At 29.0% G+C, this 72,089-nt stretch overlaps 3 protein-coding genes and 1 non-coding gene across 4 annotated transcripts in view; all 4 read right to left on the reverse strand.

Moving 5' to 3' along the window:
• Positions 1-12,994: 12,994 nt before the first annotated feature.
• Trnag-gcc (transfer RNA glycine (anticodon GCC)) lies at positions 12,995-13,065 on the reverse strand. Its single transcript has one exon. It is a non-coding gene; the product is annotated as a tRNA-Gly (tRNA).
• A 6,339-nt stretch (positions 13,066-19,404) lies between these two features.
• LOC129985231 (poly(A) RNA polymerase, mitochondrial-like) lies at positions 19,405-43,261 on the reverse strand. The gene is made up of 8 exons (XM_056095178.1): positions 42,979-43,261; positions 37,819-37,992; positions 34,700-34,906; positions 31,971-32,200; positions 31,662-31,882; positions 28,691-28,780; positions 25,615-25,745; positions 19,405-20,078 (listed from the first exon to the last, which is right to left on the reverse strand). The coding sequence occupies exons 1-8, from the start codon at positions 43,126-43,128 to the stop codon at positions 19,410-19,412; spliced, it is 1,872 nt and encodes a 623-aa protein (XP_055951153.1). The 5' UTR covers positions 43,129-43,261; the 3' UTR covers positions 19,405-19,409.
• A 3,717-nt stretch (positions 43,262-46,978) lies between these two features.
• On the reverse strand, positions 46,979-56,869 carry LOC129983914 (late cornified envelope-like proline-rich protein 1). The gene is made up of 5 exons (XM_056093618.1): positions 56,767-56,869; positions 53,658-53,780; positions 51,293-51,415; positions 48,723-48,848; positions 46,979-47,177 (listed from the first exon to the last, which is right to left on the reverse strand). Exons 1-5 carry the CDS (start codon positions 56,816-56,818, stop codon positions 47,083-47,085), a joined length of 519 nt encoding a protein of 172 aa, XP_055949593.1. The 5' UTR covers positions 56,819-56,869; the 3' UTR covers positions 46,979-47,082.
• Positions 56,870-65,434: 8,565 nt separating this feature from the next.
• Positions 65,435-72,089, reverse strand: part of LOC129983910 (uncharacterized) — a 12,360-nt gene continuing 5,705 nt past the window's right edge. Inside the window, exons 3-4 of the mRNA XM_056093613.1 lie at positions 69,272-70,702; positions 65,435-67,051 (exon numbers count right to left, since the gene is read on the reverse strand). Of these exons, the coding sequence (XP_055949588.1) occupies positions 66,873-67,051; positions 69,272-70,702 (1,610 nt within the window). The 3' untranslated portion in view covers positions 65,435-66,872. The remainder of the gene's footprint in view (positions 67,052-69,271; positions 70,703-72,089) is intronic.

The following is a 72,089-nucleotide window of genomic DNA, read 5'->3' on the forward strand; positions in this document are numbered from 1 at the left end:
ATTCGATTCGAACTCTAAAGGGCCTTATAAAATTGACTTTAACCACTTGCCCTGGCAAGAAATTCATAAGTGCGCGGGTCAAAACAGTACACTGTAATTCGCAGCGGGGCCACACAAAGTGCATCTGATACCTTTTTTGAAATCGGAAAAAAATTTATATTTTCTAAGCAAATTAATCTTTGATCTAAGATTGCACTTCTGTTAAGCAATCTCAGTTAACGAATCCTGGACGTCATTTTTACTTTTGTGACAATTGTCTGCTGATATGCATAGCACGTCTTTGGTGATTCTATGACAAAAGCACGCTTTTCCGCTGCAAGTGGTTAAAGCAGGCTTTGGGAGTTGAACACATATAGGCAGAAATGCATTTCAAGAAATTAATTCAATCAGTTCAGATCAGTTATATTTACGTCCTGTTTTAAAGCAACACTAGGACTATTTTGGGACTGACCTCGTGATTCTGAACCGCGATCGGATGACGAGGACGACACCTGAGCTGGCACCCCATCTCCTAACTTCCATACCACACCAGCGGGAGGACATTTGGCCTAGATGTATTTAATGTACACCGATCCCACTTACACTACGGTATTTCGGTGGAATCTGGTCTCGAAGCTGAATTCTTACTACCAGGCCACTGCGGCCGGATAATAAATATTACGACTATAGATTTAATAAATATTGCTCAATAAATTGATTATAATGGCAATCTTCCCGATACTTTTTGATCTCAATAGTATCTAAACGATCCCAAAATGTAGTGAATGTCAGAAACTTTTCCTCATATATTACGTAAAATCAAACTGGCATCAAAACAAAAGTATTCTGCACGCGCGCTTGCAGAATACTTTTGTTTTGAATTCTTTGTTGTTACTTTGAGTAATTCTACTCTATTTTATTTCACTTACATATTTAAAATTGCTTTTGCAATGTCCGGCTGCTCTTGTTTTGAAAATGTGACCGGCTTTAAAAAATTTATTGCTATGACGTCTCTTTGATTTCATTTCACCACAGCGGCTCATTGCAGACGTAATCTAACCACCTGTTATTCTCTTTAAATTCAGTTGCGAAACGTGTCTGGTGAGTGAACTGCTTCCTAATCTTCAAGTAAAACGATGCGGCATGTTTCTTCATCCTAACTAATTATGATCACGTTTGTCGTACCTGAAGGGCGAGAAGTGATAGGTGCGCAGCACAACCCTGTTTTATCTCACCGTCTCTTTTTCTCTTCTCATGATAGCAAGTGGTTTAATGAAATATTTGGGATGAAATTGACTTTTGTATAAAGACATGCATTGGAGGGTAAAATATATTTGAAAATACAATAAAAATTCAATTATCCGAATTCCAGCTTTACGAATAATCAATTATCTGAATCATCTTGAAAAAGAGGGAAGAGAAATTCTCTTCCTCTTTTAAAACCAGTCAAAAAATCCCAATGGGTCAGCTTTGAATAATATGTTCAAGCAATGATATTTTAATACGGCGACCAGTAGCTCGTTCACTTATCGAACCATGCCACAAGTTTCCAGGCAGAAGTGCAAGCTTTAAAGATGGCCATTGAATATTGTGAAAGGGTGGAGGACGGACAGAAGTGCTCAATTTTTTCAGATTCTCTCTCAGTCCTACAAGCCATACAATCTTCTCACAATTGTAATAAGGAAATATGGACGATAAAAGAAAAGATAAAAAGTGTAAAAACTAACAAGTGGATAGAGTTGAATTGGGTTAAGGCCCATATTGGGATATATGGTAATGAAAAGGCGGATCAATATGCAAAGTTGGCGGCACAGAAAGAGGGTGTTGATATGGTTGTCCCCAAATCAAATGGTGTCTTAAAATGGGAATTAAGAGAAGAAATAAAGCTGCAATGGTTTGACAGATGGTATATGTCCAAAAACGGAAGAGTAACTTTCGATTTTATTCCTAATCCAGAAATAAAAATAAGAAGATACCATCCACTGATAATTCAAATTATATCAGGACATGGGAGATTTCCTGCATATTTCCAAAGATTTGGAAGAATGCAGGACAATAAATGCATTTGTGGAGGAATCGGTACTGTTTACCACTATTTAAAGGAATGTATTGAAATCTCGGAGTTAAGAAAAAATCTGAAAATTATAAATGATGACTTAAGTACAGTACTGATGGTACCAGGTAATCTTAAAACTCTGAAGGACATAATGTCAAAAATTGTCAGTTTTTTACCGACTTTTTGAGAGTTTGTAGATAAGGAAGAAGGACAATAATTGACCACTTTGTGGCCAATTACCTCGAGGAGAATGTCAGTTTGACAAATCGGTCAATTCAAGGATGGACAATACTCAAGATAGCAGTCGGCCACAACAAATCCTGTCGATACTGCTACGTTCAGTGGTGGCGGGGTGGTCGGCTGTACGCAAGAAGAAGAAGTAGCTCGTTCACTGTTTAAATATTGCTGTTTCTGTCATATAAACAAGACTTTAATAGACCACATCTTATCACCTCAAATGAAAATATTTTAAATTGTACCTACAAATAAACACTAAGCACTCCAAATGTTTTGCAAAGTAGAGAAATTAATTGGGGAAATCGACATAATCTTTGATGCCCGAGGCTCTGGCAAAATTTTATTTTGTTGTATTAGGATGTCCCATAAGTTTCTTTCCTATTTTTAATATGAAATGAATATGCAATATTTACTGTTTAAAATATTATTTATTTTTTAATATAAGAGCCCTTTTGCTCTATTACCTTCTTCCATCTCTCAGGAAGCCTCATTATGCCTTCTTTCCGAAATTGTTGTGTTTTGGACAAAAAAATAATCCTCGAGGTGCGCTTTTATTTCGCTGATGAATTTAAAGTGCTTATAGCGAAGAGAATTTTTTAAGGACAGAAAAAAGTAATAATTGGATGGAGTGAGATCTGGAGAGTATGCAGGATGCAATAAAACATCCCAATCAAATTATAAGAGCTTTTTTCTTACGACTAATGCAATATGTGATCTCGCGTTGTCATGATGAAAAACAACGCTTCGTCGGTTTATTAATTCTGGCCTGTTTTTTTGCTATGGCGTCTTTCAATTCATTCAGTTGATGACAGTATTTCATAGAATTTATTGTTTCATCTTGAGGAAGGAGCTCGTAGAAAATTACGCCACCAAATGGACAAAATAACTTATTTGGGGTGTAGTCCCGGCTTTGCGATAGTTTAGAGCTCTGGGACGACTGAAATTGATGACATAGACGGCTAATAGATAAGCCTGCATATTTGCAAAAGCAGAGCCAGATAGGGCCATTCATGGCGCGATGTGAAAGAAACTTTTGAAACACTTTAATATATCTCGAAAATGGAATGCAGTTTTGGAAACAAATGATCAGTGATGACGGTTCCAAATAATATAATTTCATAAGAAATAAGAAAAATCGATACACTGTTTGGAACTGGAGGTGGCCGTAGGTTTTTCCCATACAATGAAACAGTGTTCTTTCGAGAATAGGGAGGGGGAGGTAGACGAACTGTCACTGATGACGTAACTAGATGTCATGAACTTTCGTATGAAGCAGATAGTTGCGAAACTGGATGAGAGATCGGAAGTAGAAAACTAGTTCGTTTTTCTAATAATTCTATTGTTTGTTTCAATATCCTAAGAAGATCAATTTTCGACAATTTTATCTCACTAAAGCCACGTTCCGGCGACTTGTGGGTCTGCAGACATGGCACACTTTCCCCTGTTTCCTCTCTCTTGCGGTTTTACCGGGGTTCTTTGATGTCTGTCCAGTTTATCAACAATTTGCGGAAAACTACGGATCGCGTCCACAGACATCAAATAACCCCTGGAAAACAGCAAGAGTGGGGAAACAGAGGAAAATGTGCCATGTCTGCAGACCCACAAGTCGTCGGAACGCGGCTTTACGGGAGGGAGATGCAGAAAGATGTGCTCATTTCCCAAATTAACTTTATTACTAAATGTAAACAACTCCTCCTTTCATCTTTCTTCTCACCCTTGTTTTGCCGAATTAAACTGATCCTAACGCATGCGCAAAAGCGTGGAGAGTTTTAGAATTCGTTGGCAAACGATAAATACTTTGTTCTCTACAATTTGCATTGTTATAGCATTGTTTTTATAGTCATAGAAATACTACATTATGAGTAAATTAGGTTTTTTCAAGAAATAACTATTTATCAAAATTTGAAATAGTTATAGAATTAAAAAAAATATCTGGTTACTCTGCTTAGGGAGATACAAAACTTACCCGTGGAGCGCTGAATGTGGCCACATGCATGATTATAGAAATTTAGATTGTTGATTCAGAGCTATATAAACCAACCATCGTGTCTGTTCTTCTCTGAACCCTATCATTATCTTTTACATTACGGGCCGCTTTTATATAACTTCAGCATATATCAAGGAATACCTAGAATGCATTTTCGACCTTTTTCCACAAAACCATTGAAATTCAAATCTATCTGAATTTATCAGATTTAGACACCTTTTCTTAAGACGATTGAAAGCAAAATCTGACACGGGACTACAGTTGTAGTCACCAGATCACATATCGAATATCATTGATTTAAGTTATTGCATTTATGAATTATATTTACATGCATGCGAAACTACAGACAGACGGTCTCCTTCTTTGAAACATTTGGTTCAAAATTTGAAGAGGATTTGATTTTGGATGCTAAACCTGTGTACCAAATTTTATCTATCTTGCTCTTTACGTTTTATAGTTATCGATTTCTCGCACAGCCAGACAGACAGACAAACTTCCACTGAACGGATTTCACTCAAAATATGATAGAAAACAGCAAATTTGGTTTAAAATCTATATACCATTGTTGTATATGGATACATAATATCTCATTTACTAACTTAAATCATTTTTGAGTTATCGTGTTTACAGACAGACAGGCATATTGTCAAAAATGTGTTTTTAAAATTCAGAGCGATTTGAAACGTGGATTCATCAAAACTCATAATTTTTTGACGATGGCAATACTTCCCCTTTATCACGCATGCTAGAACGCAAAAACGTCAAACTCAGTATTAATTTTTAATTAACTAAAATTCTATTTTAAATTTCAAAAAACTCCCACCCAAGTACACATTCCCACCCTCCAAAGTATATTTGTACTAAATTTGGTAGTTCTAAATCCAATAATATGATGTGTAAAACACCAGAAGATAGACATCCGTTTATATTATTTGTAGAGATGATACTTTACAAAAAGTTGAGATTACTGTTTCTTGATTATAAAATAAATTTCAATGCTCCCTAACATCCGCAAAAATATTTGAGAGTGTCCTGCACCCGACCTTTTCACATACTTCTACAGTATGGCTCTTTTTGAGCTACAGTTCATCATTTAATGATGCTATATTAAAAAGATTCGAGTATGCATTTTGAAATTTTATGTGTTTTCCTCTGCATGATTTCTTTCAAAAGTTCATATTAAGCAACATTTTGATTAAAAATTACATTTCGAATTTTATTCGTCTGATTTACTGCAGTGTTACATATCGTGCTACGTACAATGGAAAAATAGATATATAATATGGTCTCTGATGGAATCTTCCAACAATTTGATACATATCTACAATTCTGATATTAAGATCATGTATCAGTTTTATATCTCGCAGTTCATTGCATTTTGATATCGATATAGATACACATATGTTGACTTTCTATATTCCTGTCGATAGGTTTAACACAAGTTTTGATGCTGCAAGATCTTTACTGTCGATAGGTTTAACACAAATTTTGATGCTGCAAGATCTTTACTGTTGATAGGTTTAACACAAATTTTGATGCTGCAGGATCTTTCCTGTAGATGGATTTAACACAAATTTTGATGTTGCAGGATCTTCCTGTCAATATGTTTAACACAAATTTTGATACTGCAGGATCTTTCCTGTAGATGGATTTAACACAAATTTTGATGCTGCACGATCTTCTTGTCAATATGTTTAACACAAATTTTGATACTGCAAGACCCTGTTTTGCCTCGTAATTTTTTAAAAAAATTTCATAATCTCATAATTTTCTTCGTTTTAACAACAAATTTGTTGCCACTACTAATTATCAAATTCCATCTTCATTTAATTTTTTTTTTCTACTTTCTCAAGTACGGAAAAAAGTATAGTAACCGTAAAAAAAAATTCGATGTCGAAACTCCGTACTTCAGATCTCCACGAGTCGAAAAAATACATATTTGGATTCGTATCTGTCTGTGAAAACAATAACTCAAAAACGGGTTGAATCAGACGGATGAAGTTTGGCATGTTCTCTTTGCACCAAATTTTTATATTCCCATGAAATTTTGAACTAAATCCATTCCCAGGAAATCTTTTGGTTCGCTGTCTAAGCATAGGTGAAAATGAGAACTGCAAAACATAAAGAGCTAGATAGATGAAATCTGGTTTTAGCATCTAAAATATAGATTCTTATCCAATTTTAATTTAAATCTGTCGAACAGTTGACCGTCTATTTCTGCATGCATGTAAATACGATATCTAAAAAAAAGCTTACTAAGGTATATGACATTTGGTACATAGATTTAATATCTAAAGTGCATAGTAAATCCTTTCTATATTTTTTAATTATATCTGTGAAAGAATGGATCGTTTGTCTATATCTGTATTCATATGTGTTTAAATACGATATCTAAAAAACGCAACGATTTAGATAAATAAAATTTCAGATGTGATCTTGTTCCTAAAATTATTGTTTTGCATCAAATTTTACACTATACATTTTGGAACAAACAGCATCCAAAAGGTACAATCTGTCGTCTTTATTATACTATTGCGGGACTCTGAAAATAAGAGAATCTGGGCCAGAGAGGGGTTCACAACTTTGTCTAAATCCCAAAGCTTCATGCTTAGGGATAAAATTAATTTTAGAAAGTGAAAGTATTTGGGGAAGGTCACTCCCGGTGGTTTATTATTATTAGTGATACTCTCATATATGTACATAAACTTTAGATTTGTTTATTTTTCAAAGATCACAAAATAAAAAAATAAAAACTTTGGCATTTATTGGTAGACCTGTCTTAAAAGACAAAAGACCAAACAGAAAGTGAAGGTGAAGGATAGATTTAATCTTTGGAATTAAACCTGAGGATCAGACTTTTTTTTTTTTCCCTGCCTTGCGAAATTTCACTCGGAGGCCCCATCAAGGTTTAGTCGAAATCCTTGACCTGTGCGCTAGGGAATTTGAGACTCCTCAGATCCCTCACCGATTGTTTGTTACATCATATTTCTTTCTTTGAGAAGTCCTCACCAGATAACATCCACCTGTAAGGCGTGGTAGAAACGAAAACAACATTTAGCATCCTCCGTCTTGCGAAAAAAGTGACATTCCGGGCAGGGTCAATTGCCTGATTATCTACGTGGCGGAAAGAAAAAAAAGTTAAAATGACTTAAAAAGTGAGCCATTTTTCAAGTAATTATAAAGCTAGTTGAAGCTTTAAATTCACTTTTTTTGCCAAGATATTAAAAACAAAACTTAAATTACGAATGATATTATTGAAATTATACTAATTCTGTAATTATTTAAAGGTTATGGGACATTCACGCTAAAGAATATCGCCAAGTTGTAATTACAGTGTATTTTTTCAAATAAATATTATATCAAATATGAAATTAGTATTTATAAAAAAATAATAAAGCTTAATCATTATAAAGTAGCATATAAATATTTTTTTCTGTAAACATTTAGTTTTCAATAGAAATCAAAAATTTAGTGTTAAGCGATAATTCAAGCTCGAACTGGTGCGCACAAAAGAGGGAATTCGGCAAAATCAGAATAAAATTATTACAAAATTAGTATAATTTGCGAGTATAAGTTCATTAATTATAGGGAATTAATTATCATTTTAATATACTTAAAATAAAAATTTTAAGAAAATATTTTAGATTTTAAAAATAAAATTAAAAAAAAAGAAAAATATTGATCATATTATGCAATTTGAAAATCTAAAAATGCTTCATATTTTTTATTAAAAAACAGTCTTATAAAATATATTATCAGCCAGAAGCAAATAAAAACAGGTTTAATAAATTCATAAATCTTGTCAGTATTATAGAATAAAATTTCATACAAATAGATTAAAAAATTCATATTTGCGTCCGAATTTTTAGAAACCAAGTTTTGAGAAAAATATTTTTTAAAAAATGTATCTTTTAACTATAGAAACATTTGTTGATTATACTCTTTAGAGTTAATTTATTAGCTTTTTATTTTTCAGCATACACATTTCTGTAAATAGTAAACCTGCCCCCCTCCCTCCCACCCCAGTTTATAATTTGAAAAAAAAATCGATTTTTTAGAGTAAAAAAACATTTCCTTTAATCAACAGAATTTTTTTTTTATTTATTTCGCATATATGTTAAATATAGACAACAACATACAAGTTTCAAAATTTTCATACATTAATTTCAGACTATTTCTTTAACGACTAAACTTTTTCTATGTATTTCGCTTAAATGTAGCATCACTATGTCGTCAACGTTGACTGTATAGTTTTAATACATATTTAACTTTCATTAATCTCTTCTAATATTTATTAAAATTTCATTAATCTCTTCTAATATTTATTTAAATTCCACTAATCTCTTCTAATATTTATTTAAATTTCATTAATCTCTTCTAATATTTATTTAAATTTCACTAATCTCTTCTAATATTTATTTAAATTCCATTAATCTCTTCAAACAGGTATAATGTTAATTTATGTAATGACTGATATCACAGCTGTATAATAAAAGCCACTGCGCTTGTCACTTAGACATGTAAATGTATCATTTATTACATTATTATCTTTCATAAGTAGCTCACGCTTTCTTTGCATTTTGCACGACCTTTTCGAGTAATTGAAAAAAAAAAAAAAAAAAATGTGCTTCGACTTTTGTCTGTATATCGCAGAAGAGAATGGCTGCTGCCTTTCAAAAATATTTCAGCTTCCGCTATTAAAAGAAAGAGAAAAGAAATTCAAAGGAATATTTTAAACCAATATTAAAAAGTGAATTCTATACTTTTAGGCCTAACTCTGAAAATGGCAATTATGTCTTAGGCATATCAAATTTTTATTTTTATAAACTTGTAAAAAATAAAAAGGTAATAAATAATTTAAGTGCGGTAATTAAATATATAATAAATTCTAAAAATATTATTATAATTAGAGTTACAATTAATCTAATAATCCTAAAACAGACAGAAGAATACAGATAATATTAGATAATTTTTACAAAGATTTAACTTAAACAGTGGTGGTGGTGTTTCCAAAATTTCCATGCATACTTTATATTAAAAATGTTATCCCGTTTTCCCCCTTAAAAAATTCTGGAGATTGGGCCATGCCCTGAATGCCTCGAATGTTCAGAATTTTATTTCAGATTTCAGATTTCATGAGGAAACCAAGTGTGTATTTTTTTTCCCACCAAATGAAACCTAAGTGGTGATACAGAACAACAATTATAGTGAGCAAATGATGAACGAAATTTCAAATATTTGTCGTTTCGTTTCTGAGTTATTGAATTTACATGAATGCGAAAATACAGACCGGCAAAGTCCTTTATAAATTTCGGTTCAAAAATTAATACGCATTTGTAAATGCAAATTCTGTATACAAAAGTTATCTATCTAGCCTTTTGCATTTTGTAATTATTGTATTCACTCGTATATTCAAATAAACAGGATTCCTGTGAAAATAATCTGGATTTCGTTTAAAATTTGACAGAAATCTACAAAATTAGTGTAAAGATTTTATTCTAAATTCCATCCGCTTAATTCAAAAAGTCCTTTAAAGTAATCGTATCCACAGACAGACAGACTTAATTCCAAAAATGTTTTTATACTCAGGGAAGGTCTAAAAATAGAGTTCGAAGAATGTATCGATTGCAATCTCTTTACATATTTAATGAGAAAGTAAAAACCCAGAATTTATTGTACAGACAAAGATTACGTTAACGGGACAGCGGACTCTATTAGACACTTTGGAAATTATTCAAATCAGGGTTATGAAATTTTTTATGCATGTATATTAAAATATAAATACGTCAAATTTCTTTAAAAAAATCATTTGAAAACAAAATATATTCTTTAAAAAATTAAAAAAAAATATATACTTTTTAAAAATTTTAAAATATTTCAGGAGATTTAATTTTTTCAGTTATTTTTTCTTATTACCTAATGTAACTTTATGTGGAACAAAACTACGTATTATTTTGTAACTCCAATTACTTGCTAATTTTTTAGAAATATTTTTATGCAGACGTACTAAATTTTCATAAGAATTTTATGTTTTCTGAAATAAAATTGGTTTTTTACTAACTAAAATAATTCTAAACATAAAATGCATACCCCATTTTCCTTTAATGTTTGACCGAAATCTTTATTATCAATTTCACTTAATTTCTTCAAAAATTAAGACACTTGGAACGTTTCAAAGATATTTAAATCTGATTACGATATCATTTTGAGAAAAGTCATCAAGTTGTACTTTTTTTCCTCTTGACCCTTCAAATATTTATTTTATTGAACAATATATTTTATAACGCTATTTTAGTTGATTATAAATATATATTTTGATGATAAAATGATAAAAATAAAATTGCACGTTTTCGTCCATTTTTGCTTATTTCAAAGTCCACTGTCCGCTTAAGCAAGAGGGGGGGGGGATCAATATTTGTGTCAAATTCCGAAAGAACTAATCTTTACCATTACGACCAGTAATTGCATAATAAATACTCTACAGACTTAAAAAGTTGATAGAAATCTATAAATTTAGTTCAAGTCCATAAACTAAAATTCGTCTTAGTTCAAAGCTTTTTTTGAGTTATCTTTGTCACATACTCAGAGATAGACAACAAAAATATGTTTTTAGAATTAGGGGAGGTCTAAGATATAGAGATTGTGAAATCTCGAGTTTGAATTTTCTGACGATTACAATGATTTTTCTACATCTCACATATGAAGGAGCAAAAATACACAACTGAAATCTAAAAATAATTTGAAATAAATTTGCAGAGAATAAATTAAAAAAAAAATGGACAAATTTTCATATTATAATTTAAATAGTCTCTATCTCTATGAATAAAAAGATAAAGATACACCCCAGACCGTTTGACCTAAGGCTACCAAATATGGAAGGAGAAAGAATGTTGCACTTCAGAGGAATATGTTTTAATTAGAATTTAATTAATTTAAAAGGAAGCTGAATTAACTTCCGAATATATTCCCGCAAAAAGAAAAAGAAAAATGATTTTCTCACCATTTTAAAGTCTAAAATCTTATCTTCCCAATGATGCGAATTTTATTGCTCTAAAATTCTTTAATACAGATTTAATTCACTTTCAGACTATTTTTAAGTATGTTTCACAACACTATTTCCATTGTTAATGAAACGCAAGCCGTTTTCATTATGTCATCAAATGTTTGGTCGTGTACTATTCTTCCATTGTTGGAAACTAAAGAAGTATTCTGTTTAATATCTTTCTAGGACAAATAGGTGAATTTACAATACAGCTACATTTAGATGAAATAGACATTTATGCTTTTAATAAAATTATGTCATGGTCTCCATTCGAAAAGTTAATGCACGCAATAAACAGATCACATATAAGACAATTAAAATAATATGTCTTTAATGTCTGATAACAATGGATATTAAATTACGCCTAAGAATATAACTGTAATTAGATATAGCTAATATCTCCGGTGAATCAACTAGTCACCAAAGGCGAATGATATTTAATAACAGAATCAAACTTTTTCTAACATTAGGAATCACCAAATTTTTTAAAATTATAAGCTAAGATGATGATAATAATAATAATAACCTTGAAAATATTTGTTGTTGTGACTTATGGCACTTTACAAATCCGCTGACAGTTATCCATCAGCGATGTAAGCCGAGTGAGCGTCTCTTGTTTTTTCAGTAGCGCCAACTACGGCCAAAAGTAAGAGTTAGCTACTTCATGCGTCACATTCTCATGAACAACCCTTTTTTACATGGTGGTGGTGGGGGGGGGGGGCAATCACACACCTCAAAGATAGAACACAGAAGAAGAAGAACAACAACCATGCCCGAACCGGACGCTCAGATCACGGGGAAGACGCGCTACCCCTAAACCAGGACGCCAGCCTTGGAAATATTAATCAAATAAGAATGTTATTCGAATAACGTTCCAAAAATTAATTTAAGCAATATTTATGTTTTATTTGAATAAGTTCGCTTCTATAACATTCATAATTAAAGAAAATAATCAAGTTAAATAATTTTCAAAATGTACTGCAAGAAAAGGAGGGCTTCCAGCCTCAAAAATTGGGCAATAGCCTACTTTGTCTATTTAATAATCTGACGCTGTGTTTATATATATTCCTACCCTGTGCGTGATTAATTTGGAGAATGGAAACATTAAACTAAATTTGTCTTTAGATTATTTGTAAAAAATGAGAGAGAAATGGACAAAATTTAGAAATTCCAGATATCGAATGATCGAATTACCAACTATATCGGTTTGCTAGATGCAAAGGGGTTGCAAATTTGGATAATTTTGTGAAAAGTTTCATGGTATAATTAATTTTAATTTTTAAAAAATGTTGTGAAATGTAATTTCTTTAAAAACATAATAAGAAAGAAAGCAGATTAATGAAAAAAGTTGTAACATCGTACGGACATATTTGTCTCTTTGAGGATCCGAATTTAAAACCTTCATTCGGTTAGCAACCGCTTTTTTCAGCTTTTGCACATAAGCTGGTTGTTAAAGTAAATGATTTTCGCATTTTTGTGAATGAGTTTAAAGATTTTAAGCGCATGGATGTGGAAAAATTGTTACATTCTTTAAAGAAAGAAAAAATTTTAATACCTGATGTCTCGGATATGAGCATAAAAAAAAGTTTGTATATGTCGCAAGTTCAAAAAAAAAATGTTTCAGATACTGTTTATGCGTCATTTTCTGTTGAAACAATAAGATAGGAAAAAATCAAAATATAAAAAACAACATTGCATCGGCCGGGAATCGAACCCGGGCCGCCCGCGTGGCAGGCGAGCATTCTACCACTGAACCACCGATGCTCGTCCGACGGAAGAAAAGAAGTTTCTTACAAGCTAGCTATCTGACTTCATCGTTTCTCGACAAACTGCTAGTTTTTTTTTATAGTACTTCAATTTGCAAGTTTTTCTTCTAAAAATAAAAAACAATTCCGATGCTGAGGTTTTACAGCAAAAATCGTTTGATCTAAAAGAGGCAAATTTGGCTAGAATTGCAATTTGGAACTTTGAATACAGTTTAAATTAATAAAAAAGATATGCAAGTTTTTAGAATTCTTCTGCAGTAACTTTCAGAAATATTAATGCATAAAAATTTTTACACCTTTTAAAATTCAAAAGATTATCTTTTAATCACTGTACTTGTTAGTTAAAAGTTACTTTAAAAAATTGCTTATCAGTTAATTTAATTACAGTTAAATATTTATACAAATTTTGACTTTTTAAAATATTTTTATATGACATTCACCAACGGTTTTCACTGTTGCTGTGAGATTTAAACCGTTTTCAATTTTTTTCAACATATGTTTGTGTCGTGTAGTTGCAAAATGGGTCATCTCTAGAAAAGGAAATTCTTGCGGAAAGTGGAACTTCTCTCACATCTAATTGAAATGAGTTTTAAACCAACAGGAATGGTCTGCCCGAAATTTTCTCCCATAGTTCATGATAAACACTCCCGTATAGAAATGGAGGAGTTTGTGTGAGACCATGAACGTGTAGTGAAAAGCATATGCTCGTGTAGCGTAGTTGTTAACTGGCTTATATGCTATTCACTACAGATCATATCGTTCGTCTTACCTTCGACTCACTGGAGGGGGAGTCTGTAGTGTATAGCATATAAGCCAGTTAACAGCTACGCTACACGAGCATATGCTTTTGTATCCTGGTTATGTTACTGGACCGCTTACCACAAGGTCCCAGGTTCTATCCTCGCGCTTCACACACTCGCTACAAACGCTTTGAATACTCAGATTTTTATTTTCAGTTCCGCAAATGAGAAGTTTGTGCATTGTAGTACAGTAAAAAAATGAACTCGAATAGGTATTTTGAATGTTTTATTTTTAACCGACCAAAATTTAAATATGACAAGCTTGACGTAATAGCAAGATTGCATATGAAATTTCATTTCTTTGCGTTTTCGAATTAGCGCGCTTATAGTAATGGAAATGACGAAAACAAAAGAGAGTCAAACCACTTACAGATTTTATTCAAAATTTGATATGAATCTGCGTATTAAATACTAAAACTGTGTACAAATATATCATTTATCAAAGATCCCGCATTTTTTATTTATCGCGTTTACACGCATGCGAAAGAATAAATTGATAGACGGGCTACCTTTTTGCCTATTTTAATCAAAATTTGATAAATATCTACACGTTAGAAACTAAAACTTTCTATTAAATATCATTAACTACGTACACATCAGGTTTGAGAATGAGAAGCTTCCAGTACGGTGGTTGGTTCCTGGTGGGAACAGAATTGGTGTGGAATCAACCATGCCCTACCGATGATGTGATGTGCTTCCTACGGGGAGGGTTGCAACGTGATCGGTGATGGCCTTTATAATTCAACCACAGTTCCCGCCATTCAGATTTTTCCGTGTGCCTCAAGGCGGGTTGGAATAGTTAATGTGTGATTATTTAAGTCACTGCGTTTTTAAACTATCACGTTTACGTAAATGTAAAAAACAGACAATTAACTCTAATGGATATTATTCAAAATCTGATACAAACATTCTAAATACAAAAATTTGTATATCAAATTTTATTCTAACTTTTTAATTTTTGTAAATATCGTATTTACTTGTATTTGAATAGTTAAACATAGATATCTTATAAATGGATTTCGTTCAAAATCTGATAAAAATCTTCAAATTTGATGTAAAGTTTATATACCGAATTTCACCCGTCTAGCTTAAAGCGGTTTTAAATTATAACTTTCACAGGCAGACATAATTTTAAAAATATGTTTCAAGGACACAGAAAATCGGAAATGTTCAAATATGTCAAATTTTTGAGTTTAATTAAAAAAATTTTTTTTTTTTTTAAACGTTTACAGTACTTTCTCTGTCCTTAGTATACAAGATAGTAAAAAAAGGTTTCATAACACCTCAGGCACCTGCACCATGTGTCCCAATATGCAATTTATGGTAACGAGATATGAAGAAGGGGAAGTGTTATTTTATATTTTCTTTTGGAGATGGCCAAGATAATTGGAGATAATTTTTGCAATGTTTTATCGAAATCAATAAGTTATTTAGTTATCTATACTTATAATAAAGCTCAATGTGTGTGTGTGTGTGTGTGTGTTGGCGCTCTACAGGCCAGACCGTTTGACATACAGCTATCAAATTTGGTACATGTATACCTTGGAGGTCGGGAATGTGCACCTGGGGTCCCTTTTTTTGAAATTTTAATTAGAATTTTAATTATTAGTTAAAAACTAACTTTCCCGCCAAAAAAATCTTCCATTTTCCCCACCGCCAACTTTTCCGCCAAAAAAATCTTCCATTTTCCCCACCGCCAACTTTCAGTTATTTTTTTCTCCCAACAGAATTGAGGCTAGGGTTAACATTTTTCGGCGGATTATTTCAAACGATTCTGTTTATTTTCTTAATGTTTTATGCATTTAAAATTAAACATTGTTAATTAATCCATGTTTCAGATTCATTCTGAAGTACTTTTGAATTAAAATAACATAGAATAAAGGAAATTAAAAATGTATAATCTGCATAGCGTTACCACAACTGGCGTAGAAAAATTCACGCATTTACATTACCGGAGCTGGCGAAGAAAATTCACGCATGCGCATTCTGATTGTTGCCATGACAACCGTTATCAACGGATGATTTAAATTATTTTTAGGTTAGTTGCATGCTTTTGTAAGTAAATTGTATTTATGTTAGTTATATATTTTTTTGTATATGCTTATAGTTTTAAGTACATCGTTTTTTAAGTAGTTTTTTAAACCTGTTTTCGACCGATTATTTTAAATAATTCATTTTATTTTCTTAGTGTTTGATGCATTTAAAATTAAACATTGTTAATGAATCGATCTGTTCATGATGAATCTGATAAAATTTTGTTGACAAATTCTTGAGATATTACATAACTTAAGAAAGATATTCTTTAATGTCCATAAAGTTTAAACGCTCAGTGACTCTATTATCAGTAATCATATTATTAAAAAAATGCTTTGTTTCAGTAAAAAATATTATTATATTAATTGCAGTTTAGTCATTTCCATTTTAATTTTAAGCATAAATTCTACCGGAACTAACAGAAAATTAGAGAGATACATATTATGTTATGGCTGAAGGACTTTATCTTATTATGAGGGAATTACATGACTATCAAAATTTGAAGCTTTAAAATATTTGATGTAGAAGCTATTAAAATAGGAATTACATAAACTATTTAATTATTAAAATTTTAACGAGCATTAAGATTGGCGAACCGGCTGGTCGCCAAAGGCGGCTAGTTTATAAATAAATAGACTTTAGCATAATAGTCACATCTTTTTTTCCAGCCTCGTACCAAATATTATTTGGGGATTTCTTATGGATTTCTGTGCCACCCTTTTTGACCTTGAGCTGATGAATGAAAAACGCTTCTATAGGAACTTTGACAACGATTTTCCACATCGATTCAAATTTCAATAATGATTATATTTAATCATTTTTATTCATTCAAAGTTTTAAAGTACTCAAAAGTAAGCCTGGAATCACGATTCTTAAGTTTACTGGTCGTGACAATTTACTTTCTTTACGACTGATTTTCTCTCGCCTACTTCAGATCTATAAAATGGTTCTCTATGTTCTAATATTTTATTTTGTTTCGTTATAAGAAAAATTTCTCAGTTGGGATGAATTTTAAATGCCAACTTGCAGGTGGTTTCATGAAAGTGCTGCGTTTTTCTTCCAATCATAATTGAAATACTCTCTCTCACGAGCATAAAAATTGTAGAATTCGAAAGAATTTCTTCATTTTAATTTGGCTGAATGAAGCAATCAGTTTTCTTTTCAATATTCGAGAAAAAAGAATGCTCTGGAGTGGGAGGAAAGTACATTTTTTAAGGTATGTTCAGCCAACCAATACTGGAGCGCCAAATTTTATGTTTGAGAAAGGAGATCACAGATATATCTCATTAAAAAGTTCTTTTACAGTAGCATTACTAGTGGATGGAAACACTTCCAATATATTTTCATAATATTTAAAAAGTTCTTTATCTCTAGAAAATTTTGCTCGGCACGGTCACATGTTGTGGTAACGATCTTGGAATCAGCAACAAGTTGCATTTCTCTCCAACCAATGATTGCTTATGGCCTACCATTCCAGTGCGTGGGCCCCATGTAAAATGAACTCAGCTCCGCATTGGTCATACCCACAGCAGCCATAAACACCTTTTATTTGAGGAACCATGTCCAACATGCCATTCAATTTTAAATGTACATCATGTTTTAAAAGATTGCCCTCTTTTTAATAATCAACGGTTATGCTTTTTTAAGGCAGTTTCCGTAGACATGTGCGAACTAGTGAGTGACAGTCCTCACCATAATATTTTAAAATTTTTACTAACTATTGTTGAATTTTATTTACGTTTTTTACGCACTTCAAAAATAGTTTCCATACCTCGGTAATTAATGCCCTTTTACTTTTTTTCTTGAATGTTTTTAAAATACCGTTTTAATGCATTTGCTTTTTTTTTTTGTAATTTTACTTTTACCTCATTTAGAGTCCTTTTAATATTATTGAAATTCATTTTTACCATTTGATTGGCGCAGCATGGCCAGATTTGGTTTTTGTGCCAAAAAACTTAACCAAATAACTTACTTACTATCAGTACATACCTCATCATTCCACTCGCATAATATTATCAGAATTTTCTGTTATAGGTTGGTTCCATTTTTTGCTAATTTTAAAGGTAAACATACCCTTTCTTTGTGATGGCCTAGCGCTGAATTTTTTTATAGAGTCTACTTTAAGCCTTCACATAAAAAAGTAAAAAAAAAAAAAAAAAAAAAAATGAAGGTATTATTGATAATTTTTGCAGCTTTCTAGTTCAAGATGTCAATAAATAAATAGTCAACAAGAAAATGAAGAAAACAGGTTATGATAGTATGGTTAAAATGAAAAAGAATTCCTCTCAGCCAGCTAGGAGGTAAAGGTAGATTCCTTATCATTTAAATTAATATTTTGTAATTCCTTTCAATACTTAGACAAAAACTATGAAATATTTCATATTGAAGTGACTATAGATAAAGAATTAATTGATAATAGATAATGAATTGATGGATAATTCAGCATTTATCGCAAAACAAACATTTATTGCAATCTCATTTGCTACATTTAAAATAAAAAATCAAATAAAGGGATTCTGTTTCTGAAATGTTCCAAAGCTAACCATTTTTATATAATGTGCACTATTTCAGCTCCTTTATTTTTTTCACAATATTAAACTTTAATACTTGTACAATCAAACAATTTTAAATTAAGAAAAGAAAGTAAGGGAAGTAGTCTTTATTTATTTAAAGATGACAATATAGATCATGTTAAAAATAGTCAAAATTTGGGGTTGAAAATCCCTTTCCAGCCTCTAACTTCTAAACAACTGTAGCTATCAAAAAATGTACAATACAGAAGTTAAACAATTCAAGTAAAACTAAGCAATTAACTGTCGTAATGAGACAGTTAATTGCTTAATTTGATTTACTTTTCTATCTTCAATCAAAACGAAATTACATTTTAATCCTCTTTGAGCTAGATGACTCAACTACGAACTCCTCCAAGAGTTTTAATCTTCTTGTATTAAAAAATCAATGAAATTATTCCTCTAATTATTGTATTAACAAGATAACATAGGCAAAGTATTATACTTTTGCGTAACTTTTGAATGGAAGCTGTTTGGGTCCTGGGATCATGATAAGGAAAACTGCAAATCTCTACTTAAGTCAAATTGCGAGAAATATTGCAATAGATGGTCTTCATTTAAGGAATTTACCTGAAAGAGCCCTATATTTCTGCTTATTGAAATATGAAGTGGTGATCGATGAAACAGGAGAAAGCAGTTAACAGTTACAGCTAAGACATAAGATAGCAAATATGTAAAATAATTAATTCTGAAATAAAATGCAAAATAAGTCATGTCACCTCTTTGTTATATTATATATCCATATAAATTTTTAAATGGTTATATGTTTTAATAAATGAACATAAAGATGTGCAATTTTATGCATAGGATTCAGAAAATGAATAAAATCTTGACATACGATTTTTCTTACTATTATTTATTTAATTTAAAAGTATGGTGAATTTTGAAATTGGCAAAGAAAGTGTCAAATACCAGATTCTTCATAAATAGAAATTTATTTACAACATTTTTAAAGTACAAGGTATATACTCTTTCAAAAATATACTAAGAGGACTTGCCTTCTTGAAATTTAAATGCAGAGTTAGCTTTGTTTCATTATCTTTTACAGATTCTTTGCATTCACAGTCAAATTCACATAACACTTCTTTATTCTTTATATCACTTCTTGCAGCTATTTCTTTTGATATTAGATGTTCTTTTTCCAAAGGAGAAAGATTGTCTTTAACATGTATTTTTTCACTCGCTAACTCTCTACCATGCCAAGTTTTATTATATGTTCTACAACGAAGTTTCAAAAGTGTGTTAGAATCTGAAGAATTGTTTGAATTAATGCTAAATGACATGCAATGAAACAGTAAACCATATTCGAGAATTTTTTTAACCTTGGATGCTGCATTAGGGATGGGTGGAACTTCTATTGTCTGTACAGTATTTTCTTGCAATTCTGCAAACCTTTTAGAAATAAATGAAGGCTTCAGAAATATAGAACACAGTCCTAAGTTTTCAGATCTCGGAGTCAAAAAAGATTCACTTTTGAAAGCTTCACTTTGAAAAGCTTCGCAGGTTAAATGTAGACAAAAACGAAATTTTTTGCAAATTGGATACTGAGTGGCAACTGTGATGTTGACATCGGGTCTGAAGGGATCTTGGATCGTCACAGTGTTGAACTAAAAGAGAAGAAAAGAAATTTTTATTTTAAAAAAAAATCATATTTGTCAATATTGAAAAAGTAAAATAACATAAACAAGTGCACTTTATAACAGCAATTTTTTTTATTTACAGAAGATATCCAGTAGAAGAACAATTGGTTAATAACATAGCCCATTCAAAGACTATGATCTGTTTCTAGAAGATTCCAGCAAAGAAGATTAATCTACTTTAAAAATCTTTGCAGAATGAATATTAATAAGAATCAATGCTCTTACAAATAAGAATGTCCATGTTTGTTTTCACTATTTCATTAAATTGTTTAATTTTCTACTTCCTTGATATTTTTTAAAAAGTTCAGCATGCTTACTTTGGAAGAGTGGATATTTTAATTTGGGTATTCTGTGTTTATATTATTATCATTTTGTTAAAAGCTAAAAAAATATGCTGCATAATAACAGAAATAGCTCAATATGATCAGTAAAATATTTTGACATAGATAAGTTTTCATTCTATCATTAAAAAATTAAAAGTGAAACTGAAGCATGCATATTAACAGCAGTATATATGTTATGAAGAGCATAGTGCATCTGTTCATTATCCATGCCCAACCTTTAAGTATGAAAATGCAATATAGTTTTTCAGTGAGTATGGCTTGTACTCCTATGAGGAAGGTATATTATTCAGGGTGAGAGCATACTATGTATAAGCCCACTATGAAGGGTTTAAAAGATATAAATGTACATTCATAGTGGAATGTATACAATGTAACTGCATATTAAACTGCGAAAAAACAGCTGTATTTCAATAAAACTCAATTTAGCATAGAGAATAAGAAAAAAGACTTGCTAATAGAAAGATAATGGGCCCATGAAATGTGAGAAATTTGTTTCAGCAGTCTTTATATAACCTTTAATTTATTGCCTACAATGTCAAACCTCTCAAAATATTTACAATAAAGTTCCACTCTTTGAAGGGGATTTTCAGATATCCTTCAAATGTATTTTCATAGTCTGTGCAGCATTTGTTCTATCAATATTCAAGAATATTTTATATTACTTTGGATATGATATCAGAAGTTATATAAAATATGGTATGGATATTTAATATTATGTTGCAAGTCAATTACAATTTAAGAAATATTTAATATTTCAATGCAGAGCCATAATAGTCCTGCCACCTTTGAAAGAAATGGTATTCCTCGATCTGATATCAAATGTGATATTCCAGACCTGATAAACTCTTGGAGCTTTGGGGGAATTCCCCTAGAAGGAATCTTTCTACTTCAAGTGCATTAGGAAGTGTTATCATGATAGTGTATTGAGTCAAACACAAGCAGCATAAATTACAACCCACTTTCTTCCTTACAGCATTTACAAGAAATGATCTAAGAAATCAATTCCAATTCGATGATAGAGCACTTCTACTTCTGAAATGGACATCAGAGAAGTCAGAGGCATCTGTGAAATACTCTTTTGCCTCTGGTATTCTTTATAATAGCTAATAAATAGTCGAACAGTATGATACATGAAAGGCCAATAAAATTATCATCTTACTCTGTCTAAATTTGTAGGAAAGATTGGTAATATTGCTGCCTCATCACGTCATGTTTACATTTACAAAGAATATATTCAGTACTCTAAATCCACTATTTGCATTATCTTTGTCAAAAAGCTCCTCAGGTTCTTTGTCCTGGATGCGTGGAAGAATAATTAAGAAAGATATATTCTTTTCTTTCCCTTCTCTCTTCATTACTGGCAGAAGATAGTGTTGTGGTAGGCCATCGGTATCCTTGTGCCTGTATCCAGATTTATATACTTCAGTGATATATTCTTACATTCTCAGTATCCACTCAGCTAGACTACTCGATGGATTCCTTAGTCTGGATAACCAGCAAAATGAATGGTGATTAGTTATTACTGTAAAAGGACATAACAGGTAAGTGCAAAATTTATTAACTGTTCAGATCACAGTGAGACATTCACACTCTGTGGATGAGTATCCTTGACATGTACAAAATGACAATTTCCTTCAGGAATGATTCCTTATTGTGGGAACAATTTTTAAAGTCTTGAATGACTAGATTGGCCATTCATCCATAAGAGTTTTACATTTTTTGTAGTTTTTTATTTTAAGGGGGATGCATTTTGATGCAAAATTCTTTGACAAATGTTGGGGCAAATTTCGAGAAAGCATATGATGTCTAATATTGATATTGGAACAAGATACTCAATAATTGTTCTAACTTTATCAGAATTAGGGTAGTACTCCATCAATACTAACAAGCTAGCCTTCCACTGTCCTGATCCACATAGACATTTTTATTTATTTATTTATCCTATTTAAGCTGCAATCCTGTTATACAGGAACATTCTAGAATGTATCCGATGTGGTGCAAGTGTTCATCAAATTGTAGAAGAAAATATGATGCTATCATCAAAATAACAAAGCTTCCATTTTACTTGGCGAGGTAAGTTACCCATTATTCTTTTGATTGTTGCAAGTATATTAAAAGTCCAAAGGCTATGACTCTAAGTTCAATAAGTCTAAAGGGGTTAAAAATGCTTTTTTTTTTCTGCCATCAACCAGAAAAAAAAGTCTGAGTGAAAAGTAATTGGTGCCTTTTAAACAGTGCAATATGTCGTCGAAGTGAGTAGACATCTTTCTTTGGTACTTTATTTAATCAGTGGTAATCAACACAAAAACGGCAACTTCTAATTTTTCACCACCTACAAGAGTACAACAGGTGAAATTTAAAAATTTGTGAATTTTTGAAAGCATTTTCTCCATTTATATGATTCATCTCACAGTTACTGAAACTGTATATGATCTCTGGCCAATGGTGAAATGTTTCCCATATTTATTTGATGTTTCACTGCTTTTGGCATTTGTTTTTCTGCTGGTTTAAAAACTTCTTCATATCAAAGTAGCATTTTACTTAAGAGTTACAGAAAAAGAAGTTCATCATCTGAGATCAGTTCACCCATTTCTACATTACTGTTCTCTCCCACGAAATTGTTAAGACAGTGTTCGCTATATCTTCTGCCTACCTGCCGCACATAATATTGTGAAGAAAAGTAGATTAATTAAAAAAAAAAATTTACAACCCATAAATGCAAACATTAGTCCTTATTTTGGTATAATTGAAAATTAAAGTATGTTGAAGAGATAGGAAGTTTTCTATACTAAACCATTAAATCTTTCCATTTTCTGAAATTAATGAGAATTCTCACTAACCTTCTTCGCTGAAGATTGTGTTCTGGAGGATCACAATCCATTATAGCTTACAATGTTTTTAAAAAATGCCAGCCTAGAATCGCATTAATTTAATACATTGTTAGAAAACTATAAATTCATGGGTTTGTGACTGGTTTTCCTTTGTCATTCTTACTGTGCAACATCCTAATAGATTAACACATTCACCATCTGCTACTTTTGGAAGCAAGTTCTGCATTTTTACAGGCATTGTTTTCCATAATATGTTACATCAAAATTCATCTGAAATGACTGAATGCACCTGAGTCAACTAACGCTTTTACTGATTTACTTTCCATTATTACTTTGATTTGATTTTCTTCTATTAGGATAATTGCCAACATCAGATAGATTTTCATTCTCAGCAACCTCAGGTATTGGAGAAAGTGGCTTTAAGGTGAGTTTTGAAAGCTTGATATGAGCACACTTTCGTTGTTTTCATACCACAGTTTTATTATATCAATTAAAAAGAAGGAAATGAAAATTTGATCACACCATTTCAACTTGGGCATGGGTTTGGGCATGTATCTCCAGAAAAGTTAAAGGAATATCTGACTTGATGATTAATGGAAAAAGATTATACTGCAGTGAATGTTAAGCCATCTTCAGGTCATATTCTATCATCATTATGTTCGCCAATTTTGGAAAATTTAGGTCTCAGTCCTTGTATTCTTCAGCTTCTTCTTAATTCTGATTTCAGGTAAGTTTGTAGTATGTGGATCCTTCCTCAAAATGATGTGAATAAAAAAAATTATGTTTATTATTTTAAAGTAAAAGGAAGATGGAGCAACAACAAAAGTCCCACAATGATTAAGATTAAATATATAAAATCAAAAGAAGTGCAGATTCTTGAATTTCCTGGTCAATTTTTACTGGATATTGAGAAAAAAAGTGTGTTTTTAAAAACAATTTTTGACTATTTATCTTCAAACTATTAAATTTTAGTCCAAATGCATTCACTTTTGAAAGAAGTTCTATTATTTATATTTTTTTTTTCAATGTGGCAACATTAATGGAACATATAATAGTGAAATAAAACAATACGAAAAAGAGTGCATTATTGAAAATATTTTCATACTAATAATGATGAATTTCCAAATAAGCATTTACATTCAAGCATACAAATGAAGGGGGGCATACTATTAGATTAAATAATTACATCAATATAAAAACAACTAAGGGAATTCAAAGTATTCTCAGTGTTACTTAAATAGAGCCCCTTTCACTTGCAGTACAAAAAAATACACTGCATAAGGAAATAAAATAAAAATCTCTTCCCACTTCTTAAATATTAGGAAGGGTTTTACTTCAATTGCAAGTGAAAACTTGTCTCCCATGTCTATATAAGTTAAAATTAAAACATTTTATGCATGAATGTAAAGATTAAAAATTGTGAAACACTTTGATATATAATAATAACAAAGTGAAAAATCACAGTTAATTGAAAGAATTAAAATCAGCATCAATTTTCGATGCTGAAAAATTAATATCCATTTACTAAGCTTCACTTCACTTTATAAATGAATTAATTATTACTCAAGATCAGTTTAAAGAAACAAAATGGTATTATGCATATATAAATTGTTTAACTGCAGAGATATAATACAACAAGACATTTCATTTGTGGTAACAAGCTCCCTTTTTAAAAAAGAAATCAACACTATCATTCTTGCTTATTAGATAAAAATCAATGGTCTAATAGCAACCAAAGAGTGTTGTGGAAATAAAATATTATCATTATGGTGATAAAACATAGGTACATTTATATCACATTTCCTAGATGTCATTAAGTCTTGCTATATAACTGATTGTGAAGATAAGATGCAAAGAAATTGCACGAAGCTCCAGATAACATTTACTCTTGGAATGTTGCTGCAATTCTTTGCAGACCGCATACTGATTTCAAATTAATAATTTCATTTAAGAACAATAAATAAATTTTATTTTCATATGTTTGTTAAAATGTTGTACTATTATCTTAACCTAGTAGTCAGTTTATCAGCAAATCAATATAGACACAATAACTATAGTAATCTATAGAGATATTAAGAAAATTTATTCAAATCTTACTGATGATGAATAAATTTTATCTTTTGAATCTGGGGAAGGGGGGGGGGCTAAAAATGCTACAGAAATCCATGTAGACATAAAATAACATTTAACTCATGTTTTTTCATCCAAATATCATCATGGATAGAAAAAAAATTATTTTGTCACTCTTTGCCTTGTAATGCCACTGAAATGCTACAACAAAATAAAATGAGAAAATGCAAATGTATAATTATTAATTAATTTAATTACCTCAAACTTTTTATCAAAATCCTTCTGAGCCATAAAGCTGGACACTGGCACTGAACAGCCTGTTGCAGGTACTATTACTTGATTAAAGTCAAAATCCAGGTAATAGAAGAAAAATTCTCGTAGAAGTTTTTCTACAAAAATAAATTTCATAATTTAAACATATTTTACTCATACAACAATATGTCTCAACATTTCAGGCAGCAAGTGTTTTAAATATGCATTTTTCTAACACGCATACTTTAAAAATCATTTTTTTCCCATATTTATTTAACACTTGCTTAATATACTAACAAAATTCAAATAGACTTATTAAGTGATATTTGCTATACATCAATATCGATAATTTTTACAGATTCATTATAGCACTCTAACAGCTATACTTCTATTTTTATGACTTATATTGTTTCGACATAAATGTATAAATTTTATTTGCAGATAAAACTGTATTCTGGCATAAAATCTGTTGCAATAAATAATCAATATTGCTGTGTTTTTAAGAAGTGTCTATTCTTTTTGCTTTAATTTTCTGATATTAAAATCTAATATTTCCATATCAGAAAATCCGAATTCATTTAGTAATTACTACTTGGAAAATACCATGAATTAAGTGTAATGAAAAATTGCATATATACAGCTAGATCATAGAATTTTAAAAGACACAACTTTGAGATGGCTTGGCTGATTGAAAAAGGTTCTAGTAATTTTTACTGCTTTCTTTAAAAAATTTAATTTCCTAACATATAAATTATCATTAACAACAGAATTTGGTATAGAAATACATAGTGTCATCAACTACTTTTCCTTAATTATACATAATAAAAACTAAAGCTGAATATTATTTCAAAATAGCATTCATACATTTTACGATTCTTGTTTGTTTTCAGAATGACATTATTAAGTAAAAAAAAAAAAAAAAATATTAAGTTCAATTATTTACTTAACTACATTCATACCTGAATTTGCATAAATTACACATAAGGTTTTATGGAGATGTAAATATAAGTTATTATTTGATTCTTTTAAAATTATAAAAGTATTTCTGAATAACATGCACACAACAGAAACAATAACATTGCAAAACCTGTAATTTAAAAGCCAATATTTCTAATAAAATAGGGTTATAATTTCTTTGTCTAAATTATAGATACTAAATTCTTGAAAGTAAAAAAAATGTATTTGTCTCAATTTTTTTCAAAAGAGATTTGGAGACTGCTACAGCCTCAAAATATCAGAAAATACAATTTTTTTAACACAAATAATCTACATATAATAGTTAAAATATATCCATATTTGTATAAATAAAATTGAAATTCATAAATAGGTTGAATGCTACAAAGTCCCAGTTATTCAATTTATACTTTTCGAATGTTGGTTACAATCTATAGGAAAGTATTACTGTAGTTTCCAAAATAATTAATTCAATAGTTATTTTTTTTTCAAACTATATTAAAAATCATGGAAAAGATTAATTAGTATTTAATGTCCCTTACCAGTAGAATAAAATAACTTTTTAACTAGCTAAATAGTACTTGCACAATATTCAATAAAATTATCTATTTTTTAAAATTATTAATAACTTAGAAGGAAATAAGTATTTAGCTGTTTTGAAAATAGTTCAGGCAGTCTATTATTTTTTGAGAGTAACAGGATAAAATATTGTGCAATTGATATACTCGATAGATAAAATATTTAAAAAATAAAATGGCAGACATTATAATACATCAAACTTCTTAATTTTATAAGACATAATTATTACTTCATATAAAATTAACATTTAAATATTTCTTTCACAAGAAATATTATGAATGAATTTACAACGAATGAATCTAATTTTTTAAGAAACTATGAAATTTAAAAATCACTTAGTGCAACTCTGAAATTCTCATTTTAATGAAAAATAAAATTGCAGATAAGAGAATTTTATATTACACAATATATTATACAAAAGTATTTTTACATTAAAAATATTTTTAAATACACCTTTATTTATGCTATATTGGTATTCTATTAAGTACTGATATTAATTACATAATTTCATTCCAAGCAACACCAGCTATAAAAAGGTAGTATAAAAAAATGAAATTAGAATAAGTTTTAAATTTATATGATAGAAAAATTATTTTTTACACATAATCCATATATTTAAAATAACTGACAAAACTAAAGAAGCTCAAATCACTGCACAAACTTTGCCATTTTCCATTTAATTTGGAAACATGAATTTTTTATAGAGAAATTGCATTTCTGAAAAAAGTGTATTTTTTTGGGAGAAACTCCTGGAAGCATCTCCAACTTATAACCAAAAACTGCACATATTTGGAAATTGTCAAGATTCTTCTCATTAAAAATGCACAAAGTTTAATTACCCTAATCATGGAACATTTTGTATCAAAACTTATGATTCAGAGATATTCCATCAATGATCACTTGTCATCCACCATTTTTAAAAAAACCACATAATAAAACTTTGTCAAAGCCCCCAGCCTCAAGAACAGAACCGATTTCACTAATTTTTTCCCCTCAGTTTTCAAGCATATTCCATATAATTACAACATTAATGTGAATGAACAATTTAAAATAATACTTCCTTTTGTTTTGATAAAATCTAGTTCATTAAAGTTAGATTACATGATTAAATTTATGCTATGAATAATATGGGAGAACAATTGGTTGCTGAAGGTGGATTTTATGAATTACAATAATTTCCCTCTCTTAAGTGTTAATGAAATAAGAATGATTTACAGATTGCATCAGTATTTGTTATTTTAAATTCCTACGATTTTCCAGAACTGTGAAAGAAATGATTTAAAATCCTAGTACAAAGAATCCAAGTAATTCCATCTTTAGCAGGATGAATTAAAAACAATGATTTTTGAATGAAGACAAAATAAGAATTTGACTGGTTAAAAAAAAAAAAAAAAATTTGTTTCACATTTCATGAAATTTTCTAAAAGTTTAACTGCAGTTGTTGAGATATGTTACAAAATACCAAATATGATATATTTATTTAAAAATATAAATCAATTTTAGCAATTAAAAACTGCTTTAAGTCTCAGAGAAAAAATATAGTTCATACCTACAGATTTAGAATTATTTGATGGAGAAAATTTCTTCAGATCTGCAGTGAGTAATTGAGTATCTTCAATTGAACCAGATTGCACATATTCTAAAATAAAAATTTTAATCAATTAAAAATGAACAAAACTCCTTTTTCATTCATATAGAAATTGCCCTACTTCACACAATATAAGCAATACCATGAAAAATCGAGGTATTATTATTATCATTATTAATAATTTTTTTGTCTACACAATAGTGCCACAGTCAAGAAATTGAAATACAACAATCTAACATACAAACTATAAATTCAAGATAGATACATACTATAACTGCAAAAATGAATGCTCAGCAAGAACTGAATTAATGCGAAACTAAATATGTTGAAAATCTAATTATTTTGAAACTATTTTTACATCATTTACCTTAAACTTAAAAAGGAAGTTTTATGATACAGTGGTGTATAGTTATTCTTTTCCTTATTATTCTCTACAATAGCAATATAAATGGAAACAGTAGTCAAAGCAATAGAACAGAGTTCTCTTTTAGATAACTTACCTTCTCTTTATTTAAAAAGTATCTTTAATCATTCAAATTAGATAGACTGATGCAATGATTGATTTTTCATTCTACCTGAGATATTTTGATACATTTAAAATTCTGCATGTTATAGTAAGTATAAACAAAATCCACAATAAACTAAACAATCAGAATGCCATTGTTCTAAATGAACTACGAAAAATATACCTTATCAAAAGAATCTAATGTTTTGAATTTTCATAAGGAGTTATGTCCTGTTATTTGCAATGAATCTTTTAATGTTATTAATATGTCATTCTATTTCATATTTCTATGTTATTAATATGTCATTCAGAGAATCTGTTTGCTTATACAATAGCTTTTCATTCTCATAATACAGATGGCATTCAAGTCAAAAACATGATACAATTAGAAATGTCGAAGTGGTGAGAAAAAGGACATTTAAATCTGTAACACAGAATTAATTAATAATATGAAATGCAAGTATAAGTAACATGAATTTTAGAATTTTATGCAAAAAGAGATGCCAATTATGTGAAAATTGACAAATGCATATTCTTATTTACATTCTAAGGCCAAGACAGTGACTGCAGCATGAAACTTTACTCCTCAACTGTAACAAGATGTATTAGCAATGGAATATATTTTTAAGGCATACTTATACAAAAGCAACTGCCATGTAAATTATTAATTCTATATTCCATGAAGTTTAATAATTTTATGCAGAAATGTTTAACTTGCTTAGATTTAGGTTCAGCCTTTTGGGTGTTTAAATCCAAAATGGTTAAATAATATAATTAAGCAGATCAAATTTGTTCAACTTAATTTGTACCACAGTTTTGGATTGATTTATTTTCCCTTACATCATTATAATGTGTTAATTCATAGATTAAAGATCACAAATACCCTGCATTTCATTAGTTTTATCAATCCTGCATAAATTGGGGAAATAAAATGAAATTGATGAATCAACTTCAAGCATTCATTTCATTTCAACTGAACATTTCTGAATGAAGTAGAAATGTTGCATGATAATTCAAAGTAAATCAACCAAAATTGAAACTGATGCAACTAAAACTGATTACACTAATGTAAACACTTGCCAATATTACCCTAAATTACAGATAATATACTAAAACACACTCAAAAAGTAAATGGAAAGACCTGCAAAATATTCACAACATTAGAAGTTCCCTGCCCAAAGATCTCCTCAAAATTAAGAGTAGGAAATCCAACTCAGTAAGGAAGAGACATTAACTATCCTTTTATTACACACTCTGATTGCCATAAAGAGAACTAACTGTATGAAGTAAAGCATAATAAGACTACTTTGTATGTTACAAAAAATCCATCTTAACTGTGTAATGTGAACTTCCCCAATGTAACATCTTACTAGAGAAAGAAATTTTCTCCCCCCCTTCCAGCAGTATAGCTAGGGGGGTGGGAGAAACAGGGCACTAATATTTGAACTCTATGGTCCCCATAATTAATCGTGTCTGGGGCATTTGTACCCTTTCTTACTCCCTCATCACTGCTTTTCTTAATGTAAGATTACTTGCAAATACAAAGAAGTACTAAAATACAAAATACTAAATAATACTAAAATAAATACTAAAAATACAAAGAAGTATAGATCGACAGCAAGCATTAGGGTAGATGTTTCTCAAAGGTTGATAGCCACAGCTGTTTCTCAAAGATTGATAGTGTAGAAGGTTAATGAAGAAATGGGAACTAAAAATTATAGTTGGGCTCTTTATTTATTTACTTATTTTTGAAATTTTGTATAGATCTAATGTTTCTAAATAAATCAAAAATTTAATCTAACCCCAATGCTAAAAAAAAAAAAAAAAAAAAAAAAAAAGATTCATTACTGCTAAGATGTCAGACCAGGTAGAATATTTTACTTGAATGGTTTGACATTCTAAGATTAAATTCATTCTTGGTAACAGTCTCAATTAAGTTCAATTCTATGGATGCCCAAATATTTATAATAATATAGTGAATGTTTAGAATGAAGTAATATGAAAAATAATTCTACAACAATGAAAAATGTTGTGAAAAAGAATGGAAAAAATAAGTAAAAGGAGATTATAACATCAATATAATATATATTCAACCTGAAGAAGAAACTTAGTAATTGACAAAAAAGAAAGTAATCAAATGAAATACATTTAACTCTCTAATGTTTCTTGTAATAGACTTGCTATTTATTATAATAGATAGATAAACTATTAGCATAGTTTAAAGAATTCAAAATTAGGTATTAGTACTAGATCATTAAAGCCTCACTAACTTCATCAATGTCAGAATTCAAATACTATGCATAATATGTTTCTACACTTAAAAAATCAGCACTTTCTTTTCTTTCTTTGTGCACTGCAACATTAATACACATGGATATTTTGAAGAAAGTTCAGTTACATGAACAATTATGAATATAGTTCATTTACCTGACTTAGAAATTATTTCATTAGCAGGAAGTAAAATTGGTGGGTCTCTTGTTTGAAGAAAATGTAAAACAAGCATGGAAAGGGCATAGCTGCTAAATTTGTCCAAGCCATCCACAAGACCACAATACTTCGCCCAGTAACGAACTATCCTTGTTATAATAAGAAACCTCTCATCCAGTTTACCAAGAAACTTAATCAATGCTGTATTCTGTAAAGAAAATCTATGGAAATAAAGACATTTTTATCTAGAGTTGAAAAATGAAAATCTATATTTATAAAAAAGAAATCAATAAAACAACAAATACTCACTGATTTTTAAAAGATAAATCACAGAATATATCATGACGAGAACTGTAGAACTTAAGTATAGGACAACGACCATTTATTCGTACAACGTCTGTAATATCAGGATGTTTTTCAAGAACGCTTTTCAGAAACTTGGTCATGTGTAGAGGATTCAGGTGAGCAATGATTTCACGGGAAACAAGACCCGATTCCACATCTTCAACAGTTGGAACATCAGCTAATATCCCAGATTCCTAAAATAATTTTAAAAAAATTAAACTATTAACTATAAAATATTTCAATAAAAATGAAATTCTGTTTCCAATATATATATATAACAATGTGGTTAATTGGTAATTATTTATAATAATCTTGATTCATATTAATAATAATTAGCAATTAACTACTGTTAAATGACTTTTACATTGATTATTAATAATAAATTTGGTAAATACAATGTTAAATTGATTAATTAATACATAATCTGCAACACAGACTTGCTTTCTATTAATTCATTTCAAACTGTTAAAGATAGCATATAATTCCAATAGGTAAAACACTTAAAAACAAGTAACAAATTATATGTTATTTTGATTGATTCAATAAAATGTACAACTGAAAAATTATGAAATCTAATTTTCTATATTGTCCCCAAATTTAATTAGTCATATTTAGTAAAATATTCTTAACACACTAACATTTTGAAAAAAAAAAGAAATCCACTCTTCTACACTAGAACTAATCCAGCCATGAAACAGTGAATTTTATTTTAGATCAACCAAAAAGCATCTTGTGAAACCACAGCCATTGATTGATATTTCTTTCTCAAGACAATAGTTGAAATGCTCCAATATAATAATATAATCTAAAACAGGGATGTTCAAAGTTTCTTAAATCAACCTGTTTTAGTAGCTCATTTTTTTCCTTAAAATATTATAGTGTCAAACATATTTTACTAAATATGACTGATAAGACCAGGTAACAATCTAAAATTTTAATTTTGTAATTTTTTTTTCCAGCAGATCATTAGATCATTGATGGATCAAACAAATAAAATATAAATCTTAAGACTTTTTTTTTTTTTTTTTTTTTTTTTTTTTGTAGCTAGAAGTTTATCCCCATCACGTTTATCCTATTATATATATATATATATATATATATATATATATATACACGCAGAGTGAAAGTTACAAAAGATGAATACACATCTTGAGCAGCTATAACATAACAAATTAATAGTTTGAACTTTAATAACTGGAAATAATATATGAAAAACTTGATTCTTGCTATTTTCCATTAGTGTTGAAAATGTTGACTATTATTATCCAGACTTTGTTGATAGTGTCAACTTACAGTACTACAAATATTAAGTTTTGTATTTTGGCAATGATTTTAAGTATTATATTGATTGTAAATGGCTTAAACAAAAAATATTGCTCACAGAAAGTATTTCCTTAAGAGTTAAATTCAATAATTATGGCAGAAAGTTAATATTTCTTCATTGCCCTTACCATGCAATTAATTAATTGAATCCATAAATTTCACTTATATAACCTTTAAATGTTCCAGTAATTGTTTATGTGATAGTAATCCAAAACAAGTATACATTCTTTAAGATATCCTGTATCTAAATAAAATGTTTACAGAAAAAGCTGGTATATTGTGAAATATCTGATTAAAATTTTTAAAGAAAAACAAAATCCAAATCACAACAATAGTTTCAAAAAATCATGCTATTATAGGGAGAGATATTTCCCATATAAAATTTGTAGTTTTAAGAGTCAAATGCAGAATTGTAATCTTAACTTCAAATAAAAAAATCAGATGTAAAATGTTTCCATAAATGTTCTATAGTAGCAGACACTTTTATGAGCATGGATGCAACACATTAATGAAGAATGCAATACTAATATATAATAGTACAATGAAGAATATATATTACACCATTTATTAAAAAGTTATGAACAAATCATAGGTAGAAAGACATAAACTCTCTACAAAATGATGTATGAAAGCAATGAAATAATTTAAAGACTAATATGAAGGACAAAAGTCAAATATCACATTCATATTAATTTTGATAAAAAAATAAAAAAGATTCTTTAAAATTTACTTTAATATTTTTGACAAAGTTTCAAGCATGGTTTTTTTCATTTATTTATTTTTTTATAAACTTGGATCCAGTCCAACATAACAGAAAATATTTAGTAAGGAAACTCTAAATTACAAAGTGATGAGCCAACTTGGTTGATATATTTTCCCATTCTGAATCTGTTTTCATACAATAAAACATTTTGCAACTCTATTTTCATTATTATTATTTTTTTTTTTTGCCATAATTCTAGACTTGGGCAAACTATAAAATAATATATTATAAAAATATTTATTTTTATAATATATTATTACTATAACTGAAAAGAAAAGATTTTATTCAAAATTATTGTTTAGGAAATTTAATAAATGTCTGAATCTAATATTCTTCCTGAATAATTTACAAAGAAATAAAATTTAATAATTTACAAAGAAATAAAAGGAGCAGCAGTAGCAAAAGTTTCAGTGACTACAAAATTATTATATAAAATATCATTGCAATAATAAAACATGCATTAGAGAAATAATATATAGACTTGTTGAATGTGAGAATTAGAGATATGTGAGAATTAGAAACAATAAAATCATGCAATTCTCACATTACAATATTTCTCAAAATTAATTTGAAATGTATAAAAAAAATAATTAAAAAAAAGTTTAACCTCATCGTTAAAATTTGTTAGAAGACACACATCTAAATCACAGCCTTTGAATCCCATTCCAGTAACACTTGAACCAAACTGATAAAGTTTATGATCAAGATAAACTTTGAATACATCTTCTAACCATCTGCAAAAATCTTTTCTTTTTTCTTTATCTTCATTAGTTAAGTTTAATACAGCTGAAAATGTTTCAATTTGTTCAGAAACCTGAAAGAAAAATATTATTTAAATAGAAGACAGAAATAAATTATCTATTAATATTAAATAAACACAAATGATAATATTTAGACTGAATTTTATATTAATACACAAACAGTTATTTTTCTCTGATGTTACTAATTAGTATGAAGTGAATAGTTAGTATTAGCATTAATTATGAATAAATAGTGTAGTTATAAGTGGTTGAGATATAGTCTAATTTAAAACTAAAACATAACGGCAAATTCCATTTTATGAATATCAATAATAAATAATTTGGCCACACAATATGAATGTTTCTTTTTTTTTTTAAATCAACAGGACATATATAAAAATAACAAGAAATAACCAAATATTGAAGTTATATCTTTAAAAAAACTATTTTATGCACATTTCAAAAATTTCTCTATTAGATGCATCCTCACTTTACAGGAGGTTGCCATCTTCCCTTCTTAGACATGTGGTTGTGTAATGGCATACACAGAAGAAAAAGGAAAATTATTTGTTTTGGATAAAAACTCAATACTGATTATAATGTGCTGATTTGGCATTTTTAGTAGTCCAACTAAATGGTAACTGTAATGATAACTCAAGCAAATGTAACTCAATGTAATGATAATAAATAATTCAATTATATTGATAAGAATATGGAAATGAACTGGATTAATAATATCAAATAGCAAGTTATGAAAAATGGTTTAATGTGTTATAAAAATAAATCTTGCATATATGAATCAGAGCATTACAAGAATTCAGATTACTAAATTTGTCAATAGCAAAAAAAAAAAAAAAAAAAAAAATCTCCTACAGATAATGGATTAGTTTACAATGCATGGCATCTGATAGAGAAAACCATTTACAATGATCCATGCAATGAACAAGAGATAGGTAAAATATTTTATGACAGTGATAAGCTGCCATTGGCAATCAACAGGTTGGCTGGCATTGATGGTAGCTAAAATTTTCAATTAAATAATTGATGTAGCTTTCTTTTAAGAACTCCCTCAGCAAAGTATTTTAAATTTCAAATTTTGATAAATATGAAAATATATTTTAGAAGCCTTACAGACGACAATTAATTGTGCTTTGCAACTCTTTAATTTAATCATCTCACTTAAAATTTGAATTTTAATTAGAAATAAAACAAACAAACACAAAAACTTTCTTGTTAAAGCAATTTAAAAATAGGTACAGTTTAGAAATTTCTATCATTGTTTACTTGTAAAGTTAAACTTTCATTACAAATATAAAAATATTTCAAAAAATTTATTATAAGCATTTTTTTTAAATCAGAAACTTATTCATTGATTAAAAATAAGCTGTGTCATCATACCTTCATTTTGAAAAATGATACAAAATAAATAAATAAAAAGATAAACCATTTGAAGCAACAAATGAAAACAATTTGAGTGTCTTCATGACAATAAAATATTGTTTTAAACTAAACCTTACAAATGTTTTAAAATGTTAATCAAAAATTTGTAAAATAATTAAATAGAAATCATTAAAAATGTCAGATTTTCATAATATTTTTAATTCATTCAAATTCTAATAAAAAAATTCAATAAAATTATTTCATGCTGTATATCCCAAAATATACTGTCCAAATTTGGTAGTTCTTGATCACCTGGTCTGGTCAATACCCACACATCCATCTTTATCATAAGTAGAGATAAAAAAATAAAATATATATATATATATATATACTGTGTCATGAAAACACATGTTTTCACTGGAGGTTGATGAGTGCTTAGTCCAAGGGTATAATTAGAGTTAAAATCATCAGAAGGGAAGTAAAGTTATTAATATTATAATTAAGATTAGAATTATAAACACTTAAACCGAATTTAGTAAAAAAAAAAAAAAAAAAAAGCCATTTAAGTATATTTAATTTTTAAAAAGAGATGCAATTATTTAATGTTCAATAACATGGATGAAAGAAATATTTAGATCTTTTCATTTAGATTTTAAATTGTTCTTTATGCTAATCGAAATGTTTCCAAGTTTTAAAATAATATTAAATACATAAAAATGATTTCAATTTATTATCTGATGTAGTATGTATGATGTATATGTTTAAATTTTTCCAGTAGAAGACATTAATTGTCTCAAAAATAAAATTTCAATATATATATATACATATATATATTGATGTATTTAGAACAACTACCCCCAAAACTGACAAAATTAATGATTCAAAATTTGTCTTAAGACTGGTGAAGTTATGATACTGTGAAAAATTTTATATAAGAAATATAAAAATCTGTTACAATCCACAATGAATAAAATAGAAATGTGTTGCAAAACATTTGAACTACTGCCACAGTTAATGATTTAAATGCATTTATCAAATTATATTAGATTTTACAATCAACTTCATTGATTAAAATATATTAAAATTAATTGAACAATTTGTTATTAGAGATAAGAATGAAAAAACTTATATTAAACTCATAAACTGTAATTTCATTTTACATATATTAAATGTCAATATATTTTATCAAGAATATATTATTTATACCTTATTTAGTATGTATATTCTTCAATAAATATGTATAAAAACGATTTTCTCTTTTATGATTTAAGAAGATACGAATTATGTTAAATAAACTGGCTACTTATTTTTCAAAATATTTTTTTATTTGAAAAAACATGTTTACAGCTTCTGTAGTGTGAAAAAAAAAAACCTGTTACAATAATTTATATAGTACAGAAATCATACAAAAAAAAAAAAAAAAAAAAAAAAAGGAAAATAATGATTAGTCATTAAATTTAGGCACTCAGCAAACTGGACAGGAAATTATTTTTTCCCTTGAATCCAATCAGTATTTGCATAACTTTTATATACAGTTTATGTATATTAATTTAAATTTTCAACAAACTCTTCTAAGAAGTAAATGCTCAAATAAATATCTACTTACAGATGAACAGCTTTGAAGTTTAGATACTAAAACAGAATGTGGAACAGCATCTTTTCCACTTTCACATGCATAATTTTTACGTAAAGGAATTTCACCATCTTCAATGATACCTTTCCAGCCTTTTGGTTTCCTTTTCTTCATATGTACAGGAGAAGTTGAAAACCATGACTTGTGCTATAAAAAAACAATACTATTATTTATTTTGAAACATATGTAATTAATTTATTTAAACTTCAGTTAACTGTTACCATTCTCATTCTTATCCTCTTCAGTCCTGAATTTTTTAAAACTGGTTTAAAAATTTGATTTTTAGATCTTTCACCTTTGTTACATCTCAATAGTTTGTTGAAAAAATATTTGCTGATCAAACAATTTTAAGTCCCATAATTTTTAGGTACACATATGTGTACTTCAGGTCTTAAGAAAGTTAAAGCATCTTCGACAAAAAAAAAAAAAAAAATTTTCTTGGTTATTTAATAGCTATACTTTTCCTATTCTAAGGCCTTATAAATGAAAAAATACAAAATTTATTATATTAATAGTCTATTAAACCTTATTTTGAATGAAATTTCATTTTTTTTAAAATATTACATAAGGAGATACTGCATTTTGAGCACTTGACTGTTCTAGATTTACATCTTAGATACTTGCATTTTGATTCATACTTAGTGTCCATGTAATGTTGTAGATGGCTTGACATATCTAGTCTTATTTCTTTTTAACTGGGAAGGGACAATATTTCTTGCTCTTTTAGAGGTATTTTCATCAGATGGTGATAATGAAATCTCCAATGGTCTTTTAGTTGCATTTTCATCATTTGATGACCCTTCTTGTATTAATTTGTTTTCATTCAAAAATGATTTTTTACTTGTTCTTGATTTCTTTTCTTGCTGATGATGAGAATTCTCTTATATTTCAACAGGGACCGAATTATATGCCTTCAGAATTGCATTAAGTTCATAACATTTTCAGCTTCATTCCTAATAGCTCTGCTTGTCGCTTTGCCACCATTTTATAGTATATCAAGCAATTGACAACTACTAAATCTACAAAATGTGTGAATGCTTGCGTCGGTCATTTTTTGTAATTACTGCATATCGGTAATATGCAAAATAATAATCGATGCCTCCCATATTATATGCTTTTACAATAGCAGATTATTTTATATCAGCTTTTTGTTTCCATTATTTTGACTGTCTTCTGCCTATTTCAATTGGCTCATTACCTATACATGTGGATAATAGAGTCACGGATTTATTATCTTGCTACTTGACAAGGCACATTTGACTATCATCTGTGACCCATTCTTCCCATTTGCCAGGTTTCATAATTTTCGATACATGCGAAATTCTATGGCTTCTCCTAAAATCACTTTTTTCTAAAAGTTCAAAAACCTCGTTTTGAGTTAAAGCCACTTGACGTGAAAAAAAAATTATTATTAGCGTATAAAATTCCGTATATTCTATACATAATGCCGGATTGAAATATCAATTACTGACTACAAGACAGCTTTAAAATTAAATTTCTTACTCAAGTTAAAAAAATAAATATTTTTAAATTTATATCTTATTACATTACAGAACATAAGAATTATTTATTATAAAAAAATATACAATATATTCAAGGGCAAGAAATGACAATTTGAAAACAAGCACTCAAAAGATAAACAGTGCAATAGATCGCAAGCAGTCAGGAAATGGGAGCGAAAACACCCGAGGTACACATATGTGTACCTTAGTAAAATTTGTATTTTCACCGATTCTATTATAGATAACAAGATATAATTTGGTAATGACTTTAACCAGACACTTAGTATTTTATAAAAATATATGCAAGCGTTTATTTTAATAATAAATATTAAAAAATGTACTTATATTTGCTGTGTTTTTTGTTCAATGCCATTTTTGTTATTCTAATTAATAGCGATGAATATGAAAAAAAATATCGAACTATAGTGCTATTTATTGATGCAAAATGAAAGCTACATTCATAAATGTTGAAATGCATGCATTATTTAGACAAAATTTTACTTTACCGGATAAGAAAAATGAAAAAAATTGCAGGTACACATATGTGTACCTCAGGACTGAAGAGGATTTATATTGCCATAATGAACATCAAGCACATAAAATCTATACCTTTAACATGACTTAAAAATTTTCGGTTTATAACTAACAATTAGTCCTAATGAGAATGTAAATAAGTAGTTCTGCAGAAAATTAAAATTATAAAATGTTAAAAATAGAATAAAACAGCTAAAACGCATTAAACTATTATGGAATGTGTATTGCTAGATATTATTACTATTAGAGGATTAAAAGCAAGTTAAAAAAATTTTAATCCCAGTTTATAAAGCTGATGAAATCTTTCTTTGCTATGAAATTTAACATACTCTCCTGGTAGAGAAGAATGGCAAAGAATGATGGAAAAGGAATTGGAGAGATGTAAAAATTTTTAAACACACAAAACTAAACAGTTTTCCTACAATATATATATATATATAATTATATTTTAAACTTTAAATCCAAAATAATTCTTAAATTTTTATCTTAATTTAGCCAATAATAACTTCATTCTAAAATATTCTCTTGTTTCTTGATCCCATTTCACTCTTTCTACTTAATTAATTGAAGAGAAGCTTTGCAAAAATGCTTACATTTGCACTTTTACATGCTCTACATGAAGGAATAGAAAATTGTCCAGTAGGCACATTCTTTTAAAAGATCCCTGTGTTTCCCTTACTTATGATTGACATGCGACAGAAATCCCTATCAGAATCTTAATAATAAATTAGCACTATGAAAAAATATTTCCCTTATCGATATCTGATGTTATATAACTTATTTCTCTCTCCCCCACCTCCCGTTTTGTGGCAGACATGCCTTGTTCACGCCTTCTTGTAAATATATTATGCCTTCTCGGGATGGATTAAAACGAATTTAAAAATGCAAAATGTCTCTTCTATGTCTTCGAAACAGCCTTCTGATTAAAAAAATAATGCATATATATATATATAACTGTTTATAGTTTATAGTTTACAGTATGCATATCTAAAGATATCTTGGTCATTATGTATATGAAAATCTTAGCAATGTGCAATATATAGATATATACAGTACACTCCCAATTATCCGCGGAATTGGGTGGCGCGGCCGCCGCGGATAACAAAAATCGCGGATAATCCGAAAAAAGCTAAAAACGGGTACAGCAAAAGAGAAAAGTCATTCCAATTTTGAAAAATCGTTTTATGTACAATAAAACGTAAAATAAACAGCAGGAAATGTTTAACTAACGCTTAATATTTTAGTATATCACTCAAAACTACCCTAAAATGCATTTTGTTAGTGAAAACAGAAAAGTGCTTTGTACTTACGAGAGTCGTCAAGGATATGCAGAAAAATGAATACATATGTACTGTTTGAATACTGTAATATATTATGCAATTACAAAAGCATAACTGTAAAACTAACCTTTTTGAAGAAATCAGTCATTTGTGTTTGTTTCTTGCTTTGGAAGCCTTTACTCTTTGCTTGGAAGCAAAAAAAAGAAGAAAAAAAACTTAGTGGGGCAGGCACGGATGATCCGCTCCGTGGATAACCCGCTCGCAGATAATCGGGAGTCTACTGTATATATATATATACCAAGATACTTTTAGATATGCATACTGCACAAGAAAAACTATAAACAGTTCACCAATGACAAACTAAATAGTAGCCAACAGACTTTTGAGAAACGAATTCAAAAACATTTTTCTTAGAAAACTATTTTTAATTTTTTAAGCTCCAATGCTTACTTTCATCAAATGTGACAAACAAAACTGGAAAAGAAATAAAATGTATTCCATTTACATAATGTGATTTAATTATTCAAAGTGAACTATCTTCAAATATTTTCTTTTGGTTGATTTCGCAAAGATATGAATTTCACACAGAAATGGAATTTAAAGTGATCCATTTGAAATCAATGAAATTTCCTTCATCTTTCTTCCTTTAGCATGTAACTTTGTTAATATACAAGTCATTCTTATATATCTACAATCTTATTTTTAAAAAAATCAGTAAAATGTATAGAGAAATGTGTCATTCAACATGATTTCTTTATAATACCCATCTCTTTCTCAGGTTTTGAAGTAAAAAAGGCAGGTTCTTTTTGGGCAAATGTACGAATTATCCAAGTAAAAGTCCCAGCTTATCTGTTAAAAAAACTGTTTCTTTAAAAATTTCTAATCAAATGTTAGTATTGTTTGCATCATGACAATAGCTACTTTAATTTTCTTTTGTTGAACTTTCAAGATGGTTCTTGGCAGCTCAAAGGTTTATCTTGTGCTTAAGTGTCTCACTTTGAAATAAAATAACTAGCAACTGGTTCTTAAACATTGATGACAGTATTCTCATTTAAGTGATGATTATCTTGAAAGTGAAGACATTAAACTATGTAGTTTGAATTTTTGAAATATATCTAGGAGTTCTTAGAAGAATAACTGCTAATTGCCATCTTCTTCTAAAAGTAAACAGAAAACTGTACTGATGAAAGAGTAGAATCAATTCTTATAAAAATTAATCAGCTGCTTTATTTCTAATACAATGCTATACTAGAAATAAGGTATACACTTTCAAGCATATAAAAGTTTTTTTTTTATGTTTAATAATGTAATATGCATGTTGTACATTCCTAAGTTAATAAATTTTAATGAAAAAACAATTCTATACAATAACCATCCATTAGTACACAATAAATACTTTTCTTCTTCTATACCTAAATAGCATCAAATTTTATTAAAATATAATTAATAGCTCTAAAAAAATTGACGAATTTTGCCGATACATAAATTTTGGTCAGCAAATCATATTAGAATATAAAATTTCCTTAGATTTTAAACAAATTTCTAATGCGGAAATTAACAAAACAATGAGATTTTTTAAGCATTCTTAAAAATTAAATAATTAGTGCACTGCAAAAATGGGCTCTAGTTCTTTTGTTTAAAAGGTGAAAAATTTTACACAAAATCTAACGTGTTAATTATACTAAACATCAGAAGCATTATTTATTAATTCGTTTTGAAAGCAACATGTACAAATATCAAATTCATATTGTTCTAAAATACGCTGCAAAACTCTGAAATTGGGAAAGAATCAAAAGCAGTTTATGCTCATGGCTCACTTGTAATGTATATGGAAACTGACAGTAAGGGACTTTGCAAAACTGTTTGTTTACCACTACACGTGACGCAGAACAATATAATGAAACTCTCTTACTGGATTGTCGAACAACCCAATAAGACGAACATTTCAAACAGCGCCGAAGTAGCATAATTATGTTAAAATAATTTAGCTCTTAAAATGTTTTTACAAAATGTCATGTACAAGTGGTAAATGCAGTTTCTTCAAAGCTTCAATTCCTGTTTTGATTTTTCTCTGGGCAGCGCCATTACTAAAACCTTTTAGTTTTGTTGCCAGCCGTCCTACTATAAAATAATCATCAGAATGATAATAATGATGTGAGCGTTATTCTAGCGCAAAATTCTTCTGTAGTAGAGATGTATAATCCACGATTTTTTAAATAATAAATAATTTTGCTGTTGTTATTTTTAAATATTTGTTCCAAATATCTGTTATTTCAATCATATTATTAATTAAAAAATATTACTTAATATTAAATATAAAAATTATTAATTATAATTAATACTTAATTTACTAATTTAAGTAACGTGTGACTGAATTAATTCATCTATTTCAGCTTACTTCTTAATTTTGATTTATTTTAAAACTCTTTATTTAATTTCTTTATTGGAGTAAACTATTTTCTGAAAAATTTGAATTAAATATATATGTAATTTCTTTAAATTGTTCACTTTATTTCTATATTCTACCAATAGAAGGCGCAAGCAGTAAACGGAATATATTAAAAAGGATTTGTATGGAATAGTGCATCATCAAATGCGAATATCGGAAAGTCAAGGTTTCTCTCATGAAGTGGAGCGGCCGCTTCAGTGATACGATAATTCCAATAACCGGTCCGTTCATTTTCCATTCACAGATTTCTGTTCGAGAGCTTTCATTGTACAGATTGTATAGATTGTTACTTTCTAGTGAAGTCACCGCTCCGGTAAATTTCAGCTATTGTTACTTTCTATGGTGATCCAAAACCTATAATCGAAATACCACCAGTAAGATCGTATCAAGGATTTGAATCACACCCCTCTTTGAAAAGTATTGATCACTGGTATTTGTGATTTTTTTGATATTGGTTACGCAATAACCGTTCGTAAAATATTTGTCATCCCTATTCTGTAGAATAAACTACGCTTAAAATCAGCTGAATGAATTCGTAAATAACATTTTTTAAGATTTTGAAGCATTCTATGTGAGGAGAAATTTGTATTTACCTTAAATATTTTTTTTTATATAAGAAGTAAATCTACTATAAAAATTGAGTGTAAGCATCAACGCCTATTTTATTGTTCATTGATAAATACTAAATAAAACATTCATAATTCCACTTGGTTGAAGAAATTTTTTATGAATTTTATGACTGAAACGTATGCAACACCCACAATAAATAAAGAAATTGATACTTTGCATCATCACTTATTAAATTTTTATGCTGTGGCGGATTGTTATGTGTGATGATAGAACCTGGAACCTTGTGGTTCGCAGCCGAGTGACATGACCACAATACAAAAGCAATTGTTCGTGTAGCATAGCTGTTAGCTGGCTTATAAGCTTTCACCACAGGCTCTCCCTCCAGTGAGTCGGAGGTGAGACGAACGATATGGCTGTTGAGTCTAATGCGCTTGTACCCATTTGAGTAGCGCCAAGCATTATGGTGAGCGTGTATGGGTGAGTGGTTGCTGTTGCTTTGTCAAGTGAGTCTGACGATTTTGGTTTGCTGTGGGTAGACGGCGCCACAACAGCTGCACGAAGGATCACGTCCGGGTCATCAATGTGGCGGATTGTTATGAGTGAGGATAGAACCTGGAACCTTGTGGTTCGCAGCCGAGTAATATGACCACAATACAAAAGCAATTGCTCGTGTACCGTAGTTGTTAACTGGCTTCTAAGCTTTCACCACAATGCTAAAATTACTTCTGGATTAACGTCTTATTTCAAATCAAGCATAGAGCTCATAGGCCGAAAATTCTATCCCTTTTTGACAATATTCCGCTATTTAGAGATGAATAATCCACGATTTTTTGAATAACAAATAATTTTGCTATTGTTATTTTTAAATATTTGCTCCAAATATCTGTTACTTCAATCATATTATTAATTAAAAATTATTAATAAGTATTAAATATAAAATATATTAATTGTAATTAATACTTAATATACTAATTTAAGTAACGTGTGATTGAATTAATTTATCTATTTCAGTTTACTTTTTAAATTTGATTTTTTTTCAAAACTATTCATTTAATTTCTTTATTGGAGTAAACCATTTTCTGAAAAATTTGAATTAAATATATATGTGATTTCTTTAAAATGTTTACTTTAGTTCCATATTCCAATAGATGGCGCCAGCAGTAAATAGAATATATGCAATCAAAGTCATGTCAAAGCAATTAAAAATGATCTTTATAGAATAGCACATCGTCGAATGCAACTATTGGAAATTCAAGGTCACTTCCATGAAGTGGAGCGGTGACTTCATACTTTCCAGTGAAGTCACCGCTTCGATAAATTTCAGTGATATGCAATTCAATGATACTATAATTCCAAGAATAACCAGTTCCTTCACTTTTCTACCCATTCACAAATTTCTCCTTTTCTCTTTATTCGCGTTAAGGGGATGTACAAAGCACACCAGATCCCCTTACACGACAGTTCTTCGATGGTATCGAATTTCGAACCTGAAACGGTCTGGCTTCAAAGCTGAGACATTACCACCAGGCCAGCGCAGCTCTGGTAGTTCGTGAAAGATGCAATTAAACATAGTTTTTTATTCGAATTGGTAAAATTTTAAAATTCTTTTAAAACCAATAAAGTATTTTTAAAAAAATAGAAATATCAAAAAGGGAAGGCAAAGTAGTTTAAAGTCTCATTTTTATCTATAAATTTCATTGTTTCAAAATCTTCTGCACTTGGTCAATTATTTATTAAATTTTGAAAAATTAATAAAAATTGGAAGAAAAATTATAGGAAAAATTTCATGGAAATGAAATTGGCATAATTTAAAAGATAAAGGTGTGAATTTTATGAATATACAAAAATATTTTTCCAAAATAGTTTGTTCTGAAGTTTCTGAAAAAAAAAAAAAAAATAGAGAAATCTCGGTTGAATTTCTAATTATTTGAATATTTAATCAATTTTTCTATTTTGAAAAAAATTATAGCATTCATTATATTGTTTTAAATAATAAATGCACCGATTGTTAATACGTTGCTCTAAGAGCTTAATGCTTAAATAATAAGCCACCTAATTGCTTATAAGGAGAAATGGATTTTATAAACATAACCACCGTGACTTTTAATATTTTATTTTTTATTAAGATTGATAAAGTGACAAAAGATAAATTACGTGGTGCTAATTTAAGCGGCGATGATGTAAGAGAATATAAAGAAGTTAAATAGCCTTAAAAATACAATGGATCCCACTGAAAAACTTCTAAGTTATTTTATTTAGTAAACAATGCTAAAAAACATTTTATGAATTTATTTTTGTTCTTAATACAGACAAACAAACAACCTGTTAAATGATGGTTAAAGATTTTTTTTAATGGAATGTCTCCTTGCTTTCACATAGATTTTATAAAATAAAAATGTATATTTTGTATTTGAAATATGCAATAAAGGTACGATTTCCCCCCCTCCCATTTTTATGATAAAAGTTAAGCGTTTAATTAATTTTTTAAATATTTTATACACTTGACCTATTTTAAAATTACATAAATATAGCATTAAATTTGTAATAATCAAAGTTGTTTATTAAAAATTCAAATACTAAATTTTTTTATTTATAAGTCATTTTCTCGAAAGAAGTATAAACAGTTTATATGTCTTATTGTATTTACAGAATAAAATGATGTTTTGCCAAAAATCTGAAGTGATTTAAAGAGTCCTTTTTTATTTTTTAACTCTAATGTGAATATGATCTTGGGATAAATATAATGACAAAAAATTGTCAAAAATTCAATTTATTTCAAACACAATAATACAAACAATTAAAAAAATTTAAATAATGGGACACAAATTTTTGGAAGTCATCTCCCATTCACATAGCCTTTTTCGTTCCTTGTAACAACCCGTAGTTTTAACAACCCGTATATTTAACAAACACACACTGGACAAGGACTTCTATATCTTCTTTGGCACGAGCGTTCGCATTGGGGTACAGGGCAGCGGTTACCTCTATAATATGGGGCTGAAAATTATGAAAATATTATTAATACAGGATATACAATTTCGCTGGATGTTAAAAAAATATAAAAAAATAAATTAAATACACAAATGGAAATAAAATATGTGTTGAGCTTTGAGCCGTCATGATAGAATAAAATTTTCAAAAAATATATTTGTGCCAAGAAAATTGTTTATTAATAAAGATAAAATTATTGTTTAAATTATTTATTATTGATTAAGATTATTGATTAGTATTATAAACCAATATTTAATTTTATAATGAACGGGTTACTACTTTCACGAGCTTTTTTAATTAATTTCATTTGTAAACAAAAACCGCCTCTACAGGGTTCTCATTATCAGTGAATTAAGTAAAAGAAAACGATACATCAAATAACGCGTCCAACATATTTTTAATGGCATACAAATCTGCAATATCACAGAATAGATAAAGAACAATACTACAATTTGTATGGAACATGATAGATGCAACTTAGTTAGCACGAGATATTGTACAAAATTTGCACGATGCTACTGGATATTCTGAAGGCTGGTCAATATCACGAAAATATCGAAACAATGTTATTGGGCATTTTCTGCTTATAGGAGATGGCAATTAAGATGTAGCATCAACAACAAACCTTCGGAATGTTTAAAATAAGTATGCAAAGTACATGACGTCCAAAACCGGACATATGTTATGCCTTAAAATCCCATAAAAACTATATCGTACAACTTTATCTATTATACATGTTTTCTTTATTAAAATCATTGGCAAATAACCATCTGAAATGGTGAATGAATCTGAATGTGAAAGTTACTCGTTTCTATATGATCGACTTAATCTTTTTGTTTCTTATAGCACTTGCCACGGACAAGCCCAGCCGATTCAAAGACAGCCGATTTACGCCTAAGAGGTAGCGCCTCTTGTTTTAATCGTAGAGCCAACTTGGGCCAAGAGTACGACTTGACTACTCATGCATTACTCATTCGCTTGCACTACCCCTTTTTACAGCAGGGCACATTCACACATCTCACAGATAGAACAGCAACCATGCCCAAACCGGGAATCGAAACCGGGACGCCCAGATCACGGGGAAGATGCGCTACCCCTATGACAGTACGCCGGCTGACTTAGTTTTAAAATTTATCTTAAGATTTTCACCTAAGGGAAATTTATCTGCCATATAGCATTAATAATAAAAGTAAGGGTAGAGAATATTTTTAAAGCGCTGCCGTCTTGGCCAAGGGGTAGCGCGTCTTCTCTGTGATTTATTCGTCAAGGGTTCCAGTCCTGGTTCGGGCAGGGTTGTTCTTCCCCCTATGTTCTATTTGTGAGGTGTGTGAAAGAGCTTCCCCCACCTGTAAAAAGGGGTTGTTGACGCGATTTCATGAGTCATCTTCATAGGAGCTAAAAGTCAGACTTCTGCCATTGGGTGCTGAGGTGCGTTTATCCTCAGAAGCTACTACACAAACTCGGCTTAAATCGCTAACTTCATCAGCGGGCTATGACAAGTACATAAGTAACAACAACAAAATATTTTCAAAGCGAGAAAGATTATCTTACTTCTAGGTCTACTTCGCGGGCATTGGCAAGTAGGACAAGGAGTGCTGTTATCCAACTGGCATGGTCGTGGACATCTAGGCACAGGGCAACCATTATCTACCTGTCGAGGGCTTCGACGGAGGCGGGCTGTAAGAAATAAATTGAGGTTGGCCGAAAATACAAAATAAAAACGTCAATACATATGAAAAGAAATAAAAGCATACATCTGAATGATTTAGTTAAGTTTTTTCGTATTACCAATCGCCAGTAATGTCTTCAAAGATTAAAAATAATTGCCTATTTTGTGCAACTTATGTTATATTAAGGTATGATGAACGAAAAAGAACGTATGCAATTGTGTGTTTTTTTTTATTTCATTCAATGTTTTCAAAAATTAAAATTTTCAAAAAGTTCGAATTGTTTTTCGATATGTTGCTTAATTGCTGGAAACCTTAGTTTCAAGTGATATCTTCAACGTGTATAAAAATTTTCCCAATAGTTACAAAAGTATGAATTGATTGAAAACTGAGAGAAAACCGTAGTATGACCAACACTTACTTTAATGAAAATATTTTTTTGTCTTTCCATTTAACATTTAGCATGGTCTACAATAAGTGAATTGAGATCGTTTCAAGAATTACAACATTGTTTACGAGTGATTGCTGCATTTTTTTTTCTTTAGCCTTCCAGTGCCTAGTACTAATCTCAATTTTCTAGCATAGTTTTGGCACTTTTAAGGTATCATATACATTGAATTTATATGTGAATTTAAATAGGAAATCAGATAGAACAGAATATTCAAAAGCAGATGAAATAAAAACACAAGCCAATAATTCACGAGAGCATGCAAACAATTCTGATGAGCATCATCTTCTACAAAGCAATCTTGCACCTTTTCGCCGCTTCCGAATATCAAATTCTGAAACATTCATATGGTTGAGTGTAAGATTGGGTGACATTGTATTAACCTGATACTGCATCAGGTAATCAAATTTATCTGGAACACAAAACTGATGCAAATTAAGAGTATTAGGTACTCGATATTAGTTTCTGAACTCAATTAGTACCAATGGTAATCTCTTATACCTCATTCGTTTTGGATCGGCTTCTATTATGTAAATCTGATACAAAATATTATGTTGATATAGCTTAATTTGTCGTCCTAACTCATCAAAACATTGAACATGCATGACGACTTTTTTTCACTGAGTTTATAATCTCCAGTTACTACAGTTCTTTATCCAAGCAACGAAGCCCATACCACTGAAAAATGCCTATCTTCTCTTATACTAACTATATTCGAAAAGCTTTTCCTTTTCTCTTTTCACCCACCTTTCAACCATTGTTAAAACCAGGGCCACCAGCACATCCCCATCAATACCTCTTTCAAAGAAATCTTATCCCTAGTTAGAATCGTGTTTGTATCAGAGTCAGCTACCAGCCTCGGCGTGTGTAAGAGTCGATACCCATCGAGTGCCTGGTTTCTTATCGATGATTACCTGCTGTATCAGGTACAACAAAGCATCAGTATCAGCGTGTATTTGATAATAGCAAATCCGGGTATCAACCCAATCCAAGCCCCGTGGAATAACTACGAAATCAATCAAAGAATACAAAAAAAAATAAAATAAAAATAGATGTGATGAAAAATGTTTCTCTCCCAGAGATTTTATTTTTACCTACAAATGTGAACAACACTCGCCAAATACCCACAATGTATTTCGTTGTATCAATCAAAACTGCAAAATATGTTTTGATAAATAATAATGATGGCACGCGCAACTGCGGAAAGGCAAAAGGATAACAGATTCTTCTAGCACCAGTTATGGAGGAAACTATGTATTTTACCAGTGCAATTCAGCACTGTATCCAATGTAATTTACATGTTAATAACCAATATGTGATATATTGTTTTTTTTTTTCTTTTCTCCACAGAATATCCTTGCACTTTGAATCTCTAGGATTCCTTGTCGATTGAATGGATATACGTAGGAAGATTTATTAGGAAGAAAAAAATGTTAACAGCATACAGTACACAAAATAACAACTATACACAATACATTATTGAAAAAGGGAGTGTTTGGTGGGGAGTACAAATACAAGAATTTTGATGAAGTTAATATTTCTTGGAGAACGAGTTGATTGAGGAAGGAGACAAAAATTTATTTAGGGCCTGGGTCTGAAGAGATCAATTCTTTATTATCTTGCATAAACCATACAGGATTTCTAATTTTGATTTTGGACATCTTGTTTCTCATAATGTTGACCCACCAGATTCGTTCGAGATCATGGGTGGAGTTGTTTAGATGAAAAGATGTGGTGAGAGGAGGCAGCTAATGGCAAAATGAACCGGTACCCACTTCCCCGCAGTGATATGAGCCTTTCATATGAAAACGTTTGAAGTACGAAGACAAAGGACCATGGCCGGTTGCAAAGTTTGCATCTAGCCAGTATCATATTACTGCTTTAGATATCAAGTAAATGATTATTTTAGTAATTCTATTCGAACAGAGAATTCTAACAATTGACTCAATATTTTATTGCTATTTGTATGGTGATTGGGGTTGAAGTAGAAAATGAAAACTGCAAACCTATTAGGGATACGCCAGATTCACACTGACAAGTAGGGCAAGGGGTCTTATAATTGACGGAACATCCTTGCGGGCATCTTGTCGTAGAACATCGGCGTACTTGAGGACTGCGGCGAATTCGGGCTGTAAGAAATAATATTAAGTATACATTTAGAAGGAGAAAAAGATATCAAAACTAAATAAAAAACAAAAATGACACGAGTATTTTTATTTAATGAAGGTCTCCTTTTCATATTAATTTTTATTCTAGATTGATATATCGAAAATAAAACTTGCATTTATGAGATTTGATTTTAATAAATTAAATGAATGATTGTTGAAAAAAATTGAGTCGTTTCGTTTTTTTATTATAAATTGTTAAAACGATAAACAAAAAGTCCGATTTCCTTATGTTTACACTATACCTGAAAAAATTAGAAAACAACACCTATCATTTATTTGGTAAGTCATTGAAATATTTATTCGTTGAATTGAAATACTATGATTTTATATTTTTAAACAGCAAAGATAGAAAATTTATTCTAACTTCATTAAACTTTATTTTATTTTATTTTAAATATAGTTTTTTTATCTATCCTTCTCAAGCTTTTTTAAATGTTTAAATACTTTACATGAATTAATAATGTTTAATATTAATACTTAATGTTAATGTTTAATAATACTTTTTATGTTAAATATTTTACATACTTTACATAAGTTAAGAATTAATGTTATTTGCGTACGAATTTTGATTTTCAATCTTTCATATTAAAAATAAAGTGAAAATCTATCCTCAGAAAATCAAATTACAATGAATCGAAGGGGAGGGGGAAACCATCGTTTTTAGAATTGTTTTTATATGAAAATGTAGTAACGGATATAGTTATTAAAAATTGAAATAAGTTCGACGGTTAGAGATAATAAAAAAATAAAATGAAATTCAGTGTGTGGTCTTTACATTAAAATTGCAGATCTATATGAAATTTCGAAACATATTCATTCACAGAAAAATAATTCATTTATTTGCTCCTTAACTGAAAGTGTGCAAAAAATACAATGAAAAATTAATCCAAATTTCTTTAAGTAATATTTTTTTCAGTGTCTTCTAAAGCACTGCGTTTTTGGGTGCATTTTCCACTTATTTCATTATGTTCACTCCTTTCTAAAATGATGCCAATACATTTTATTAATTTAATAATATAAAAATCTATATCGATATAAATAATCTATTTCTAGGATAAAAAGTTGTGGCAACTTTATAAATAAAAGTTGTAAGATTAGAATTGCAGCAATAATAAAACAATCAGGAGATTTAACATCTGACAAGTAAATGATTCGTGAGTTTCTAATGTTTAAGAACTAGCAGACATGCTTTTTAGTATTCATCTTATTATCTAATGCTCTGTTGAATCATTTTGTTACTATACATGAAATATTATTATTGTTATTGTATTTGTTGTTAAAAGAACCAGAGTAGCCTCCTCGAAATTTTCTCGCATATTCTTTAATAAAAGGGCTCTTTCCCTTCCATAGCACATAAATTGTGGACATTGCATAAGGCTGGTTTAACTGGGAAAAGCAGCGTTCACACGAGACCAACTATGCGTGCAATGGAAAGTCACGCCTACCACAGGAACATCACGTGACCCCAACGATACAATGACAAATGATTTCTCATCGGGATAATTATTTGCCGTTGTTTTATTGCGGTCAAGTGATCTTTCTGAAGTAGGCGTTTTCTTCCACTGCGCGCAATACTTGGCCTGGCGTGAACCCTGTTTAAGGCTGGTAGTGGACAGTACTCATAGGGAAGAAAATCGAACCTGTACTTTTGACACCTACATTTAATTAAATCATTGGGTTTCTGCATTATCGCGTTCACATGAGTGTAAATATAAAAACAAACAGACGCTCTATCTATTGATGGATTTCGTTCATACCTTAATACGGATCCAAATGCTAAAATTATGTATCAATTTTTATTTATCTATAATTTTTAATGTTATGCAGCTATTGTATTTGGCAGATGGCTGTCAAACTTCTTGTGAATCGATTTTATCCAAAAGGTGGTATAAATTTACAAATTTGGTGTAAAAATCATGCATCAAATTTTTTCCGTCCAGCTTATGTTTGAAATGTTGTGTTCATAGACAGACAGACATAGTTGTAAAAATGTGTTTTTTCGGACTGAAACGTGGAGATTCATCAAACTTTCAAGTTCAGAATTTTTTTGACATTAAAATATTTTTTCTTTGTATTATTTGAATATGAGAAAGTAAAAATAATTTTATTTACATTTTAAACAATAAATGAATAAAAGCAAAGGATTTAAAATTTCCGTCTTTGTGTGAGAAGCTAGAGAAACAAAGAATGAAAAAATGCAAACCTGAGACGGACAGTTCAGGTCCACACTGACAGGATGGACAAGGCTGGGTTCTATAATCCAATGAGCACCCTGGTTCACATCTTGGTATGCCACATTGAATTCGTGAAATGCCCAGAATTCCAGCTGTAAAAGATTTAAGTGTTACATAGATACACCGAAAAACCAGTCTACAATCAAGCAAACATAGATAGCAATATGAAATAAATTTTTAATAAATAATTTTGTTGCTTAATTTTTAAATTTCTAATTTTACCGTTGCATGAAATAGGCAGAAAAAACAAAGAACCTATCTATCGGTTCCAACTACTAATCTGATTTCTACATTTTTTTGCTTCATACTCAAAGACCATGATTTCTAGATATATCTTCCTTAGACATCTATTTTCTCACTTTATAGAAAAATTACTCATAAAAACACGAAGAATACTTCACCGTACATTTTCTGAGGAGAAAGAGTTTCCCAGCCATAACCGTTGTGATAATTTCAAGAATTTTTTTTCTTATGAAAGTCGTTTCAGTGCTAGATACAACATCAATGGTCTCTTGCCTCCCACCGAAGGGGAATATCTCCCAAGTTTTGAAAAATTTCGCAAAAGTAAAATTTTTTGGAAAATGCAATCGCAAAGTATTGAACTTTAATCGATTTCGTCAATTTTGAAGTTTTATTAAGCACTGAAGATAATTGATGTTTATTGCCCAAGTTGAAACAGAACTCTCTTTTATTGCGGCTCTATTTAGTTCACCAGACTTAGTTGATATGAACACAAATTAATATTATAAATATTGTTCCGTAACCAATGACACACGCTGTTACAGCAGCGCCCTCATCAACAACCAGAATGATGTGTATAGCGACGTTATGTTAGCGTCATGGTTTATGGTTTAAAAGTGTGAAAATCAAATAAACAGAGTGGAAAATTACAGTCCTTGAGAAGGAATTTGTGAATAATTTTACGTCTTCAAACAAATATGGTGGAAGAACAGCTGGTGGTAAAGGTGTATGGTACCATTTTACTATTTGATTTGACTATCAAAAAAGGAATTTTGAATTGTAATTACAAAAAAATTATTCCATTGGAACGCATATTTTCCCAGCAAATGTGTTTAAATACAAACCTATTCCAGGAAGTGGCTTCTCGCTAAATTGTGACTAAATGCACATATCATTCATAAATTGTTTATAAAAAATGCGCTTCAGCTGCAGTTTTACAACGCCTGATTTTAACATAAGAATTCTTTTTTTTTTCCCTTCAACCTTTCATAACTCTGAGAGCTAAATTTATGCACCTGCGTTTGTAGTTTGTGTTAGCATCGTTAATGCATATATCATACTTTATTTTATTTTATTTAATAGTCCTCATTTTTACATTTAAGGTAAATGTATTTTTCTCAGAAACATCAAATATCATTTTTTTTGTCGCTTAGGAATGACGCAATTCATTTGTATTTCCAGGAATTAGTTCTTAAAAAATAACAAAAGGGAAGAAAAGATACTTTTCATGTAGAAGAACGATGACAACAATTAAGGCATATGAAATGCATTTGGCGAGTTATCGCTAAGATCCCTGTTTGTTTGGAAATAGTACTAACACGCCAAGATTTAGTGCCAACATTTGGCTAGTATTTATACTATGCAGTTGCCAATATTTGGTGACGATATAATGTTTGGCGGTAACTAGTAGCAATAATTTAATTTGGCGACGATGGTTACTATGCTAACGGAAAAGTACCAAATATTTTGTTAAACTGCTTCCGTGACATAAATTCAAATAGGATTCTAGACACATGATGAATGTGACTACATTTGTTTTCAAACAGCTTCAGCATTTTTAATGTTTCTTGTGATTTGGCTTTATAAGATTTTATCGGCTTGTAAGACGAGTGATAAATTCTATATTAAATTGGTGAATTTCATGTGAGCAAAAATTGTTTTCATTCTTGAGTGAGTATCATGTTCTTTTTGTTTCATTCATCTACTTATAGTTTCTATTTGTCGCAAATTTTGAGAAAATGCTATAAACATGTCTTTAAAAGAATTAAGCAGAGAATTAGAATTCTGAAAACTTACATCGCAGTTACATTTGTTGAAAAAATTCTTGGAAATTATCTGCATTTATAATATAGAATTTTTAAAATTTAGCTTTTAGTTTTTTTTCCTCTGAAAATTTTTTGGAAATGATTTGTATTCATGATGCAGAATTATTGAAATTAAACTTTTATTTTTTGCTGTCAAAAAGTTATTTATAACAAGGAATTATCGGAATTATGCTTTAATTTTATTTATTATTAATTAAAATGTTTCTTAACGATATTATTCAAAGAAAATTGCTGATTTGCAGTGCCTTTTTTAAATGAAATTATTTTTAAAATATTAAACTATTAAATTATTTTTAAAATATTAAACTATTAAATTATTTTTAAAATATTAAACTATTAAATTATGTTTAAAATATTAAATAATAATTTTCAAATGAGCAAACGGAGTTTTGATTTTGTGTTACTGTTATTTTTTGGTTTTATTATTATTTTTATTGCATGCATTGAAATATACAATTTGGGAAATGAATTTTGTTTACTTTTTAAAGCCTTTATTTATAAATGAATTCTTTTGTTTTATAGTATTAAAAATTTAAATATCTATCGAACACAGGGTAAGGATTTACCTGACGCTTATTGAAACTACAACTGGAATAGTGAATTCATTACATTTCTCTTTAAGTTCCAAAGTAATTGAACTTAAAAGCAAATTTTCATAATATGAAAAGAAATAGTTTTTGAATTTTTATCACAAATAAAATTGCGCAAAAAGTCTAAATAACTACTCCAAAAATAGAATACTGCCAAAGTGCAAACATAAACAAACGCAAATATACACATATATTAACTAACAGAACAAAGCCTGCATTCTGCTTTCGATTTAACTACTAATTACCCAGCCGATCAGATTCTCGAACATTTCTAATTAGTCACGATTTCTAATTAAAACCACCGATTTATTATAACATTCAAATTAGAATATAAGTAGTTAGTTAGAAAATTTATATGCAAGAATTTCTAGCAATTAAAATTAAAGAAATAAGAGCAATATTCCATTAAAGATGATACTTACTGCTGAAATGAAGAACGATTCCCAGAACTAACAAAGCTGCAATAGCTTTCATGGTTGAGAATGGACTTGATATTAGCAGGAATACTTGAGATATCTATGGCTGATTGAGATATGTTGGATATGCCAACTGAAGCCGTATATATACAAATTGTTAGGTCCTCCCCTTCTAAATATAACACCAATCTGGTGCCGAATAAGGAAGGGACACAGCCAAAAATCCAAATTCTAGATTTTCACTGGATAATTCTTAATAAAGTTGTTAATTATTTTCATGACGTTAATGCCATGTCCAATTGCAAAAGCTGTCAAATTTACCATATTGAAAAACAAAGTCCTTGTTGTTGACTCTAGGACAATGTGTTATCAAAAACTGATATTTTGGTCCACATTTGTAATTACATGTGACCGATGCTGCGCAAAGTCAAAAGATATCTCATTGTGAAGATTAGCATCGCACGGAAAATGTTAAACATGATTTAAAATAATGTATCTTGATACTAAAAATTCTAGCTATTCTACAAAATTTACAATCTGCTTTTTAAAGTTTTTGTATCCTCTTTTTTCGTTAGTGATGGTAAGTATTAGAGTAATAGTAGTGAACCATGTCTTTTTGGAACAGCTGGTAGATTTATAGTATATCTCAAACACAAAATTTAAAATTAGATAATTTCATAACCGAATGTGTTATAAAGCTAAATTATACCAGCGCTTATAAATATATCAGTTAAGTACCATTACAGAAAAAAAAAACTTTTTAAAATTTTTTTGAAAATGTTAGCAATTTGGGTATTTTTAAAAATTAAGTTATTTTCCCAGTGAAACTATTAATATCAAATTCTTCATGAAAGCAGACGAGTCGAAATTAAGTGATTTATTCAGCAAATAATGCAAGAAAGTATTTATACAGGTGTCACACATAAATCTCCAAAAAACAACTTTTGTGTATTTTGGAGATTTTCTTCCCTCTAGGGTTCAAAGATTTTTTCTTCTTACATTTAATTAGGATGTTATTTTGTGCAAAATATCAAAAGGCATTGGCAAAACAGTCTATCAAGTAGACCAACGAACTCCCAGAATAATGTTAAAATGGTAATAACTCTTTACTTATATAGTAAAATAGCGTAATCCTCCGAAATAAATATAGAAATTTCAATAACTTTTCAGGTTTTCTTTCAAATACTAACTACAACCAAAACTGAATCAACCGAAACCCATTTCTGTCGAAATTCGAAGCACTTCTCTGTAAAAGACCAATAAAACCAATAATTCACCGTTTTTTTTTTTTCAAATAATTTGCTGTATTTTTCTAAAAAAAACTTTTAGGCGTCGGAAACGACAAAAAAGTAGACAACTTTTTTTAACTTCAAAAAGGTAGACATTAAGCGAAACACTGAATTAAAAAAAATTCTAATAAACGAGTTTGAAAGGCAAAAAGCACATTAAAATACGAAGAAATGAAAGCGTTTCAAAGCTATTTTGTTGTTATTAACAACACATTTTTTGACTCTATTGAACTTTAGCAGCCATAATATATGATACATAGCCTCACAGGTGACTTTGTGGAATCAATTCACAAAAAATTTGATTTCGAAAAAAAAAAAAAAAAAAAAAAAGAAGCAAATTATATTGATTTTCTGAATTGGACCAGTACAGCTCGGAATCTGCTAAGAGAAAGTGATTGCAAAAATAAATAAATAAATAAAGAGCATGAAAATGTAATTCCAGAACACAGTATTTTAAATTATCACGACGATGCATAAAATTACAGTTGAATTTAATAGGTATAGGAATGTTCTTAAAATAATGCAATTATCGCTATTAAATAGATGCGTTTCATCTAAAGAGTATAAGAATTCAATAAAATAATGGCAACTGCATGAATAAAGAACAACTAATCTTATCAACATTATAAAAAATAATTTGGAATTAAATTTTTCTTCTTTCTATTTAATAGCCTACAAGCTGACGCTTGAAGCATATTAATAAATGTTTCTTTGCTCTGAATTTGAAATTTTTCTATACTTTGGTTAACTTCAAACCAAATGAATTTTCAAAAATATAAAATGAATATCTATCTAAAATCGTTATGTCAGCAGACATCCTAGCAATTTTAATCACAATTTTGAGAAAAGATAACATATTTTTTTTCCAATATAAAATATTAAAAATTGTTTACATTTATTCATCTAAAAACTGAAAATTTTTTCTTTCTATGAATCTAAAATTAAATATCCCCATTGTTTGATTGAAACATTTACAATTCCCAACCCCTTGATGGATACGAAAATTTTTATACGCATATTTACTTATCATGTAAAGGTATGACAGAATTTTTACATCTTTCTAAGAGCATATGAGTGAAGGGGGGGTATTAAAATATTTTAGAATTTCCGTCGAACGAATCACAATTCAAGCGTTTCATTATTCTAAATCGTTTTGCTGATTTTTAATCAATTTTCAAAGTTAAGTTAAATTTAAATGATGTTTTTTTTCTTTAACTACAACCCGTACGACTTATATGTGCTTCTTCTAAATCTATAGAATAAATAGAAGAAGGTGAAGCTGAAGATATAGAGACTAATTTTTTAATGAAATCATTAAAAATTATGAATTTATTTAAAGTATAAGAAATGATAAATTTAAAAATGAAGATGTTTTTAAATATTTAATATTAATCACTTTTAACAATCAACTGGTTCTTTTGGAATGTAGACATTAATATGAAATGAATTTATGTAAAATTTAATTTTAATTCTTTTTATAAGATTGAAAAATAGTAATTTAAAAGAAAGAACTTTCAGAAAGCAGTTTAGTTTAAGTACATCAACGCTGAAGTTTATGAAATCAGTTTACAACAATTATTCTGAGATTATAGTTTAAAAAAGAATGCTTACTATGAAATGAGGGAAAATCTTACGCCAGATTTAATACAAAAAGAAAACAATTTTTAATTTTAATATTAGCAAAAGCACTTGATTGATTAATTTGATGAAATAATTTGATGAAATAATAAAATTTGTTTGAATTTCATCATAGCAATAAAAAAGTTTGCAAATTGCCTATCAAATGGAATTTCAAAATTTATTAAATTTAGAGAAATAATTGTGCGAAAATTAAATCCATATCGTTTAGCAAATAATATATTTTTAATTATTAGACAATGCGAAAATTATTTTTGTCCTTTCGTAAGACATACCTGGAAAAGGCACTAAAATCTCTCTGAACTTTTTATGAATTGAAATTTTAATTATCTTCTGGACTTTGAAACATTGACAGTGACTTCCTTTTGTTTCAAGAAACACATATGCTTAAAATAAGATAGGACATTGCATAAAAGACTTACAGATAAACGTTTATCTTTGTTTATATATGTTACTGTTAACGCGATTAATCAGTTATAATTATTAATAATCGGCCAAAATTATTAATCGGTTTATCATATTGACAATTTATTATTATACTGAATAAGATTGTTATTATTATTATTATTAATAATAATAACCGAGATTTTTAATTATCAACTAATCACACTGATCGTAATATATATATATAAAAATTTCTCTAGACTGAAAAATATGAAATACTGGAAAATGAAATTTATGCAAAACTGTATTACCATTTTCTAAGCCTGTTTTCGATATTAAGTGCTTTTAAGTATTAAATGGAAATTAAATACCTGTGCAAATCTAACTTTAACTACAAAAAAATTACCAGGTAAGAAAAGTTGCAAAATATACCCATGGTTGGTATATCCAAGAAAACCACCTGCTATTTACAAGTTCCTAGGCCTTGTGATTGGGTGATTTCATAATAAGTTAGTCAGCGAGGTGAATTTAATTTTTATACCAGTGGCAACAATAACTCTCAGCATTTTTGTAGTGGAGTTTGCAGATTTTATCAAATACACGTTTAAAATTTACACCTGGATGTAGTGGCGCTGTGTAAGCCTTAGCAGTGTATCGAATATTTTTTAAGAAGCATTTTCTTAATTATTTTTGCTACGTTTCTTTCAATTATTCGTAGAGATTTAGATAATTTAAGATTTGCGAATATAAGTAAGCCTGGAAAATTAAAGATAAAGTTATTTATTTTTAGCAATAAAAACTACTTAAAATTAAACCTATTTTTCTGGTTTTATTTTGAGGGTGAGGTCGAAAACGTTTTCCTGCATTGCATGATTATCGAATCTGCAATATTCTATGATATCAAATCGTACAAAGATACAAGTAGACGGAAAGATGGCAGAATTTCCTTTGATGAATTTAGTCTCAACATTTGATGTAAATCCAGGATTTTAATGCAAAGACATTGAACCGAATTTCTTTCTCAAACATTTTATGCATAGGCAACATCTTGGATTTTGTGCCCAAAAACAAACAAACAAAAATACAAGCATTATGATGTTCATATACACAGGGACATGATATAATTACTATTTCTTTTGTGCTACTTTTAAATTTCTAAAATTTTTGCCTCTATTTTTCAAAATTTTTGAAAAATAGAGGCTGCTTAAAATCTTGAGTTCAAACGTTTTCGTATATGCAATATTTTCGATCTGTGTACTTTTAATTCAAGAAAGAAGAGGCAAATTATTAATTTATGATATCACTAGCCGTCTTTGTATTATTAGATAATTTACTAAAATTAATGCTTGCTTAAAACTTTAATTAAATATTTTGAGTAACTTGGCGTAATTTGCGAAATATTTTTAAATTTCAAACTTTGATTAACATGGAGCTTGCACTATTTAAGAAACTTTACGCAGCTCTGTTCATTGTGTTATATAAGGAATAAAATTTTATCTCTATTTTTATGCTATTTCACCTAAAATTTGAGATTTAAATTGGATAGGAACTTCAACTACCACAGTAGGTAAGCTTTATTTATAAGTATAACAGCATTTCAAAATTTTAAGCAGAAATATAACTAATATGTGCTTTAAACAGAAATCTAACTAATATGTGCTTTAAACAGAAATCTAACTAACATGAGGAAATAAATTTATTTTAAATCTTCATTAATAACCATGGGAGGAAAAGAAATCAAGGCTTAACACTACATTGCATCGTATAGCCATTTGGATACAAGTTTTTATTTCCATTTATAAACTTTAAAAGGTTTTTTTCCAAATTACAAGAATGAGTGATTGGAAATTCTTTTTCAAATCAATTTTGATAAATATATGTAGAAAAAACCGATATATGGCAATAACAATAATCGACTAAGATTTAATCTGGAATCTTGAAAAAAATACCAAGATGGCCGTTTGGAAATCCTTTTTTTAAACGCTTTTTTATAAATATTTGTAGAAAAGACCGATATATGGCAATAACGGTGATAGAATAAGGTTTAATTTGGAAGCTTGAAAAAATGTGAAAATGGCTGTAGTAAGAAAAGCTCTGCCATTAAAAACATTATTAAACTATTTTTATTTGCAATGTAAAAAATATATTGGTAAAAAAGGACTTCTGTTCTTATTGCAGATTTGTTTTAATGTGATCTGTATCACTGATATACTGTTTAATTCATAATGTAGACATTTAACACATTTTAATTCTTTAAAGAATTTAAAAAAATTAATAAAATGTTTTTAAATAATTTTCCTGAATTAAGTGCAGTTATTCAAAACACGTACACAGTTTTTTGGTTAAAAAAATATCATACATTCTAGGTTTAAATATTAGTAGTAACAATAAAGATGATTCGAATTTCTTTCAATTTACAAAAATGGCATACGTTATTGAAAAATATACTTAAAATATTTTTTAAATGAATTAAAAATAGATTAAAAAACATGTATGGCATAAAAATTGGTATAATTGAAATGATAATAATCTGAATTTTAAGATGACATCAAAATTATTTTGTGCTGTGATATTCCCGAATGGGAAAAATCATCAAAAGTTCGTTCAATTTCTAGTTAACAGACATTTTAATTGAAATTTTGAAAAAAAAAATCACTCTGAGATATCTTGCGTCAAACCTTGCAGTTCTTTGATGCGTTTCGTCGGAACTTTCAAAGAAAATTTCACTATATTTTTAATGAATTTTGATATTTCAAGTCAAAGAAAATGACCAAAAGATTAAATTTAAGTTTTTCTGGTAATTTATAAAATGATATGAATTGCTGGCATTCTATAGAATACTTAAGCATTTTATAGAATACGGGACATTTTTAGGCAAAATATGAAATGTGAGAAACATTATCTTCTCTCCTTAGACATTGTATACAATATCTAGATATTTTATCGAATGGCAAATGCTATTTAGACAAAGCATGATAAAAAGGTTATGGTAACGCTATTATTTAAACAGTTTATTAGTTTACAAATAAAGGTTGTTTAAAATATAATTTTCTATATTTTTACAAACATGACTCCAGAAGATACGATTTTTTGATAATACTTTGTGCATGCACAAGTCTTCAATACATTGCGAGTTACGGTCAAATGAATAGTATTTCCCAAGAGGGGGTTATAATGTGATTTGTTTATAATTTGTATTCATTTGACATAAAATATATTGTGTGATGTATGATTTGACTACATTTTTTTATTTTGTCAGTTTTTAGTTTATTTTGATGTCGCTCATGTATTTTATTATTTTACATCTGTAAAAACTACGTGCAAAAAGTGTTTTCCTACAGGCCACAATATCAGAAACTCATAAAAATTTATATAGTAATGTCGTGCGGCACAATGCTATATGGTTATGAAAATGCCCGTCTCGAAATATGTGGCCTGTTTATTAAATATATCCTCTATTTATTAAACGCTTTTTATTAAATACATCCAACGGATGGCAGAAATGGAAATCTCTTCGTTAAGCATAATATCATCATATTCGTTTAATCCAGCATCGATCCATCCATTTTTAGAAAAGCCTCTTTTTTTTGCAACGGATATGGGTTTCATACTTAAAAGGTTTAACATTTGGCATTCTATGGAATGGTTTGGAAATGTGGGAAACGTATAATATATTGCCTTCCAGTTGTCAGCCTTTTTATAAATATTCTATAGAAAGCCGGTTTTTATATAATGGCTGAAATTTGTACAATGAACAAAATTGGAAGCACTGCAGTTCTGAAGTCTTAAGCATGAGCTTTTCCTGGTTGGATGATATGTTACCGATTTTCGTTTTTTTACCACCTGTTCAAGAATATTATTTATACTTCATTTCAACGAATAATGATGGTGTGCTGTTTGAGAATTTGAGAAAGAATATGAAATTTCAGATTTTGTGAATAACAATTACACACATATTATTTGAAATAATTTGAACTTTAATGTTAAATTCGGGAAAAAAACACAGTGGCTTGTGAACTGAGTTGAAATTAGTAAGAGTTGAACAGGATAAGTTTCATAAATTAGTTACTATAAAAATCTTTCGTTTATCGATGCAATAAAAGTCAATGAAATTATGTATGAAAATAAAACGAGAAATTCACAAAACTTTGGAAAATTAGTACATATTTCAAAATATATGATAGGAGTGAACATAGTTTAGATATAGGTAAACTATAAAATTTATCCTTATTATTTCATATTTCTAAAGTTAAATTCGTAATAACGGTTTTTTCAAATTTAAAAATGTTCAAAATTTAATACTCTTGTTTTTAAAAAACAACTTAAAGAATATGTGATGAAATATTTTATGAATGAATAAAATTGAAATCATATTATCTGGGAAGGAATTACTAATATGAAAAAAATAACAGTTCTATAGATACTTAAAAAGAAGCCACAGTTCTGTAATTAGAATGCAAAACTGAGAGGAAATGTTTGTTTCTTTCAACAGAATAATTAATAAGAATAAGAAAAGGGGAATTTGAAGCCTTCGGAGAAAATGTAGTAAAATGAAATAAAAATTAGAAAAAAATTATCAAAAAAAATGAAATTTTAGTCAAGGAATTTTAGCTAAAAAAACAATGTGAAAAGTTTTTATTATCATACTAACTAGGTTCATTAAAGCTTACCCAGGGTAATTAAATGCTCATTAAACAAGATATTAAGATATGAGGCTATATTAAACCATTTAAGACAAACAAAAGCGGTATTTAAAAAGTAGGTTATTGCATACGCATGTTGTAAATTGTTTATACGACGAAATAAAACACAAATGTAAACTTCTGCACTTACTCTGGAGTTGATGTTAAAAAGAGGAAATTTTTTTAGCTCTAACAATAACTCTGGCAAAAGCACGTGATTGAAAGATCTATAGCAGGAAGGAATTTGTTTTAATTTCTCTTTATAATAAGAAAATATTGTTACAAACTGTGTTTAAAATTAATTTTTAAAAATGCTATTAAAATTAGAAAAAAAAATCGTTTGGAAATTACAATTTTTTAATCGATTAAGTATTATTTTATCGGTTTTAATCCATACGAGTTTTTAAATTAAATTGGTGTCATTGAATTAATTTTTTAAAATAACATAAAATTATGTTGCGAGATTATAAATGCGCAACATGTAGTGGAAAAATATAAAAAACTGAATTAATTTTTAATTAAGTGATATTTTAACTAACTTTTGCGCTATGAAAAGATGTCAGCGATTTTTCTCTCGTCAAAAAAGTACATAATTTTATTAGAAAGAGACAAAAATTGTGGATTTGTACAAGAAAAACACATAAATATTTTGGTACAGAAATTTTTTTATTTATTTGGAGAAGCAATAAACATTGCCAAAAATTACATTGAAATGTGAATTATATATCATATATTACAGATTCTTTAAGTAAACTAAATACACATTAATATTCAGAAAATATAAACATTAGAAAATATTAAATATTAAACAATGCATTCTGGCTATAATTAAAACTATGAAGTAATTTGAGCATTTCAAAAATGAAAGGCAGCAGAATTCTATTAAGAACATGGGAATAACACAACTTGGACAGATTAAAACATGTATTGAACAAGTAAAATCTTTTAATATTGGATTTTTGCCATTTAATAGATAGGATGATTAAATTATGATTTTTTTGATGAGGTAGAAATATATCTTTTTAATTCAAAAAAGTGCAGATAACATCTTAAAGAAAAAAATTGCAATAACAGACATAATTCCAAAAATTTGCTTTTTGGATTCAGAGAAAACCGAAACGTAGATATTCGTCACAATTTCGAAGACGAATTTTTTAACGATTACTATATTTAATTTTTGTATACTTTGATTCTAAGTAAAAAAGGATTAAAAGGATGAAGTAAAAAAGGATTTAAAAAATTTATTTTTTTACCATGAGGAAATTTGCTTTTCATCGTCTTCCAGGGCTGTCATTTTTATTTTGATTTCATAAGCTTATCTTTTTTTCATATAGTTATTTCTTTGAAGAAATATAATAAATTATTGAATCTGATAGGAATGTCGATGCTCTTCAGTTATACATATATATATGACGAATTTTTTCAAAAGATTTATGACTTTTTGCAAGCATCATTCAGAAATATAAGTTATCAAATTACTAGTCTATGAAATATCTTCACTTAACACTACATAAACACTTAGTAATCAGTGCTCTGCTGATACCCGTATCAGTTGTTGAGTCCGGAGGTTAAGATACTTAAGTTCAAGAACTCCATGATACATTCCTCAAATCGGGATGCATCATAAAAAATTTATCATAAATGTAGTTGTGGAGAAATAAGGTCACTAGTTGCTGTAATGCATGCTATTATTTCTTCAAAATTCAAGATGATTTTTCATTTAAATCATTATTTTAAACAATATTATGTGTTTTTTGACGATGATTTCAGACTTTTTAAACGTTTGAAATTTTGGTAGATCCTGGAAAGTTCATGATTCTGTTACACACTTCTTTTTTTTTAATACACGAATTATTTTAGACAGAACACCAAAATAATCCTTTTCCTAAAAATAATGTTGTGTCGCCTCCGCATTGTTTTTTAAATTTGAAAATAAAAATAAAAAAAATGAGAATAAAAATAATTTGGAAAAACTTAAAGAGGGCAGATAACGCTAACAATTGCATAATTTTTTAAAATTATTATTTTTGCATTACTACAACAAACATCACAATTTCAATTTGAGATAAGAATTATCTCAGGTATTTTATATAAAACAGTTTGATGGCTAAATATTGTATTATTTAATGCTCTGAGATGACGTCACGTTAATGCTGCCTTTTTGTCTTCGGAAACTAAGATTCAGGATGATGCTCAAAATCATGCTACAACCAGCAAACATGCTCAGAATGAAGAAAGTAGTGTGACCTCCCAAATTGTCAAAGCCTACTCCAGCCACTACGCAGCCGACTCCAGCACCTGTAATATTAATTTTATAAAGATTAGAAATAAACTGAGAAAAATTATTCATAAAAGCAGTGTTATTTGATACATTTTTATTCATAATTACATATCTAATGTCAGATAAAAGTCACTCATTCCATTTCTTTATCACATCCATATAAGTAATAAAAATGATTTCATTTATATGTACATCAATATGCCCTAAATAAGCAGTAGCTCTTACAAAACGCCCAAGCAGAAATTTCACCCATAGACACTCATAGAACTCATTAGTGTTCTATAGAATTTTATATATAATGTCATGATAGAAATGAAAGAAAATAAATAATGACTAGCACTATATATATACTTTTAGGAAAGTGGCTTGTGTGATGGAGAAAATGACAGCTAATACATACGATTTAGTGTCATTCAAAATTTTATAAAAATGTCTTGTGTGACGAAACTATTGCATTCTGCTTAGTGTCATGAGATATTTTAAAAAAGAACTGTGTGTCGAAGAAAATGAAAGTTATTACATACTGCCAGCACATATTGATTATTGTCATATGAAATTTTATAAAATTGGTTTGTGGGGTGAATAAAATGAAAGCCAATACATACTATTTATGTCATACAAAATTTTATAAAGGCGGTCGTCCAACGAAGGATGTGAATGTCATTTTCAAGATATTATTTTCAAAGTGTAAAACAAAAAATTATCCTTAACATAACTTATTGTGAAGAAAGACCAATTAAAAGTTTTTCACCATTTTGATGATATCTTGAGACCAGCATGATTCTTTTATATATATATATATATATATATATATATATATATATATATGCGATATAAGCAAGTCTTTTTAATATATGCACATTTATTTTGAAATAATAATAATTTATTAATAATTAATAATAATTTTGAATTAATAATAATTTGAATTTTTTCTTAATTCGATTGGTTTCGAAAGAAAAATTTGAAATGTTCATTATATATATTTAATTAATGTATTGCGCAATTTAAGATAGATTTAAAATCAAAAAGTGATGAAATACTTTCGTTGAAATTACTTTTCAATAATAACTCTAAAATAAGTTAATTATAATTATTTATACAATGGCACAAAATTAAATTTTATAATATACTATCATTATCGTTATTTTTCAATAATTAAAATAAGTTAAATATAATTATTTATACAATGGGATAAAATTAAATTTGACAATGAATTAACAAAAATAAAATTTCTAAAAAAATTATGTTAAATATATAACTATAATAGTGAGGTAAATTAATTTATTTGCTTAACACACTGTGATTTTCGTAAAGGGTAAATATGACAGAGACCAAAATTTTAAAGCTCCAAATTCTTATTAACAATTCAAAAATGTATTATTTTTCCTTCTTGCAAATTTATGAGGATGAATCTATCTTTTGACTCAAATATTTGAGCCAATATTTTAAACAAATTACAAATTCATCATGCGAAAGAATTAAAGTATTTTTAACATGATACTGTTTGCAGGCTGGGGTATTATCTAGATTTAAAAAAATCGTTGGAACCGCTTTACAGGAAGGGCAATAGGAATAAAGTTATTAAATTTAGCCGGAAATTTCTCCTTGTGTAGTATGGTTTCACTAAAAATGGTTTTTCTAAATTATAATTAACTAAAAATTAATCGAAATTCTGTTTTTCTGAACAATTTTGAAGCGTATTTTAATATTTTAAAAAATAATAAAGTTATTTTTTACTTTATTTTAAAATTTTTAAAAAATGACTTTAAAGAAATATCAATATTATTTCTGTGCTATTTTTTTTTCTTTAATTTTAATAATTTTTTTCAAAATTTGTTTAACACAATTTCTAACAGTGTTTTTAATTACTGGGATTATAATTCAAAAACAATGTGTTGTTTCATTAAATAATTAATTCATGCACTTTTGCCAGTTTTTAAGTTTAAAAAACGCTTTCTTTATTTGGACATTAATTTTAAACCAGAATTCTTCCAGACTTCTACTTTTATTAATACAATAAAGTTTTTAGATCGGTATTTTTTCTATGAATTGCATAATATAAGAAGGCCTAGGCATAGGCATAGGCAGTAATTAGAGCAATCAAATGGACAACGACAATGCAAAATGTTCAGGATTAAAGCGTTACATATCCGATATTTCGGTTTATAAGTTTGATTACACTTAAACATTTTTTTGTTTTTTAATATCTGATTAAATAAATGCATATTTAGATTTACCTAATCCTTCATGGGCTGCAAACAACACTGCTTGAGTTGTAGCTTCAGTTCCTGGTTTGGCACTAAGTTTCGCATAGACTGCAACTGCGGGATAAAATAACCCATAAGTGATTCCGGAGAGGCCTTCTGCAGGAAGAACGTACCACGGATTGCACAAGTAGCTGTACCAGAAGAACCGGATGCAATATGACATCAGAGCCAAAGTTACGACATTAAACTGACCAATCTTCTTTATAACCCATCCAGAGAAGAACATACACGGGAGTTCCCCGACGAAGCATTGCACTGTCTGGACCATGCCACAAAGGAAACGACTTCCCCCTAGTACCGTCAAATACCACACCAAATAATACCATAAAACGCCTGTGCAAATGCCATTTAAGAAGACACAAAGTTTAAAAGCCAGGAACTCTTTTGATCTTAAAACAGAACCGATATCTTTCAGAAGATTTTTAGAAAACTGAGGTTTCACCAAATCCAGTCTAAGTATATTTAGTAAAGATATGATTGACATAACTGCCATTAGAATCCATGCAGCTGTGAAATCGCTGGTATAATCATTGAGTAGTCCACCAATGGGAGATACAAATCCCCAGCCAATCGCGCCAAACAGTCTCTGGCGACCAAATTGGGCACCGTTTTTCTCTACACTTTCACAGCAGGCAGTGTCAGAAAGGGTAAAAAGACCATTCGTGCAGGCCGTAGCAACGGTGGTCAGTAGTGCAAAGGCCCAAAATTGGTACGTTTCAAAGTCACTTACTGTTTTCTTAATAGGTGAAACTTTCTTTTGATTATCCTTTGGAGTTTCGCACTTAATGCTTTGGCATTTTCTGGTAGAATTGCAACATATTTTGCACGTCGCCAAGAAATTAGAATAAGGTGAAATTGTCAAAGAGCTATTTGAATTTTCTTTAGGAAGTAGAGAATATTCGGTGTTATTATCTAAGATCAGATCTTCATTGTCGATATCCCTTGCTTCTGGATCTTGATTAGAGCATTCATCAAAAAGTTTGGCCAAGTAACTCATTGAAGTTAAACAGTATTCTATCTCTTCGTTATTTCGAAAGTATAAAGCAGATTCCGAGAATAGAATATCGTCATTTTCTGTTGAACAATTTAAGTACAAATGAGAAGAATTCAGGTAATCATAGGGGTTTAAAATATGTGTATGATTGCTCTGTATGGCGTACTCATCTTCCTTTTGAATTTTTGGAATCGTTAGAAGTAGAAAGAAGAAAATAGTCTGAACTATAGTTAGAATGCAGATGATGACCTTTAGCTTGTTGAAATAGTCAGCAATATAACCTATGAGTGGTTTTGAGAAGATGGATAGAAATTGCTGAGTGGTTAGAATGGAAGCCAATGAAGTTGCAGAGATACCAATTCTGTTTTTGGCGAAGATGGTGATGTATGGCATTAAAGAACCTAGGCCTAAAAAAGAAAAGAGAGATTAAATATTGCTGTAAATGTAGGATACATAAAAATTAAAAAAGTTAATTAAATTAGAAAAAAAAAACCAGGAAAGATATTTTCTCCTCTTTTTTCTAGTATACTACACAACATATTGTGTTTTGTACTTCATAGAATCATGAAGAAGATCGAATATGGTTCAAAATTTGATAAGAATTTACTATTTTGGCGACAATTTCACGTAGAATCTACTATTTTGGAGTCAAATTCACGTACTAGGTTTCATTTTTATAGCTTATATCGCTTTTAAGCTATCAGGAGTAAAGAGATGTCATTTAGACATAAATTCATACAATACCAAATAATCGTTTCATAATAGGATTTGAAGGGGATCAAATCTTGAAGCCTGATGGTAAAGCCATATTCATATTTCTTCTATCTAGGTCTTTGCGGTTTAAAGTTAACTTTTTATGTGATTACTAAAAGACATAATACCATTCCATGCATATGCGCATGTAATCATTATATTATTCTAACAGTTTGATGGAATAGACTTGTACTTGACGAATCTCGATTTGAGAAAATATCCAAGAAGTTAAATAACTCAAAATGCAGTCAATGAGGAAAGATAGAGGGTTCCTAGTTGCTCAGCAAAATTAAAACAGAGGATTAATTCCTATTAAAGAGTCAACTTTTAAAGCAAAATTATTATGCTGGATATATATCAAATACCGCATTTTCTGCCTGTTAATAGTGCTAATCCAGCACGTTTCAGTTTCTTCTTAATTTCCTTCGTTACCAAGAGAATTGATGGAGAAGAGAGCTACTCGAATGCCTACTTAAAAATACTTTTATATATTCTCTAAAAACAGTTATCTATATATGATTAATTGACAAATAACAAGACAAGAAAGAAAAGTCTTAAATATTATGCTACATATATGTCTCAATTAAATGAATATTCAAGCATATTAATTGAAAACAAATGTCAACTGTTGGAAAATAAGATTTGCCAAACGTTCAGAAGAAGTAATAAAAACGTCTCTGAAAGGCATTGCCATAGATGTTTTCTCAGAAGAAAGAAGCGTTGATATATAGATGTCGCTAACTTTCTTATTATAAATATATTTTGTACATAAATCCTTTGTTTTTTTACGCCTGTTTTATAATAACATCGAGTGTAAAAGAAGCATGAAATCTTTTGATAATCCCCATAATGATATTGGAACTAAAAAGTGGTTAAGCTGAATATTCAGCACTAGAGAAAGCTGTTTAGAATTATTTTTTACCTGATTTTTTTCTTTGTAAAATGTTTTCACCACTTTTATCTGTTTAAAATTATCTTTGACTGATTAGAATAATTTTTGTCTGACTAATTTTTTAATAAAAAAAAAACTTACATAATATG

This window comes from Argiope bruennichi, chromosome 9 (assembly GCF_947563725.1).
Source record: "Argiope bruennichi chromosome 9, qqArgBrue1.1, whole genome shotgun sequence".
Classification (NCBI taxonomy): domain Eukaryota; kingdom Metazoa; phylum Arthropoda; class Arachnida; order Araneae; family Araneidae; genus Argiope; species Argiope bruennichi.

What these genes read in the sequence shown, in the direction of transcription:
- LOC129985231 (XM_056095178.1), bottom strand. Translation starts at nt 43,128, where the DNA reads ATGCTACTTCGGCGCTGTTTGAAATGTTCGTCTTATTGGGTTGTTCGA. An exon ending in AAATAATTCTAAATCTGTAG is followed by an intron (nt 25,746 to 28,690) that starts GTATGAACTATA and finishes TTATTTTTGTAG; the next exon opens with AAAAACTTCTACGAGAATTT. An exon ending in ATTTTGATAAAAAGTTTGAG is followed by an intron (nt 20,079 to 25,614) that starts GTAATTAAATTA and finishes CTTCTCTTTTAG; the next exon opens with TTCAACACTGTGACGATCCA.
- LOC129983914 (XM_056093618.1), bottom strand. Translation starts at nt 56,818, where the DNA reads ATGAAAGCTATTGCAGCTTTGTTAGTTCTGGGAATCGTTCTTCATTTC. An exon ending in ACCTGAACTGTCCGTCTCAG is followed by an intron (nt 51,416 to 53,657) that starts GTTTGCATTTTT and finishes TATTTCTTACAG; the next exon opens with CCCGAATTCGCCGCAGTCCT. An exon ending in ATCTGGCGTATCCCTAATAG is followed by an intron (nt 48,849 to 51,292) that starts GTTTGCAGTTTT and finishes TATTTCTTACAG; the next exon opens with CCCGCCTCCGTCGAAGCCCT.